The 69,964-nt window shown below is 37.1% G+C and overlaps 8 protein-coding genes across 12 annotated transcripts; 4 read left to right on the forward strand and 4 right to left on the reverse strand.

The window, feature by feature from the left end:
- Window positions 1-12,642: 12,642 nt before the first annotated feature.
- Window positions 12,643-18,297, reverse strand: LOC135141856 (uncharacterized protein C2orf42). The gene is made up of 5 exons (XM_064073396.1): window positions 17,720-18,297; window positions 17,199-17,667; window positions 16,673-17,145; window positions 16,499-16,621; window positions 12,643-13,030 (listed from the first exon to the last, which is right to left on the reverse strand). Exons 1-5 carry the CDS (start codon window positions 17,978-17,980, stop codon window positions 12,782-12,784), a joined length of 1,575 nt encoding a protein of 524 aa, XP_063929466.1. The 5' UTR covers window positions 17,981-18,297; the 3' UTR covers window positions 12,643-12,781.
- A 27-nt stretch (window positions 18,298-18,324) lies between these two features.
- On the forward strand, window positions 18,325-19,392 carry LOC135141862 (retinol-binding protein pinta-like). Its single transcript, XM_064073411.1, has one exon. It carries the CDS (start codon window positions 18,455-18,457, stop codon window positions 19,271-19,273), a length of 819 nt encoding a protein of 272 aa, XP_063929481.1. The 5' UTR covers window positions 18,325-18,454; the 3' UTR covers window positions 19,274-19,392.
- A 1,026-nt stretch (window positions 19,393-20,418) lies between these two features.
- LOC135141877 (2-aminoethanethiol dioxygenase) lies at window positions 20,419-21,293 on the forward strand. Its single transcript, XM_064073451.1, has one exon. It carries the CDS (start codon window positions 20,558-20,560, stop codon window positions 21,242-21,244), a length of 687 nt encoding a protein of 228 aa, XP_063929521.1. The 5' UTR covers window positions 20,419-20,557; the 3' UTR covers window positions 21,245-21,293.
- Window positions 21,294-21,516: 223 nt separating this feature from the next.
- On the reverse strand, window positions 21,517-22,947 carry LOC135141870 (E3 ubiquitin-protein ligase MARCHF5). The gene is made up of 4 exons (XM_064073438.1): window positions 22,614-22,947; window positions 22,321-22,566; window positions 22,086-22,273; window positions 21,517-22,038 (listed from the first exon to the last, which is right to left on the reverse strand). The coding sequence occupies exons 1-4, from the start codon at window positions 22,782-22,784 to the stop codon at window positions 21,720-21,722; spliced, it is 924 nt and encodes a 307-aa protein (XP_063929508.1). The 5' UTR covers window positions 22,785-22,947; the 3' UTR covers window positions 21,517-21,719.
- A 254-nt stretch (window positions 22,948-23,201) lies between these two features.
- On the reverse strand, window positions 23,202-26,091 carry LOC135141865 (nucleolar protein 14 homolog). Its single transcript, XM_064073425.1, has 4 exons — window positions 24,292-26,091; window positions 23,753-24,246; window positions 23,548-23,703; window positions 23,202-23,497 (listed from the first exon to the last, which is right to left on the reverse strand). Exons 1-4 carry the CDS (start codon window positions 26,029-26,031, stop codon window positions 23,395-23,397), a joined length of 2,493 nt encoding a protein of 830 aa, XP_063929495.1. The 5' UTR covers window positions 26,032-26,091; the 3' UTR covers window positions 23,202-23,394.
- A 2,791-nt stretch (window positions 26,092-28,882) lies between these two features.
- LOC135141909 (ubiquitin thioesterase trabid) lies at window positions 28,883-43,421 on the forward strand. 5 transcript variants are annotated; one of them, XR_010282426.1, is made up of 7 exons: window positions 28,896-29,299; window positions 29,362-29,926; window positions 39,625-40,487; window positions 40,638-41,118; window positions 41,189-41,337; window positions 41,393-42,768; window positions 42,827-43,421. XR_010282426.1 is itself a non-coding variant. In XM_064073500.1 (7 exons), exons 3-7 carry the CDS (start codon window positions 29,504-29,506, stop codon window positions 41,469-41,471), a joined length of 1,995 nt encoding a protein of 664 aa, XP_063929570.1. In that variant the 5' UTR covers window positions 28,896-29,033; window positions 29,123-29,299; window positions 29,362-29,503; the 3' UTR covers window positions 41,472-43,421. The 5 variants fall into 5 exon arrangements, 4 of the variants coding, with proteins under 4 accessions (XP_063929596.1, XP_063929570.1, XP_063929578.1 ...); XM_064073500.1 differs by having other exon boundaries at window positions 28,896-29,033; window positions 29,123-29,299; window positions 41,393-43,421; XM_064073526.1 differs by having other exon boundaries at window positions 28,883-28,943; window positions 41,393-43,421.
- Window positions 43,417-55,833, reverse strand: LOC135141884 (probable chitinase 10). Its single transcript, XM_064073463.1, has 21 exons — window positions 55,655-55,833; window positions 53,823-53,909; window positions 52,671-52,909; window positions 51,581-52,622; window positions 51,227-51,532; window positions 51,023-51,146; window positions 50,675-50,976; window positions 50,458-50,626; window positions 50,148-50,410; window positions 49,876-50,103; window positions 48,820-49,822; window positions 48,398-48,772; window positions 48,217-48,350; window positions 47,719-48,169; window positions 47,177-47,667; window positions 46,323-47,127; window positions 45,782-46,272; window positions 45,550-45,735; window positions 44,143-45,501; window positions 43,907-44,092; window positions 43,417-43,855 (listed from the first exon to the last, which is right to left on the reverse strand). The coding sequence occupies exons 2-21, from the start codon at window positions 53,841-53,843 to the stop codon at window positions 43,565-43,567; spliced, it is 8,466 nt and encodes a 2,821-aa protein (XP_063929533.1). The 5' UTR covers window positions 53,844-53,909; window positions 55,655-55,833; the 3' UTR covers window positions 43,417-43,564.
- Window positions 55,834-66,759: 10,926 nt separating this feature from the next.
- LOC135141895 (SID1 transmembrane family member 1-like) lies at window positions 66,760-69,614 on the forward strand. Its single transcript, XM_064073474.1, has 10 exons — window positions 66,760-67,203; window positions 67,246-67,520; window positions 67,572-67,655; window positions 67,711-68,409; window positions 68,457-68,571; window positions 68,622-68,744; window positions 68,796-68,984; window positions 69,034-69,194; window positions 69,251-69,361; window positions 69,409-69,614. Exons 1-10 carry the CDS (start codon window positions 66,840-66,842, stop codon window positions 69,583-69,585), a joined length of 2,298 nt encoding a protein of 765 aa, XP_063929544.1. The 5' UTR covers window positions 66,760-66,839; the 3' UTR covers window positions 69,586-69,614.
- Window positions 69,615-69,964: the final 350 nt, after the last annotated feature.

Raw genomic sequence — 69,964 nt, forward strand, 5'->3', positions numbered from 1 at the left:
TAATTTTTTCAATTTTTCAGTTTTTCAATATTCTGATTTTATATTTTTCTTTTTTCAAAGTGAAATTATACAATTCTTGAATTTTTCAATGTTTTATTCTTCAACTTTTCGATTTTTTAATTTATCGTTTTTTCAATTTTAGTTTTTCACATCAATTTTTCGTTTCTTGAATTTTTGATTTGAAATTTTTCTAGTTTTCATTTTAAAAATGTAATAATAATAATTTTTAATTTTTTTTTTTGTTGAATTTTCAATTTTTCCATTCATAATTTTTTTTTAATTTTTAAGTTTGTCGATTTTTATTAGCTTTCAATTCTTTCAAATGTTTCAATTTTTCGTTTCTTCAGTTTATGGATTTGCCCTTTTTCGGTTTTCTTATTCTTCGATTTTGCAATTTCTCGTTTTTTCAGTTTTTCGATTTTTCAGTTTTTTTCAGATTTTTTATTTTTTGGATTTTTAATTTTTCGATTTTTCGGGTTTTCGAATGTCAAGGACCTGAAAAATTGAGGAAACGAAAAATCAAAGAATTAAAGTGAGCAATTTCAAAGTCGAAAAAATGCACAATCGCAAAAACAAAATACACATTGTAAAATCGAAATACTGAAAATTAAATAAAGTGGAAAATAGGATAATTGAGAAGTCCAAAAATTGGAAAATTGAAAAATTCAGTCAGCGCAAAACTACAAAATCGAAAGAAATTTTGAACAAATAAAGGAAATGGAAAACGAAAAATTGTGATAAAAATCGAGACAAGGAGATTTAAAAAATGGGGAAAATGAAAAATGGACACCAAGAACTTGCAAAATTGAGGAAACGAAAAATAAAAATTTGAGACATTGAAAAATCGAAAAACGAAAAATGTCTATTGTTAGTGCCTCTGGCGGGGACCTGTTTCACATCCTTAAGAGTGGGAGCCAGACCCACCCGCAGCTTGGAACACAGGGTAGCATTCATTCATATTTCTTAACTCATACTACGCAAAATTTTGTGATCACGTGATCAACATTTTTGCAAGGACACATGTATCACTTGGGATGGATGATTTTAATAAATTCAATAAATTGCCTCATTTATTAATTTCTTTAAGTTACCCTGTAAGTAATTCTAAAATCTATGTCATATTTCAGAAAAGATTTATTCGGAAAAATTTTGAGGTGGCATCATCAATTTTTTGGAAAGGAATAAACGAATACATTTTGATTAACGATTTACTATAATTCGATTTTGCAGTTCAAACTTAAATTGTAAAATGTTGTTATACGGCTTTGATTTTTTTCCCTGAACACGGATTCATAAAGCACATCAATACGATATTACTAATACATATACTATAAAATTTGACAATAATCGGTAAAAAATTCGATCGATTTTTTTGTACTCCAAGAGTCATGAAACGTCGACAAAACATAAAAGCAGCCATTCGTCCAATGAACTCGATCACAACACTTCTTTAGCTTAGACTCAGAAACTAAAAATGTTTGAACCGAATTACATATGTTTAAAATATTTTGAAAATGTGTGAATAATTTTCTGTGACGAGTGTCAGTTGATATTAAACAGCATAGTGCCACTGATCCTCATTACTTGAAGTCTATTTCTCCAACAGCTTTGCATATTCCAATTTTAATTTTAACTTGAAGTTTCACTAAGTTACAAGACTGTTCTTAGTTTCAGAACGTAATTAAACAGAAAAACTTTCCGAAGAATAAAATTGGAATAAGAAGTACAACGCGCAAATAAAAAAGTTCGAAGTTATTGGTGACAAGCTCCTGATTGTTCGATATTGAATGTGCTTTAGTAGTACTGTTTTCTTACCCCTATTTAATCTTCCTGAATTCAATATCACCTTCTGATTCCTTTTAAAAAACCCCTACACCTCTCCAGCTGGTTTACCCAACACATTACATCAAAACTGCTGTTGAAGCTTCCAACTCAAACATAATCGATCGTTCTCAATGTCCATCCTAACGGCCATCGGGAGGAATTGTCCTTTGGTGATTAGGCCACAGTTGGGTGTCCGGGTGTTGACAATAATCTCGATTCTGACTTCCGCATTCAACGAGAATTGTCAAAACATCCGCTGATCCTCTCGACGGGAGGTCTTTACCTTTTCAAAGTGAAATGTCCCAGACTTGCCAAGTGCAACGAAATAAAATTATTTGTACGCTCCGAATGGGGCTTTTAGACCAGTTTACGTAACAATAACCCTGTCCGCCGAGATTAATGTGATTGCTATCATCCTGAATTTTTGTCGACTTTCTCCCTAATAGAATTAGGGCAGAAACGAATTCTTCTGGATGGGATGATCACGAGAGGCGTTGTCGCCGCGATGAAAAGACTTGTCCCGGAATATCAATCACTCAAATCATTCCTGACAATTTTTTTATAATAATACAGATTTAATAATGCTCGAGAAAATCTGTAATCGAGTAATCCTCGAATCACCACTTCTTCCATTATCCGATTTTCTCCATAAATTTGCCCAGCAGTCCACGAAGATAATACCTTGCGGTCAACCATGGCCAACAAATCACATAAATTACCACCCACGTTGGTATAAAATGACCACTCCTTGCGTGAATGAAGGACACGTTTCGCACATCAACCAAATTCGTTGAATAGAAGAATAAACTGAAGTGAATAAAAACGGCATAAATCGGGAGGATCTGTCCATGATTGCGAGATGGGCCAACTTTTATGATGGATACGTTTACGCCCCCAATAAAAAATCGATCCAGGGTTTAATTGTTCGCCGGCGAAGTGTCAGTGGACCTTGATGGAGAAGAAAAAAATCAAATGGATGGAAAAATCGCTAAAAATACGTAGGGTGGACCTGAAGAGTTCAATCGAGCCGGACGAAAAAAGGACAAAGACGAATTGCGTCAGTTCTCACGGGATGAATGGGATTTTTTCGAGTACAGGTGTTAGGTGAGATTGTCCGACAGTGGCGAGGGCGTGCACCGTGAAATCTTCGCATATTAAAATGTTGCAAAAGAGAGGCTTTAACGGGAAGGTTTTGTTGGACGGTGATTTGCTTTCAGTTTGTTTTATTTATTGTGCCGGCGTTATCTGAAAATTGTGTTGTTTATTCAGGATGTCGCCAAAAATATTGGATTGTTTTATTGTCCAAACAGTGCTACTAAAATTGATATACTTATTTATCCCCACTAAAAAGTTGATGACGTCACCGTCAATTAACAAGTCAAACTTAAAAATACTTGAATGGTAAGTGCAATTTGTCGTTTAAAACGAAACCCGAAGATGAACATCGAGATCTTGGCATGTTACCAAACAACTAAATTACTACTAGCAGCTTGTTCCTGAAAGTTGTGCACATTATCAACATAATTATTAAAACTACCACTGTGACACTTATAAAACTTAGATCAAATAAAAGAACAAACTTAGCTCTACATGAAGTTTATTAAATCTTTTTATTAATTACTATTAACCAGAAAATGTGAGCACAAGTAGAAATTATAAAAACCACCACAAACTGGTCACAATTGCATTGGAACATACCCAAGATTTCAGTGTAACCGATTCGGTAGTTTCAGTCTAATAAAATCTGTGACAAACGACACAGCTATGAAAGACCAAAAAAATTGGCCGAGAGTTATTTCGATATTTGACTGTCATTTTTTTTTACAAGATGTTAGACAAATGTTTGATATATTTATTTTTTTATCGAATATCACTTTTTCCCAAATTTATTACTGCTAGTTGTACCGCCACACACTTATTTGTATTTCTGTTTCACAATTTTTTTTTAATTCTCGAACACAAGGTAGAATGTATAGTAATTTCATGTTTTCTCGATGTACCGTAAATCTTAGAATATGAAAAAGTAGTTCCCCATTTTAGATATGTTTTAACGATATTATGTAGATGGTAAAACCCTGACCATAATTTGTCTAACAGTTACCACCAAAAATTTTATTTCGTTTTTCGGTCACTTTCGAAAATTAGCCAAAGACATGTTCTTGTAGATCCCCTTTTCCAAAATCGACAATTGAAATGTTGGAAATTTTGGATTTTTTTTTTTTAATTTGACGTCCCGCCGAATATTTCAAACATTTGGGATCCATATTCCAGACCTTTTTGTGGATTTTTAGGCCATTTTTCCTAAACCTCAATTTTTCGGTACCAATTTTTGAAAATTTTGATCATTTTTCGACCATCATGGAAAATTAATTTTTTTTTTATAGAATTCAACTTCTAGAAGTTATTTTAGGCTTCATCCCTGCGAAAATTCCTACCATTTTTGCAGAATTGCCAATTGAAGTATGGTAATTTTTAGGATTATTAACATTTTTTTCTTCAAACCAAATATTAAAAGTTTTCTTTGGAAAGCCTTTATATTTTTCGAATTACCACGCAGAATTTTTTTGTTTTTAGGTAAAGGTATTTGTTGTAGATTTCAACCCTCAGAAGTAGTTTTCGGCTCCATGTCTTTGAAAATCACTGCCATTTTTCCAGAATCGTCAATTAAAATGTGGCAGTTTGTATGGTTCAAAAAAAAGCTTTCAAACTGATTATAAATTTTAATTTTGCGATTTTTTTTGTAAGAATATCTGTAAAGTAAAAAATAATTAACGCCTTTTTTAGTTGGGAAGTATCGGAGAATTTTTTTTTTAATTTTATATTTACCATACTTTCGATAATCTTAAAACGTTTGCGAGATTCCGAACCATTCAGTTTTCCCGTAACACGGATTCATAAACCGCAAGTGCAGGAATATGTTATTTTATCAATTTTAAATAACATTCATTTCGGTCAAATTTTGTAATGTCGTTATTAAATTTGTATTAACAATGTATCATGATTCCGACCTCCCAGCCTCAGTGTTAAACTACAGAATGTAGAATAAGAGTGTGGCGATCGAGCTATATCAACTTCATTCTAGAACACAGCAAAATTACCCATAGGGGGCGTTGTAACACCAGCGGAGTTTGGGGCTCTTGGTTGTGGCTGTTCTCCCACCACGACGGTGATTCGATTCTATCTCCAAGCACTGCCGCCCAGCACCCCTCTATCACGAAGAAACGTGCCGCGCAGAAACAGGCTGTTACGGTCGCAAACTCGTGGTTGGAAATCCCGGCTATTGGGCCAAGTCGCGAGCGTCACGTCATCCCGACCGCTCCCCTGAGTTCTATTCTAAGTCTGCGTCTTTTGTGCAGATGATACCGCCGCCAGCTCGACCAAGAACCGCCCACTCCGCTTCTGCCACGTGTTTCTGTGCTATTTACCTCAATTCCATTTAAATGTTCAATTTCTATAACTCTGATATTAAACTACAATCGAACAAGTGTTAATATGTCAAATGAGCAACAAACAAGATTGGACATCAGACAATTTATTTGATGGAAAACCAACAAAATATTTACATGAAAAAAAAAACTAGCAAAGATTTATAAAACAAAAAAAAACTGGTGTGAAGTAAAAACTTGTGCAGATAAAAAGTTACGTGAGGTTAGGAACTGCAGAACATGAAAATTTACGTTCAATTTAAATTATACAGCAAAGAAAAAATTACTGAAGTTAAAATTGTGAGATAGAAAAATAAATGTATGACGTGAAAAATTGCAAAGCTTACAAAATTCCATGAATTTAACATTTGCCACACTTTATCAACGATTGAAACAAAGAATTCACGTGATGTGAAATTTTGCCACACTTTATCAACGGTTCAACCAAAGAATTTGCATGAAATTACATTATGCCATGATCCAAGTGACTGGTTACTTAAAACAATTAGCTTTGAGAGTTTATATCGTGGACTGTCCCCAGCTTATCCCAAACAAACCACATGATAAATAAACACAAAATGCATGCAGCGTTGCGAGGAATATAGAACTAGTTAATGATTAAAATCCTAACATGAACTGAGAATTTACAAACAATAAAACAAATTTACACCACGTGTTGGCGTTGGTCGAAAATTCGCATATTTCCGCTTGGAAAAACCGCAAGAATAAGCTACGCGTGTTGGGGAAACTGCGACGATTAATTTTCGTTAATCAAAGGCTCTACCTTTTTTATTAACTACCAAACCAACTAAACTTAATCTAGCTTCCTCACTACGTGTTTTCACTCACCACAAACGAAAGAACAGTGACGCGCCACCTACCCTCTACCAAACAAGTAAATATCACTACCAACCCTCTCACTAGATACTACCAAGAAAATCCCTAGGAGAGCTACCAACTACCAAAAAGGAACTAAACGTGGACATGGTTGCCTACGTTTAACGATTTTCTTGATTGATTTTTTTTTAATTCAAATTATTCAAATGCGATTTCGCGCCGCTGTTTTTTAATTTCAGCGCGAAATTTTAATTCAAATTCGATCACCACAGTGTTTAAAGTAAAAATTCAATATGGATTCATAAACCACAAATGTATGCTATTTTATAAAATTTAAATTACTGTGACTGAGATGACGTGATGAATTTTAGATATTAGGGTTTTACCATTTACACGAAATTCATAGCATAAATACAAAATTTGACAGCAATAATCGGTCCAGTAGTTTTGTAGATTATATGTCTAATAAAAATCTGGACAATAATACGGAAGTCTAGAGTAAAAACCTCATAGGAGATCCTATTTTATAAAATTTAAATAATCTTTATTAATGTAAATTTTGGAGATAACGTCATACCATTGTTGGTGGGGATGATTGACCAAATTTTGATTAGCGTCTTACTGTCTACACGATATTCCTAATAAACATAAAATTTGACAACAATCGTTCTAGCAGTTTCGAAGATTATCTGTCTAATAAAAATTTGGATAGACGGTGGACATACAGACAGACAGACAGATAGACAGACAGACGAAAACGGGAAACCTACTTTTTCGTATTTTAAGGGGCATGAAATGTTGAGAAGCAGAAGTAGCTAGTCGTCCAATGAACTCAATTACAATACTTCCTTAGTTCAGCCAGTAAAAAATTGGTCGAAAGTTGTTTCGACAGAACTTTCCTCGCTCCTGAAATACAGCATTTTCGAGTTGAGTTTTTTCTTTAGACAATTTTGTGATGACGTCATCAACATTTTTGCAAGCCCACGTATATCAACTTGGACTCTTTTGCATATTTTGGGTACCTACAATTTATTCCGCAAAATTTTGGGACATCATCAATTTTTTAGGGGGAATAAACAGATATATTTTGATTAAGAATTTATCATGCTTACAATAACTTTAAAACGATTTGTTCAATAAAATAAATTGATGACTGATTCATTAATTTTTTTGAGTAACCCTGTATAAGCAAATCTAATATGAGGTTCTTAATTTGATCAGTAAAAAATTGGTCGAAGGCCATAAATGTATAATCCGACAAATCCAGCTCATTAAAAAATATATAAAACTTGATTTTACGATTTTCGTTTTGTGAGGCATAAATAACACCCCTTGTCCTTCAGCAGTAGGTAATCTCAATCTGAAGGTCAAATGTTTATTTATGCTTATACATCGAAAGAATGTCACATAGAAGTTAGTTTGATTTAAATGAGTTTGTCTTCCCAAAACAGGACTACATTTATTAATTAAACCACAATCGAACAAAATGTTCTGAATATCGTAATTCTTATTTTATCATTATTATATAAAGACATGCGTATTCTTCACGTTTTCGAGAAAATGGGGTGACCCGTTCTTAATTTGACCAATAAAAAACTTGTGATAACGTCATCAACATGGATAATTCTAGTCACAACATAAAAGAAAAGTAGTCACAGCGTTACACCAATGCAAAAAAAAAAGGTAAGGGCATCGGCATCGAACCACAATCGCAATACCGCAGGTCGTCGTTCTCTGCGATACATCCACTGCGCCACGGAGACGTTTAAACCGTGTCGGGAATAAAACGTTATTATACCTTGCAAAATGTTTTTGCGAAAACTTGAACGTTTAGTGAACAAACTGAAAGTGGATTCGTACACTACAAGTATATGAGTATATTTTTGGTTAGCATATAACCATCTGCATGATATTTCTAATATACATACAAAATTTGACAACAATCGGTCCAGCAGTTTCGGAGATTACGTGTCTAATGAAAAGGGATACAGACAAACAGACAGACAGAAACGAAAGACTACTTTTTTTGTACCTTCGCTCACGCTCGGGAAGTAAAAACATGAAATTAAAAATGTATGTGCATGTTTATACATTATCCCAGGCGTTTAATCGTTTTTTGCTGAAAACATGCCGTGTTTTCCGTCATTTTGGTTCAGTCATTATTCGACCCCACTTTAAAGAAACCCAACTTAAGCCATTCCGAGACAAGCTAAATTATACTTATAAAGCAGCGGAGAAACCGTTTTTAAAAGTTTCCTTTATATGAAATAGCTTTTGGTTATCGTTGTTTTTATTCGATAGGCAATAAACAAGTTGGCAAAGAAATTTGTCTTCAATCTAGGCAGCATTATATCTTTTAGTTTCGGTTTCATGGAATAAATGAAAAGTTCCCGTCTCTAACAAACTCCGGCAAAGTTTCTAACGAAGTTCAGTGGTTTCACCTTAGATTAGTCAAATTACGAAACAACTTGTCACTCTTCTGCTATTTTATCCACATACACAACCCCCATAAACAAACACCCAAATAAGTAAATCAGAACGAGGTTTCGTCCCGTAAACACACACCCTGTTTTAATATTCAGTTCGGAACTATTAAACCTCCAGCACACCACAAATCGGTCAATATGAAACTTCACGTAGTTTACTTTCCCTTTATGTGTAGGTCACAATCGTATCTCGCCTTTACTATGTCAACATTATCATCACAGGTATTAATACCGAAATGATTAATTAATTCACTCCTTCTCCCCGAAAATTCTGCTGGAAACACTCCCGAACATAAATAGGGTCAGTTGTTGAAAATTGGATGACTCAATTAAATTAAACAGGTATCGATGTTGGAAAGTCTATCAGCAAATGAATTTTTAAAGGGTTCACGCGACACAAATATATTTTTTTAATCTTCCAATTTCGAGTTTATTTTTTTACGTGCATCTTTTACGGGAACGATTTTGTGAAAAATTGATTTTCTAACTGCTTTGTATTCAAGAGTGCTAATGTGCGTTTTCCCGGATGGATAACAAATCAAATGTAAGTGGAATAAAAGGAAAGAATTTCGGACGGATGCACACTTTCATTTCCGTTTACCACGAATGTGTTGGTGTTTTATGTTCTCTGATAATAGAGGGTTTTCTTCGTTCGGGTCACCAGATTGTTTAATTAACTGTTCGCACTTTCATTTTCTTTACGTTTTAAATATTTAAATTTTTCTTGTAGTCTTGGCCATTATAGATTATTTAGCTCCGTGAATGCTGCTTTTATTCAGTTTTTACGACGCAAGTTATAATTTTCTTTTTATTATCAATACAATTTCCAGTTGTTCATATTTTCTTATTTTTATTACAGTGTTTATTCTTTGTCTGTACGTCCGTCTGTCCGTCTGTCTTCCGATGTATAAACATAAACACTTTCAAGTTGTTTTTCTTATCGAAGATAACCTAGGGACGTACAGTAATGGAGTCCATCGGGCAATTTGGTACTTTTATATTTTCTCGATATTTCATAACCCCTGGACGAGGGCGTAGGTAGGGGGAGGCTAGGGGATGCTGAGCCTCCCCTAGATATAGATAAGTTATAATTAACCAAATGTAAATTCCAACATCGAAAATCAAAATAAAATGTAGTGTTTTATTCAATAAGCGGTAGTCAGAGCAATAAAAAAGTCTGGACCCTTCGGCATTGTCATCTGGTTATTGCAATTCGTAGAAAACGTCTTTTACTTTAGATTCTGTTTCACTCTCACCATAAATGATTTTCAGTTCAGTCTTCAGTCGCACATCTGTTAATACATACGGCAGACGTGATTAAATTGTTTCGTTTCCATTAAAAAAAAAATAAAATTCGCAAAATCAAATCTTTTAATTTTTCGAAAGAGATGGATTTGACAAGCTGTACTTTATGGGCGAGGGAAGTTCTGTCGAAGTAATCTTCGACCAATTTTTTAATTTATAGGTTTTATAAAAAAAATAAAATTTGCAAAATTAAATTTTACAATTTTTCGAAAAATCTATATTATTGGCCTGTACCTCAGAAGCGAGGGAAGTTCTGTCTAAATATTATTATAAGGAAAGTACTTTTGATATACTGCAAACAACATTGAATGTAATTTCATTAGGAATTTGACGCCATAGTTTAAGTTAGTAATCACTGCACAATAGTTTCGCCTTGGTGTTAAATACTTCTCAACTTGTCATCAAATTTGCTTTTAATAGGAGAGAATTGGGCAGACTGAAATAGGAGAATGTCTATATTGGGGTTTACAGAGGAAGTTCTTAAACGATCTTCTTGTATATTTTTCTTATGAAAGGATTTTATTTCACTAGATTCTCTTTTTTTTTCAGAGTTGTAAGGAAAAGTGGAAAAAGTGCGTATATTCTCAATAATATAAAAGTGGTATTTGTTACGGAACACAAGACACACAAAAGTGATTATACCAAGTCCTCAACTATATAATCGCTTATCAATACGTCATCATAACGAAGCGCGCTTCACTGCCATTGGTTGACTTTCTAATAAATTGTATAATCACTATTATCTTTGAAACAGTGAAGCAATTCTCTAACCGGACAATAACCCTTAATAACACAGTGTTCTGTTCATAGCCTGTAAGTTTCATTTCCAGCAATTAACTCCAATATTTTTATCACTGGTGACACAGATTGCAGCAACGATTGAACGGACGATAAAACTCCCTCCTAAAATAAGAAATTTCAAAAACCACAAACATAAAATTTACGCTTAAATGAAATTGGAAAATTCTCTAATATCCTGTTGTATCTGTAATAAAGAAAACACTTCGACACCCCATTGATTTATTTCACTTTTTCGCTTCCAATGCACGAAAATAAATAAGCAAAGCGTTCACTCCGAACTAAAATGTTTTTTTAAGCCATCCACCCACACTGGTTATGTATAGCTGCGATAAAACGCTTACACACCCCAATCGACTCATCCCTTTAAAGATGCGCAAGATGTCGAACCGTTTTGAGCTTAATTAAAAATCGAATTCCCCATTTTTATCTAAATTAATAATCAGCGAAATGATCAAACTTGTCACGTATAATCCCCGGCCGTTATTCCGAGTCATATTAAAATAATTCGGCGGATTTTCCCCCTTGGAGATCGATTAGTGTCGCGATGAAAGCAACAATTTCGTGTACGAAACGCACAATGAAAGCTCGGTTGTGATGTAATAAAGCGACTTTTTGGTAGGGTCGACATGCGGTTAGCTGACAAAAGGATGACGCCGATATCCCGCAGAGATCGCTAAATATCTTGTCACTGCGTAACTGAATAAACCACGGGAAAAGGACCTCACGCGGAGGATTCGGGGCCCCCGAACGCTACCGTTGCGTTCTCAGAGGGGCCAGTGTTTACGGGGCGTAATTAAAAGACGGATTTATGGGGGCTCCGAATTACCAATCGATTGAGAATTTCACTTTTCTTTAACACGTTTTAAAAACAATATTTAGAAAAACTTTTACATCCGACGCAAGAAAGGTTTTTCAGCGTTCGTGTTAATATCGAGGAAGAACATGGCTGCCTGGGCATAAAAAATGCATCTAGTAGACGGTTAACGAACTGTATATTGGCCTTAAAGACTTTAAATGCGGTCGTTTTCTTATATGAGACCAGCGACAACAGTCTTTAGATTACAAAAAAACTTGACTGTAAATGTTTTCTAGATCAATACGACAAAAATAATTCCTTTTTTAAAATTTTGCAAACACATAAATGTCTAAAATCGAAAAATTCATTTACCAACACACCTTTATTATAACTTGTACATGTAATTTGAAACTCCACCATTTAGATAATGTCTCTGAAATGAACGTTTTGTGCTTTTATTTCTAAAGACTACTTAGAAAACCACTTACAACCACCATGTCACGTGATATCCACTAAGTACACTATTTGAGTCCCTGCCATCAGGTGCACTTAGCTCGATGTGATGTATGAGGTTATTCTAAAATTGGTCACACTAATAAAAAGACAACAATGATTGATAGCTCTTAAAATATAGTTAAAAATGCACATATCAAGTGTCGTCAATATGTACCGACATGCATCTACGGGTATTTTGTTATGGTTAAATTCTGACATGTTTGAGATTCATGTCGTATATCAGTTTGACAAGATTAATCGCTTTTCCCTTGACATTATTTTGTTGTGTATTCTTACGCATGTAAGTAATTATAAAAAAAAATAGCACTGAGTAGGAACACAAGTTGTATTTTTTGCAACGATAATTTTAGTTTAATAGTATTGCGCGCCATCTAGGTGTAAGAAGCTAAAAATATATTTTTTGTCAAGCTGGAACCTTACACGTGACAAAGCAGTTTCCTTTAGATTTTGCCTTTAGCAGAAAAGTTTTAAAATGTTGCATTAATTTTAAAAGAAAGTGAAAAAAATAACAACATATCTCGATTGATTACTAAAGGTCGCTGTGTTTACGGATAAGTCTGTTTGTGCAGCAGACGGGACTCGAACAAATTACAGATAATGAGAAATTCAAAAGATAAATATTCTGAGCACAAAACGAATAAAACAACAGATACAAATATCCAGCGTCTTTATTTGAATAACTACATACAAAAGTAACAAAGTTCATGCCAAGCATACAAAGATAACAAAACACGACTTTACCCAGACGATATTATAAAACATTGAATAATTTTATTCTCTAGGGTCATCGATCAGGTGGTACTTTTACGCCCGTATTTGTACTGTAATTTTAACTGACCCACTTTTGTGATGCTACTCATTCCTGGTATCCACTCGATTAGGAACGGATTATTGGTGTTATCACTTTCGTCCACAGTTGACTGTCCTACGTTTAAGAAAAAAATAAAACTAGTCTGACAAGATACGTTGTCGTGGTCTTCGTATTCGACATAACCTTTCTGGTTGTCGTGGATGAATCGTTTGGAGATTTTAAGTTTTACCTGCAAAATTATTAAACCATTAAAAATTGTTAATTTTAATATTTAAAAATTTTTAACATGTCTTAACTTTCTTGTTGTGAAAAGAAGACTACGTATATTAAAAAAAAAGAGCACAATATAAGCCCCACCCATCTACCCTATCTCAATTGTGATGATTTTTTTATTCATCATGAGTCGCGGGGCGGAGTTTAATTACAAAAGCTTCATTTCTCTACAAAAATTTACCACATGAAACATGTTCTTAAGTAATTGCGTTGTTCAAAGAAACTTAAATGCATTAAGTAAAAAAGAAAGCTAAACAATAAACCCCACCTTTGAGATCTCAATTGTAATTAATTTTTCATTCGTTTACAGACCGAGGGGCGGAGCGTAATTGCAAAATTCCTATTTCCCAACAAAAATTTACTTTTGAACATGTTTAATTTTCTTGTTGTGAAAAGAAAACTGCGTATATTTAAAAAAGGGCACAATATGAACCCCACCCACCCGCCCTATCTCAATTGTGATGATTTTTTTATTCATCACGAGTCGAGGACCGGAGCTTAAATACCAAATCTTCATTTCTCTACAAGAATTTACCATCTGAAACATGTTCTTAAGTAATCACTAATCGTGTTGTTCAAAGAAAACTATGTTTAATAATTAAAAAAGAAAGGTAAAGATTAAACCCCACTTCTACTCCTTCCGCGATCTCAATTGTAATAAACTTTTCATTCGTTGTCAGACCGAAGGGCGGGGCGTAATTGCAAGATCCCTATTTCCCAACAAAAATTTAGCATTCTGAACATGTTTTAACTTTCTTGTTGTGAAAAGAAGACTACGTATATTTGAAAAAAAGCATAATATGAGCCCCGCCCACCCACCCTATCTCAATTGTGATAATTTTTTTATTGGTCATGAGTCGGCGGGCGGAGTTTAATTACAAAAGCTTCATTTCTCTACAAAAATTTACCATGTGAAACATGTTCTTAAGTAATTGTGTTGTTCAAAGAAAACTATGTCTAATAATAATTAAAATAGAAAGCTAAAGATTAAACTCCACTTCTACCCCTTCCACGATCTCAATTGTAATGAATTTTTCATTCGTTCTCAGACCGAGGGGCGGAGCGTAATTGCAAAGTCTCTATTTCCCAACAAAAATTTACCATTCTAAACATGTTTTAACTTTTTTGTTGTGAAAAGAAGACTACGTACATTTAAAAAAGGGCATAATATAAGCCCCGCCCACCCGCCCTAGCTCAAGTATGATGATTTTTTTATTCGTCATGAGTCGGGGGGCGTAGTTTAATTGCAACAGCGTCATTTCTCTACAAAAATTTACTATATGTGAAACATGTTCTTAACTTAACCAATTGTGTTGTTCAAAGAAAGTTCTATGAATTAAATAAAGTAGAAAGTTAAACATTAAACTCCACCTATACCCCCTTCGAGATCTGAATTATAATAAATTTTTCATTCGTTATCAGACCGAGGGGCGGAGCGTAATTGCAAAATCCCTATTTCCCATAAAAATTTACCATTTTGTACATCTTTTAACTTTTTTTGCTATGAAAAGAAGACTACGTATATTTAAAAAGGGCCATAATATAAGCCACGCCCACCCGCACTATCTCAATTGTGATGATTTTATTCATTCGTCATGAGTCAAGGGGCGGAGCTTAAATGCCAAATCTTCATTTCTCTACAAAAATCTATCATGTGAAACATGTTCTTAAGTAATCGTGTTCTTCAAAGTAAACTATATATATGTAATAATCAGACTTCGGCATTGCGGAAGTAATGATCATTGGCGTGCGATCGTCAGCGCTATTGCAGTCGTGACCTACAATTTCGGGAATTCTTAATAACAGTTACTACTTTTTCCCGGTTTTCCTCAGTTATACGAGTTTTTCTAAATGTTAAAATGCTTTAAAAATTAAAAATGACTGTTCAACATCACAATTTTCGTGATGATCTTGATTAGATAAACCCTGATTTGCATCAAACGCCACTGAGGTTGAGACGTAGTTGAGACGGCACAGTCGGCCAGCCAAATTTATCGCCTGACGTCGCGCCATCGTTTTTAATATTTGTTTGGTTGATTGCCCATCACTTCGGCTGTGCCTAACTCTGGTAATAATTAAAAAAGAAAGGTAAAGATTAAACCCCACTTCTACTCCTTCCGCGATCTCAATTGTAATGAATTTTTCATTCGTTGTCAGGCCGAAGGGCGGGGCGTAATTGCAAAATCCCTATTTCCCAACAAAAAATTACCATTTTGAACTTGCTTTAACTTTCTTGTTGTCAAAAGAAAACTATGTGTATTTAAAAAAAAGGGGCATAATATAAGCCCCGCCCACCCACCCTCTCTCAATTGTGATGATTTTGTTATTCGTCATGAGTCTGGGGGCGGAGTGTAATTACAAAAGCTTCCTTTCTCTACAAAAATTTACCATGTAAAACACGTTCTTAAGTAATTGTGTTGTTCAAAGCAAAAAAAAAGCTAAACATTAAACCCCACCTATACCCCTTCGAGATCCCAATTATAATAAATTTTTCATTGGTTGTCAGACTAAGGGGCGGAGCTAATTGCAAAATCCCTATTTCCCAACAAAAAATTACCATTTCGGACTTGTTTTAACTTTTTTGTTGTGAAAAGATGACTACGTAGATTTAAAAAAAGAACATAAGATGAGCCCCGCCCACCCGCCCTATCTCAATTGTGATGAATTTTTCATTCGTTGTTAGTCCGCGGGGCGGAGCGTAACTGCAAAATCCCTATTTAAAATTTGAGTTTTGTAAAATGTCAAAAATTTAATTTGTCCGCAGCATATTTGTATTTAGTATTTATTAAACCGCGTTCATTACAAATTCAAACTTTAAAAATAGGTGTAAAGTTATTTAGACAGAATGTTTAGGTGTAATTAAAAATTACTCATCAGTATCCCTGAGAACCGAAATTATTAATAACATTTTTTTGTCCAAAAGAGGTAAATCCTAAAAATGTGTGTGATTATCTGCTAAAGTTGGGGAGACTGTAGCGATTTAACCGTGCTCGCTGCGCTCGTATACAAAGGGTCCGTTTTTTTTAAATCTAATTTATTCAAAATTACTCGTCGTGTCCCTGGGAATCTAAATTACTCCTAATATTATTAATGAGATATTTTTTTTGTGTCTAAAAAAGTGCGTTTTGTAGTTTCAATTTTTTTTTTTTCAAAAATCTTCATGTTTAGGTTAAAAACTCAACACTGATTTATAAACCACAATTTAAATAATATGTACATGTATCAGCCTGGCAGTTTCGGAGATCATTTGTCTAAGAAAAATCTGGACAGACGGCAGACAGACAGGCAGACAGACGGAAACGGTGGACCTATTTTTTCGTACTCTATAGGTGATGATGGACTCGTTTACTTCTTTAGCTTACGCTCAGGATGTAATAATAATAAAAAATAAAAAACTGCATCTCATATACCGAATATTACTTACATCAGACGTATCAAAAATTTCCTTCAAATGTAGAATATTCATAATCCGGTAATTATGAGAAGTATAAAGTTCATTCTCTTTGTACACACTTGGAATTCTCTTCTTAAACTCGTCATAAAAGTTCTACAAATATATTATAATATTAAAAACTAAATATAAAGTAACATTACTAACCTCTGGAATGTAAAAAACCAAACTATTTAAATTCCCATAATTTTCGAACTGCATCGTCTGATTAATCGACTCTGTCACATACGTCAACCACTCCAAAAACGTCCAAGAAGTCACTTCCGTGGTACTAACTTCCGCCGTCTGTTCGTTATTCTCCAGAACTTTTATCTCAACGGGAAAAATATTCGGTGCTAGCTTTTTATATTTTTTGAAAGAGCGTCTGATTGCTTTGTTGTGCACTTTCAATTTCGTAATTTTCTCAGAAACTTTAGTACTCCCATTTTTTGAAAAACCGCTACCACCCGTAGCAAGTGTTGGTCTAAGAGCTGCCGGCTCCTGGTCCTTTGAAAGCTCAAAGTTGGTAAAGTGCACAAATTCTTGAGAAAATTTTGGATCACTTGCTAGGGCACAAATACAAGCGTAATAGTGGATACACTTTAGACGAACGTTGCTGGATTTGCTTATAATGCCTGAAACTATGTATAATCAATGAAAAATACTCCTAAATATATATAACCCAAAAACGTACCCATAAATTCAGTGCAACTGCAGTAGTATTTGTCGTAAATTTCTCTACCCTTAGTACAACCAAAAGTAAAATGTAGATACCCTAATGGGTGCTTAGGTGACACTTGGCACTTCACCGCCATCACCGTCCTTGATACCCTCTGCACCAAAGCTCCTTCTTTCTCCGTAGCCAACAACCACAACTTCGCCTTAATTTCTTTGGACACTTTCAAACAACTCAAAATCTCCTTTTTGAACTCAACTGGTGTAGCCATATTTTGACTCTTGATGGCTGAGTCAATATGTACACACAACAAAGAAGTGTTATTTTGCTCCAGTTCGTGACATTTAAGAATCGAGTCATCGAAGAGCCTCTGACACGAATCAACAAAACACAGGGCGTTTTCAGAAAGCACGCTCTTATCTTGCTCGTGCGATGGTAGCAACGGTAACTGAACGAACCCACGATGGTCTGGTCCCCTATCTCTCACCTAGATTTTCCCCTTTTTTTTGAAAACATACATTCAAATTTGAAAAACTTACTCTCACAGAGTACACTTGTCGCACGATTCCCACAAGACGTACAGCATCCAAACTCACTTTTCTCTTGTCGGCGTAGTCTTTGAAAACGGCGTCGCAACGTTTGTTCTTGCAGATCATGCCACGAGTACCGTTGTAGACCCCACATTTTGGACACTTTTTGATACCTCGTTTGGTCGGACGGCCTAAATTTGATAAGATTTTGCTCGTTTCGGATACTGTGGGTAAATATGTGTAAATGGAGTGCGTTGGCAACTCGTTCATCCCGGATTTGGAACACTGAATAGCGCAGGCTAAAAATAAAGTCGAGCGGATGGGGATACAGGGGAGTCTTGTTTTTATTTGTAGGTTTTTTTTTTCTCATTTACAATAGTTTCTTATTTTTTTATACGGTTGTAAGGTTGTTATAATTTTTTTTGAATAAGAAAATACTAGAGTGTATAAAATTATTAACGAAATTTAATTTAAAAAAAAAAAAACAAAATGAAAGAGGTACCTAAGACCCCTAAATAGCCATCCCGCGATCTTCTAGCCACCTTTACCCTATCAATCAATACACATTATCATACACCAAAAACAAAGTACATGTAAATACAATAGCACCCACTCTTATCCATTTATCAGCATGCATCGACAAGTGCATTGAAACCACACAATTGAACAATAACCATTCACCGTCGGTAGTGGGGCCATAGTCCATCGCCACCTTACCATTACTCAGTACCACTCACAGGAACCATGACTCAAGACGCCTCCACGCGTCAATTCTGTGCCGAAATCCTCAACGAAACCGCCGAAACCCGCACCGAAGCCCTCACAACCCTCAAACAATGGGCCTCCAACAACCCCCAACTCCACATCAACGCCGACGACGACTCCCTCATCCCCTTTCTGCGGGGCTGCAAGTTCGATATACCCCGAACCCAGAAAAAGCTCACCGACTACTATACCATGAAAAGAGACATCCCGGAGTGGTACGCCAATCGCGATCCCACCCTGCCCCAAATCCAGGACCTAGTGAAACTCGGAGTTTTTGTTCCGTTGAAAGACCACCACGAGAATCAGCTGGTCGTGATTATTAGAACAGCGGCGCATAATCCGAGCATCCATAAACAAGATGATGTGTTCAAGGCGGGAAATATGGTTCTGGATGTGGCGACGAAGGACGATGAAATGGCGCAGATTTATGGGATTATTGCGATTTTTGATATGACGGGGGTGGGGCTGGGGCATGCGAGGCAGATGACACCTGGGATTATTAAGAAAGCGGTGAGGTCGTGGCAGAATTATCATTGTAGACCGAAGAGGTTGGAGTTTATTAATGCGCCGGTTTATATTAACGTGGTTTTGAGCATCTTCAAAGGGTTTATGAGTGACAAGTTGAAAAGCAGGGTTCAGGTGCATTATACGAATTATAAGATTGTCCCTAAGGAGATCTTGCCCAAGGAGTATGGGGGTGACGGTGAGAGTTTGGAGGACATTATCAACTATTGGCACGGGAAATTGCTAGAGAATGTGAAGTGGTTTGACGAAGATGAGAAATTTAGAGCCGAATGACCAACCAAAAATATTAGATCAAATTTCGTTTTTGTGGTTTATTTTTTGCTGTATGTATTTGTTTGTAACGTATTATTTATTTGTCTTTTTTTTAATAAAACAATATTTTTATGTTGTCATCTGGCTTTGAAACAATTCTTTAACAGTCAGATTAAAATTGCTTACCCAATTTTTCTGAAATTTTGGAAATCGGAAAGTACAGTAATAATAGTAATAATGAAGAAATATTGAATCCATATTCATGAATTTTCTGATTTATTCCTAACTGTACGTGTTAAAAATACTATAATTTAACGAGAAACGGCAAATAAGCAGAAATTTATGCTGTACTGCTTCTAGTGGTTTCACACACTAATTTTACCAAGAATTTTATACCATTAAAGTTATATAGAAGATAGTTTTCTATAAATCTTACATCCATATATGTAATTATATTTTAAAATCAACCACAAACAACATAATATAGCGTTTTGAGTAACCTGATGAATATCGTTTAAGAACAAAATAACAGCAATTGACCTCAATGTAATCCTTGAAGATACTAAAATCGGTTTAGAGCCAATTTAATCAATTTACCACCCATATTATTATTTTTTTTAATTTGTCCAATTAGTCGTAGTCTGTAATTTTCTTCCGAGAATAGCCATGCAGCTGTGTACTTTTATAGTCCTAGTCAAGCATATAGTTGTATCAGTTTTTCGAATATCTCTACGAAAACATTTTAATACAAAAAAAAACTAAAAACTTAAGTGGACTATATCTTATACGTGTTGCGATAAGACTTACTATTATTCAAAATGTGGTACCCCGTCTGGTTTCATTCAGTGTAGACAAGATCAAACTGAATCGCTTTATATCAGTCGGGCACAAACATATTTTTCGTCCAACCCTGCGAATTAACAATTATCTGTATCGTTGGTTGCATACATTTACATTTTTACAAATTTTATAAAAAAATATACAAGTAATTGCTTTCTATATCATTACATTAACTTACAACACTCTAACGTCGGAGATATTTATTACAAGCACTTTAGACTGTCTTTCTCTAAAAATTATTCAAAATCTTGCATTTTTAAATTTTCCTCGCTTCCTTGTGGTTGGTTGGCCTACATCGCCATTATCCATTGTTGCTATGTTGACAGATCACGTCCTGTGATTAGGTGACGTTTACCCAGGTGTGCGTCAGTCGTCAATAGTTTCGAACAAATTTCTACGTCGTAAACTGCAACCCATTTACTTTAATATCGTTCCTTTGTTGATTTTTAATGATAAACCACCACAATGTTAACGTCGCACATCGCCACGGTGCTCCGGCAAGCAGTAGTAACGTTCGCCAACAAAGAAATGTTTTATCAAAACTTGGAAATTCTGAAAGCCCTTTTGGACAAAACGACTGGGGAAGACGTGAATCTGCACCCTCAGTTCATGACCGAAGATTTGTGGCAACGCCCGAACAAAGCCCCGGTGACATACGTGGACATTTATGAAGACTACAATCTCACAATAGGTATATTTATTTTGAAGCCAAATATGAAGCTACCTCTACACAACCACCCCCAAATGCACGGTTTGATTAAAGTCGTCGGGGGAAAAATCAAAGTCACCAGTTATTCGTTAAACACGGAAAAGACGCAGCAGTTGGACAATAAGAATGCGGCGGTTGTTACTAAATTTATCACTGCTGAGCGCAGCGTTGAGACTGTGCTGGAGACGCATAGTGAGTGTTGTTTGCTTGAACCGGAAGTAAGGAATTTACATGAAATTGAGAGTGTTGGAGGACCTGCTGCGTTTATTGATATTCTGGCGCCTCCGTATGAAACGGCGACTCCAGGAGGGAACGTCCGGAAGTGTAGTTACTACAGGGTGTTGAGAGAGATCGCCCCCAGTGTGTTCAGGTTGCAGGAAATCTCGTCGCCGTCGTGGTACTGGACTGATTCATTCCCATACACTGGGCCTGACCTGTCTTAGCCAAAGTATTTTTTGTACTTATGTTTAGTTACATAGTTTTTGTTATCTAGTCGCGTATTTTCTTAAGCTTGCCATTTATAAAGTTGGTGGTTATTTAATCACGGTGAAAGGATTCCAGTTTTCTATTGTGATAGCACTGTAATGTTTCTGAATCATGCACCTTCCATAAAATTGAAATAAAGTTAGTCACTGATAACTTATCTGGTGCTGGTTTAGATTTTTGTTGAATTGTGAATGAAAGTTATATTTAGGTATGTTTACAAAAATTCTGATTAAAACATAATAACAAATCACTGTATTTGTCAATGATGGAAAAATCCACTTTTTTAATAAACCCCGAGTTTTTAACAATTTGAGAAAATATATATATCAGTTCTACATGAAATCAAAGGAATGCAACATTAACAACTTCTAGTAAAACTATAATAAAAACTGTTAAAAATTCTCACAATTTCACCTATTAGTTTACAAAGCTTTAGTCAGTGCTCCTGCTATGATGTAAATATGTTGAAATATTAGCCTCTGTGTAGTCTAAAATTTTGCGTTGACACTGTCTGATGTATTGCTGCTGTTTGTGATATATCCTCAAAAACCCTTTCACTGTTATAAACGTAAGTCCTCCTAAGACGGTTCTATGAAAATTAGACTTGACCGAACTATAAAATAACTTCCCAAACAAATTTGCAATGGTAGGCATGATTAAAGCCCCACATAATATTCTCGTTGCAGAAACCGGACTGCTAATTGGGGGCAAATCATTGTCAGTGGGTGTTTCGCTCTGTAGAACCTCTCCCCTAAACAAACACAATCACAAAACGCCCATGATCACAAACCAAATTACCTGAATGGCAGTACATTATGAATTACCGGTATCTTAGGAAAATGGCGCCGCATGAAATTCAACACGGCGTCTTCCCAACAAATTAAACGCCCCAGAATTAACGCAACAGGGATGGAAGGCAAACCCAACAACAAAACCAGAGGATCGGCTTGCTCCATCAAGTCAATTCCTTCCTTGTGTCCAATCACCTAAAACCCCCTATAACTTACATGTTACATAACCTCACAAAATCAACCTGCATCACAGTTATAGCTCCATATGTAACCCCCGTCCAGTATATAGCACTTGCAGCAATCCCCGCCGCCAGAAATAAAGACCCTCGAAAAATAATCCCATCCACGGTATCCAACAACAACACAAACAAACCCATATTAGGGAAGACAATAATGTATTCGGTTTGACACTGCGGGCACACTATTTTGCCCCCATGGCCTGATTTCTCTTTCTCATCCACCCACCGCTTGAGGCAAGACTGGTGAACCTACAACAGACCATCAACTGCGCTCCAGATAAATACCAAGTTTGTACCCATTTTGTGGTACCACGACATTTGCAAGGTTGTACCCATAGTGCGTCTAAATCTTCGTCCTCGGTTGCAAAACATACCCAGCAGCATCTGCGGGAATCCCGTTGTTTGAGCTGAATGGGGCCATTGTGAGTTGTCTCGTTTCCGCCGTCTGGGTTTTGCTCGCTTTCCATTGTTGGGTGAAATGGGGTTCGGGGGAGTCTATATGGGGACAGCCATGACACAGACGTATATGGATGCGAATGCAAATTGGAAAATACGAAAATTTTTAGCAGACGTCAAAAAAATGTCAAAACAAATTTTTGCCACCGCAGAGATACCAACATTCGAAACGAAGAGGAGAGTAACCTTAAGAAGTCACGACTCGAGCGCCCTCTGGTGGCCAACAACCATTATCTTTTATTTTATTTAATTTTAAGATAGCTTTCTTCACAATGGTCAGTATGTTGTGCCGCCTAATTAAAATATCTATTGTAATTGTCAGCTGTCAACCTAATAAGTTTCTCCGTCGTTTCAATATTCCATCATAGCAAAGCACGTCATCACAGGTAAACGGCAAACGACAACATCCAAAGCATTCTAGATGCGCCTTTTCAAATAAAACGTTTATTAATACATTACATTATAGCCCCTAGAAATACCTGTATTTCTAGAGGCTATACATTACACTATATATTTCCCAGTAATCATTCTCTGGCAAATTATCTTACAATTATAATAATATAAAAATTTTCACTTCACAATTACAAAATATTTGTATCACCTCAGTCTTGATCTTTCACTCTACTTTTTTCGTTTATTCTTCCTCTCCAAGCTATTCAGTTCACTCTGTTGCATTGCAGCCTCTGAATAAATCCTCTTAACCTTCTCCCTCCTCTCATTATCACTGAAAAACAACCATTTTACAAAAATTCAACCCTAATCCTCAAAACTCACCTTTGCATGCGTCGTTGAATTTTAACGCGTCCAAGGAACGACTTATCTCTTCGAATTTCACGCAAAGCCCCCTTGGTTTCCTTCTTAAGTTTATGTAAAAGTTTATCACGTTCGGCTTTTTCTTTAGACTGAACTTTCCGTCTCTTGCCGTCGAAACTAAAATCAAAAATTAATAACAGTACTAAAATACCTAGGTATTACTTACACTTCCTCGATTTTCGGTTCATATAAACGTAAAGCCTTGGGTCGTTTCGCCGGCATTACTACATAATCTAGGTTTTTATCGCTTCTTCTACTTTTTAATTGTTGGGAGGTTCTCTCAAACTGCGTACACACTTTTTGAGGGTAATTTCGTGTTGGTAATAGTTCCATATACGCGAGAATGTCTTTAAAAATTTCCAAATTTGAAGGGAGGGCTGAAAAGTTATTGTCAAATTCCTCAATTAATTTGAGGGTTGTATTTAAAACCCTAATTTTGAATAAATCGTCGATTTTTTCCTCTGCTAAATCTGATAAGCGCATTTTTAAACTACTATCTTCACTAGTACAGTCATTAAATAGAACTAACGAATTTGTAGTTGGCTGGAAAGGTGGGTTAACTTTGATCAATTTCACCCCGATTTTAGGAACAGCCATGTGTAAAATACCTCCTAGATAATTAATCGCTGCCGGTAGATATCGTTTTGATAACGTAGTATACTAAAACAAAAAATAAAACAACAGTTGGCTAATTTAAAAACTTACCTCTAAAACCAAAGTCACTAGAAACAGTCCATACGCTATATCTTTCCTAGACTTTATCCTACATTTGTACAACATCTGTTCAATAAAAACAAAACACGGAGTCACAACCTGGTGTCGAAAATCCGACGTGGGAAACAACAAACTGACAAGTTTTAAGAAAATTAAAATTTCCAAGCCGGGGTATTTTTTCTTGTTTTTTCTAAACTCTTCATGTTTCTCTTTGATCACTTCCTTGATTGAATGATACGCATTTTCTTTATCTAATTGAGTCAAATCAAAAAGGTGTGGGGTCAAAACCGAAAAAGTTGTGTAACATTTCTCCATGGAATCTTCTGCACAATCATTCAAGTGTTGCAATAAATAAGCAAAAAGTACTTTAAGACCTTGTTTGTTTTTTTCAGCAAGACTCGGGTGGTTGCATTTGATCATTCTTTCAATAATCACACCTTGGTGACTAGGGGTTTGATTTTCTAACAATGATTGCAGAGATTCATAGGAGTCTGGTAAGTTGAAAGTGTAAGGAAGTTCTTGTCTCGCTTTCTCCATCATTTCTTGTTTTTTAAGAGAGTCACCATCAGGTTCAATAGTTCGCGGTTCCGTCTCTTGTGTCTCTTCAACGTCGCTGTCTTCACTTGTGTCATCCTTAAGATCTGATAAATTATCGTCTTCTTCACTAGCGTCGTCATCTTCTTCTGCGCTTTCGTCGTCGGCCTCTTCTTCGTTTTCAGCTTCTTCTTCGTCATCGTCGTGACTCTCACCCACATTTTTGCCATTAATCTGAGCATCTATTTCCAAATTAGCTTCCCCTTCTGTGTTATAACTCAACATATATTCTGGATCAGACTCATACACTAAATCGTCGTCTAAATCATCAGCGCTTCGGTGCGTATTCTTCTTTTCTGCTTCTTCAAACCCTTTCATCCGCTCCTGCCTCTCCTGTTCTAGTTCTTCAAGTTTCTGATTTTCTTCTCTAGCTATTTCATCTTCAGTCTTCAACCTGTCTGACACCGTACCCCTTGCTTCAAATTTCAGTTCCCTCATCACCTTGTCATAATCATCAACCGCCGTCTTTTCTTCATCTTTCTTCTGAGTTTTACTAACCAAAGGTAGCAAATCCTTCCACTCTGTATCCAACTTCTCAGTGAGTTCAAGTGTAGCCTCCTTCACCTTCTGTTTTTCAGCCTTTCGCTTCTTCGACTCCGCTATCAACTCATCGATGAGCTCCCGATGCGTCTTCGCCCCTTCTTTCCCCGTATTCCGCAAAATTCCGCCCCCGAAATGCGCATCTTCCACAAAATTGGCGTCAAGATTCCCAGACTTACCCTCTTCTAAACTATCCTCATCATCTGATCGAGGATCCTCGAATTTCTCAATTTCCGCCAGAGTTTGTCCTTTGTGAGTCAAAACTTCGTCGTCCGCTAGATTAAAAATGGACTTTTTGTGGGCTTTCTTGCGAATGGCGGTGTACCGAGCCACCACTTTGTCCTCGTCGGTCATATTTAGATTCCGCTCACCGATTCGTCTATCCGTGAATCTGTTGGACTTGTGCTGCAGTTTGTACTCTTGTAGAAGGGTGTCTTTGCGTTTTTTCAGAGCTTTGGCTCGAGACACTCCGGGCAGACCGCGGTCGTTTTTCGTCTTCCGGCCTAAAACCGTCATTTTTTGTTTGTTTATGTGCACTTCGAAGGGGTTGAGCGTTTTTTTGGCAGGCACTGCGAGAGGTTTTCGTGGTTTCTTCATTTTGGGACTGCACGTGCGATAAAGTGAGGTTACGTTCGAACTTTTTGTTTGATTGAAGGATTGAATGAAAGCTGACTGCTGACATTTCACAACGTGCTTAAGAAGGTGTTGTGATTGTTTGAGTTTACTAGATGGCGCCACATGTGATTGTTTTTTTTTTATTATAAATGCTTCACACTACAAATTTATGGTAAGAATGGATTATAACTAAGGCTCGCTAATGTGAAATATGATTTAAGTATCATGTTGTTGAAAGAGAACTATATACGTCAAGAAAAAAAGAAATAAAAAAAATTGTGAAAAAAGAAACTCAACCAGTGTAACTCAAACATCAATACGAGAAACTTTATCTGCTAATACAAGCAAAAATGAAGAGGAAACATTCAAGTTCAATTAATATAATATCCTACATTTAATTCATTTTTGGAAAAATACTGTAAAAGGACCATTGTAGAAGAAATCACTCTCAGGAATACAACTGTAGATAAATGTTATATCGAAACTCTTGCTAAAATTAAGACACGTTTGCAAAATATCTTTATTTACTTTGTTGTTGACGAAACAACAGATGTATGCAAGAGATATATAGCAATTTTATTAGTTGGTACTTTATTTGTAAACTTTGTGTCAGATTCTTATTTAAGTGTTGTTAAAGAGTTAGAAAAGGCGAATAATGTAACTATAAGCAGATTTGTCCAAGAAAGATGAAGGAAATCATCAAAATTTTATGATAGTTCATCTGCAGCAATCAAGGAAGCTAAAAAGATTTTAAATAGTCCTAAATTAAATTAGAACGTAAGTTTCATAAATAACAACTACCAATTTTTAATTGGTGTAACATTTAAAAAACTATAAAAAACAAAAGTACCCCTAACATCTAACAGAAAATTAAAAAAAATATATCTATAAAGCACAAGGTTATATTGCTCAAATTCGGCTCAAATAGTCTCAAAAAACTAGTCCTTAATAAAAATAGAGGTTTTATACAAAAATGGGGGTGGGTGGGCGAGGCTACTATTTGCTAAGTTAAGACTGTTTTTGGCAGATAACACATCCTCGAAGAAAATAGAGGGTGGGTGGGCGGGGCTAGTATTTGATTGGATCAGATTGTTTTTGGCACTTTTGACATTTTCGACCTTTTTCAACTAATTCCGAAAATTAGTGAAGACATTTTGTTATCGATTTCGATATCCAGAAGTCATTTTCGGTTTCTATTATTATGTAGTTTCCCCTCCCACTCGGCAGAAGAACATAACATTTACTAGACTAACTAATGTGACAAAAGTTTTAAATGGACAGTTTTCAGACGAGGTAAATATAGACCCTCAAATTGTGTCGTCCTTTAAATATACCCCAATAACATCTGTCGATGTAGATCGTAGTTTTTGAGTGTATAAATATATTTTAAGTGATCGAAGACATTCATTTAAAATGGAAAATGTAGAAACAAATATTATGATAAATGTAAATAATAATATTTTTCAAGAGAGTAACTAGTTAGTCAATAAAATAGCTAGTTAATAGAGTAATAGAATACACCGACAGTTAGTTTTAATTTGTAAATGTGTAGTTTCAGTCCAAATATGTATTATCTAATTTATAAGTGTTGTAAGAAATGATAGAAATAAAATATGAATGTGTCAAACAGGAAACAGGTAATTTTTCTTGCATATTTTAGCAATTTTTTGCATATGATGTCAAATTTCTCTGCATTAAATGCGCATGTTGGACTTTTTTTTTTTTTCTGCATATAATTCCGACCTTTATTTATACCTTGACTTACTAATTTGCTAAGTTTATTAAAAATTTTAAATGAAAGCAAATCAAGTTCAGATCGTGGAGGTCATATTTACTAGTTAAAACTATTTACATTCTTAATTTAGCAGATTTTTTATAAGCTCAGGTTTTATTAATTCCATGCATGTTAATTACAAAATTCGGATTTTTTGACAATGACAGTGACATGAACGTCTTATAATTCCCATTGCTTTTCATTGATCTACGGGAATCTGATTTACTCATCCTGCATGCTCTAAGTGTGTTTCGGCGCTCAGAATCATCAAAAAATGTTGAAATATAGTTCAGATTTAATAAAAATCGACAAAAATACTGTTTCTAGCTAAAATTTGATGGTTTCGTTGCTCTTTCCGAGCCCGTTGGGTTTCTGATTGGCTTAAAACTACAAGAAAACACTTCAAAAGTGACGTTTCTGAATAATTTTAACAATTTTCTTGTATCTGCGAACGCCAGAATGCATAAAATCGACCTAAACGTCTCCTTTTCCTAATCTGAGACGATTCTGCATGCTCTAAGCGTGTTTCGTCGCTCAGAATCATCAAAAAATGTTGAAATATAGTTCAGATTTAATAAAAATCGAAAAAAATACTATTTCTAGAGAAATAAAATCTGAATGTGTCAAACAACTATTTACGTTCTTTATTTAGCAAATTTTTTATAAACTCAAGTTTTATTAATTCCATGCATGTTAATTACAAAATTCGGACTTTTTGACAATGACAGTGACATGAACGTCTTATAATTCCCATTGCTTTTCATTGATCTACGGGAATCTGATTTACTCATCTTGTCCACCTTTTTTTTTTTAAATAAAAGATTAAAAATAGAAGAGAAAATTTTAGATGAGTCATGTCAGATTGACTCAAAATATTTTTTTGTTAGTTCACGAGACATGATATCAGTCAGACCATGAAGATATTCTTTGGTTAAGTAAATGTCAAGAGAGCTTTATTCTGTTATTTAGTAAAATTTTTTGTAAAGTTAAAAATGTCCAGTATTTAAATTTCGCGGGATTGAGTGCGCGTTCAGTTTTTATTTTTTGCTTGACGTTTGTGGTTTGTGTTCAAGGTCGGTAATGTAGTTTCCTGCGTAGTTGTCATGGCCGAAGTGGAAAGGTGATGAAAATTTGTCAAAATAGCAATATTTTGACGTTTCGTAAAATTCGGATTGATTTGACATCAGGCGTATCGATTATTATACAAATGGTATCTAAATTATTTGTTTTCCGATCTACACTAATCATAAATCACTGTGCCTTCATTACAAAAACATTTATTTGACCCTGTTGTTGAAGGTGAGAGAGAAATTAGTGATAATCCCCAATTCCGCAAAAAAGCACGGTTTTTAACGCTATCGGCCTTGTGCTTATCACCGAGCATAAAACCCTGTGTAGTCGTCGCCCCGTCGTGCCCCAAACCGCCCCCGAGTCGGACCCGAAAGTGCATAAATTTAGCTCTGACATTGGCATTGTGTTAGTGAAACTCTCCTTTCCCGTCGTCAAAGCCCGTTCTAATCCACCCCTCGCCTTTTCAGGTGATCACAATGGAGTCGCAACGCATCCCCAAATAGCCGCCGGCCCTCCGAACCACCACCACACAAATATGATAAATTCATGACACAACTCATCGCATGAATATCGCCTGTTTCTGTACTCAGGTCAGTCAAAACACTCAAAATGAGCGAAAGCGATGCGAAATGGGCATGTGAATACTGTACATACGAAAACTACCCTTCGTCGATCAAGTGCACCATGTGCCGGGGCCCCAAGCCGTTCGTCAGTGAGGACATCTACCGCCTCCACGGCAGCGACGACAAGCTCACGTCCAACGCGGCCGGCCCCTGCGACAACAAATCTAAACGGAAATGGTTGTGCGAAGCTTGCACTTTTACCAATCCCTCACGAGAGCAGATGTGCCAGCAGTGCGGCGCCTCGCAAGCTGTCTCCGCTAATAATTTACATGAACACATACAGCCCCTCAAGATCTCCTCGCAGCACTCGGACTTGGCGCAGAGCTTGTCCAGATCCAGGAATAATAGCCCACCCACTATTACTAATTTAGAAAACAGTCGCAGGACTCAGGGGAAGTGGATCTGTGTTGTAAGTTTTTGCTTTGTGTGGAACATGTATGTTTTCTCTTTGTTCGTTCAATGAGATTTCGCGATCACTTTCCGAGTTTATCGAAAAGGTCACTGACATACATTTCGGGCAATGAGGTTAAAAAACGTTTTTAAAATTCTGCCAACTACAAAAATACTTGTGTATATGGCGGGTTCGCTATTAATTTGCTCGCGTGACCCATAAATCGGCAGGATTGGGTTTTGGAGCGCGTCGGGATTAATTAGGTATGGTCTGTGATTTACTGGAAGCGGAATTAAAAAAAGAAAATGCTTTCGTTGATGTGATATTAACAAAAAACAGTAATTTATGTTGATTAAAAAAGATAATAAAAATTGACATTGAGTAAGTAGAAACATTTGCTTGAAGGTTAGATATTTGGTGTACTTTTCATAAAATGACAATTGGACTGTCACAATTGAGTGAAGTATAGAAGAGTCTTGATCTTTAAAAATAACATACATACTAAGAATTTATAATTTTGAGCTACAAAGATCAACACTAATACGTCGATACGCACCATTTACTCTAAAACTGGATTAACGATAATCGTGCCGCCTTTCGGAAATACCTGACATACTACATCAAAACGTGTTAATGATGTAAATTGCTTGTCAGTAATTTGTCGCTGCAATTTTTAGCGATATAAATATTACAGTGCGTGCGCAATATGTATATGCAATCACAGTTATAATAATAAATCCTCTTGACGTAATAAAGCATTTTTCCTGTGTTATTATTATTTACAAAATTGACATTTAAAGGTCATTTGTTAGGGGTGTACGAAATGTAAATATTGATTCTATATTTTCCAGGGTCGTGCATAATTTATAACAGTTTTCCGAAAAATAAAAATTTATTACTTCTAAATATTTTGTAAGAAAGCCAGGGATTTATGTGTACGATTTTTCGCATATAGTATTTTTAAATAAACTATTGTACACTTAATACACAATAGTTTATCTAAAAAGTAAACGTAATTTGAAATAGGTATCTGTGGTTTTGTTACGTATTGTTCTACCTTCTTAAAAATTCAGGCTTCGTCAAATTCACTCATTTTACTTTTTCTCTAAATATTAAAAAGTTTGCACTATTTCCACTGTTTATAAGTCTTTACTTCCCGTTATGGAAAATATTTTAAGGCCAATGGCTACGTTTGCCACATGGGATTTTCAATACATTTTCAGAATGTAATTATCTCCGTTATTGGACTTACTGTTGAGAAAATTTAAATATAACCTGTCCACGAGGGCAAATTTGTTAAAAAGAGTTTATCTTTTTTTAATTATTTGAGTAAAATGCTTGCATCACGTATTTTTAAAAACGAATACCTATTATTTATGGAAATTTCAGAACGCAGTTTTCAACACTGTTTTCAACTTATAAAAATCTAGAAATAGTACCACACATTGTCGACTTTTTTGTTGGAAATGAGATGCAGTAAACAGAAGCTTGAGTCGTAGAGCTGCTTAAACAAAAAAAATGGTCAAAAGTTGTTTCGACAGAACTTCCCTCTCTCCTGAAATACAATGATATTTTTTTGGAGGCACCCTGTATACGCAAATCCAAAAAATATTAATGGGGAGTAGGGAGTCATCATATATTGTACATTTTAGATAGGTTTTATTCAGCAAAATTTTGGGGTGACGTCATCAATTTTTTAGGGGGGATGAGCAAATACATCTCCAAAATGTTTTATGATTTTGATTTTTTTTTTCAAAAATTTGAACGTTTCGGGTAAAAACTCAATACGGAATCATAAACTACATGTGTAGCACTATGTTATTTTATACAATTTGAAACCCATTTATTTTGTACAATTTTGAAGTAACGTTATCACATTATTGGTGAGGATGATTAGAAAAATTTTGGTTAGCGTTGTACCTTCTACATGATATTCTAAATATAAATACAAAATTTGACAACAATCGGCCCAGTATTTCGGAGATTATCTGTTTAATCAAAATCCGGGACGGCAGACAGACAGACAGACGGACAGACGGACGGACAGACAGACGGAAACGGGAGACTTATTTCTTCGTACTCTAGGAGTCATGAAAGATTGAGAAAACGTAAAAGTAGAGGTTCGGCCAACGGCCTCCATTACAATACCGACGTCTAGACTTTTGTAAGGTGAAACCAGTGATAGAAACTGTGTTACAAAATTTCCATAATTAAGATACTCATTTTTAAAAATATGTGATGCAAAAATTTAAATAAAACGACATAAGATCCAAACGTGGGGATTCGTCTAAACAGAGTCACATTGACGAATGTCTACTCAAACAAACCCAAATTCTTAAGTAAATTATAAAATCTGATTTTGCGAATTTTATTATTTGAACTCAATAGAGATTGTAATCCCTATGAGCTAAAAGAGATATAGGTACGGATAATATTAAACAAACTACAATTAAAAAATTGGTCGAAAGTTGTTTCAACAGAACTTCCCTCGCTCCTGAAGTAGAATGAAACATAAAAAATAAACACCCAGTCATCAGATCTAGGAATTTAACTTGTTACTATAGAAATTTGCAATTTAATACATTTTAAATTCAACAAGTTTTTACAAGATTAATAGAGGCAAAATCAGTCTTATCTTAGCAAATACTAGCCCCGCCCACCCGCCCCCTATTTTTTCAAAGGATATGTCATTTGCCAAAATAAGTATTATCTTAACAAGTACTAGGCCCGCCCACCCGCCCCCTATTTTTTCAAAGGATATGTTATTTGCTAAAATAAGTCTTATCTTAGCAAGTACTAGCCCCGCCCACCCGCCCCCTATTTTTTCAAAGGATGTCATTTGCCAAAATAAGTCTTATCTTAACAATTACTAACCCCGCCCCCTATTTTCTCAGAGGGTATGTTATTTGCCAAAATAAGTCTTATCTTAACAAGTACTAGGCCCGCCCACCCGCCTCCTATTTTTTCAAAGGATATGTCATTTGCCAAAATAAGTCTTATCTAAGCAAGTACTAGCCCTGCCCACCCGCCCCCTGTTTTCTCAGAAGATATATCATTTGCCAAAATAAGTCTTATCTTAACAATTACTAACCCCACCCCCTATTTTCTCAGAGGGTATGTTATTTGCCAAAATAAGTCTTATCTTAACAAGTACTAGGCCCGCCCACCCGCCCCCTATTTTTTCAAAGGAAATGTCCTTTGCCAAAATAAATTTTATCTTAGCAAGTACTAGTCCCGTTCACCCGCCCCCTATTTTCTTAAAAGGTATGTCATTTGCCAACTAATATTTGCTAAGATAAGACTAATGTTGGGAAAGACATCATCCTCTGAGAAAATAGGGGGTGGGTGGGCGGGGCTAGTATTTGCTAAGATAAAACTGATTTTGGCAAATGCCATACCCTCTAAGAAAATAGAGGGTGGGTGGGCGGGGCTAGTCCTTGCTAAGATAAGACTAATTTTGGCAATAAAAACTCATCATATTGTGCACATTTTGGGGAGAATTTATTCAGCAAAATTTTGAAATGACGTCAGCAATTTCTTGGGGGGAATTAACAGATATATTTTGGTTACATACTTACAATAAGTTTAAAACATCTGCAAGATTTCAAAGTATTAATTTTTGCAATTCTTGATGTATTCAATAAAGTAAATTGATTTGATTCATTAATTTTTTTAACACACCCCCTGTATAAGCAAATCCAACAAATATGAATCGAATGATAAATCACAAGTATAGCCTCATCAAATTTTGGACATTTATTCGTCAAAATTTTACGCTGACGTCATCAATTTTTTGGAGCGGATAAGTAAATATATTGTGATTAAAAATTTTTATGCTTATCATAAATTTAAAATATTTTCAAGGTTTCAAAGCATTCGGTTTTGCAGATTCAAAATTAAATTGCAAAATGTTGTTTTATATTTTTGATTTTTTTTCCAAAAATCTGGACGTTTCGGGTAAAAACTCAATTCGGAGTCATGAACTACATGTGTAGGACTGTTATTTTATACAATAAGTAAAAAGCACGCTACGTATTAAGGTACGAGACAAAAAATTATCACGGTGCAGAATTTTTGCCTAAATGTATTAAAAGAAAGTGAAGACACCTGGTTGATTGAGCAATTCCATTTTTAATTAATTTAATAAAACATTTTCACAGAAAACACTAAACTGAACGAAATTTATTGAAAATATGTAATTTTGTTAACAGACTTATTGTGACAAATTATTATCACGCTTAAAACTAACTAGCTAAATGAAAACTAATTTAATACCCAATGTATTTTCCACCTGCTTCTATGAGATTGTAGACGCGTTGCTTCATAGAATTGACCAAATGGATGAAGTAGTTGACGTCCAAATTCTCCCAAGCCCCCAAGATACCATCTTTCGATTCATTAACTGTTGCGTACTGCTTCCCATCTTTATAAACCTCTCGTACAAGAGAACTCCATACATTCTCAATAGGGTTGAGATGTAGGCTTTTCGCAGGCTATTATAGCAAAGCTATATTTTGTTGTTGAAACCACGTTTTCGATGAATTAGATACATGAATCGACGCATTATTTTGCAGAAAAACCACTTTGCTGTCTTGAAATAGGTTCAAAGGTGGTTTGAGGTGCATTTCCAACACATCTTGGTAATTCAGAAAGTCCATTCGATTTGATTAATGCTAAGTTATTATTTCCTAAGCTACTAAAGGCACCCCAGACCATAACATTGCCACCTCCTTGAACTCGTTTTGACAAATACTTTGGTTCTTTCCGTAAATCGTGCCAATAATATCTAAAACCATCAGGACCATCAAGATTAACTTTCTTTTCATCTGAAAAAACTATCTGGAACCATTCTTCATTTTTCGTCCGCATTTCTCTGTCCCATTCACGACGTTTTTGAATATGTTCTTTTGTTAACATTTGTTGTTTCTTATATTTGGCATATTTAACATTTATGTCATTAGCCAGTACTCGCAAAACTGTTCTTTTGTGAACAGGTAGTCCTAGGGTCGTCTTTATCATTTGAGACGACATGTTATCCTTTATACCCGGAGTCACAATGGATCTTTTGGCACGTGCAGTGAGTTTTTCTTTTCTTCCACAATTTTGTCGTCCATTTTCACTGTATTTCTTTCTTACAAACTTGGAGATTGTGGTCCGATCTCTTCCAGTCTTTCATCCTATTTCCGCAAAAGTCAAACCTTGGTCATAGTATGCCTCAATCTGCCCTTTTTCACGTTCTGTTAAATCGTTTTCTTTGCCCATGGCGAAAGACAATTATTGTAGCTCAGCCAATTATATTTCGACACTTTATCAGTTCTAACAAACAATTGCATATCGTGCATATCATACAAATAAACAAGAATTACGCATACTACGTTTTTCTAATTGATTTTTATACAAAAAGTGATGCGTGATAATTTTTTGTCTCAAAATTTCTTGACACAATTGAGTTTTCACAGATCAGAAATTATTTGATGCAAAAATATCACTGAAAAAAGCATTTTTGTATACTAAATTAACTTCTACTGGGTGTATTATTTAGTCAAAGGTCTAGATAATAAAAAATTCTTGAAAAATTGCACCGTGATAATTTTTTGTCTCGTACCTTATATGTGACTTTTTCGTAACAAGTTTTGTGATGACGTCATCAACTTTTTAGTGGGGATAAATATGTCATTTTGGATATGTACAGTGCAAAACTGATGCTAACCCCAGAATTTCAGGAAACTAAAACAACTTGATTTTGATTCAAACAATAAAATAAATTACTTCATTCGTTGAGTTTTGCACATTTTAAACAGATTTTTTTCGGAAAATTTTAATATGATGTCATTAAATTGTTGGTGGGGGTAGCTTACGATCGAGAAGTATCGAAAAAGTAGCGTTAGTATTGTATAATATATTTTAAATTAATTTATTAAATATCTTTACAAACAAGTTCATTGATAGGTACACGTTATTTGTGAATAATAATGTTTTTGGACTAAAAAATGGGAAAGAGTAGATGAGTGGTGAGGTACAGTACTAAAAAACGACTCGTTATAGTTTTTGCTTATTTATTAACTTGATTCGAACCAACATTTATATATTCTTGACCTGTTCTTTTTACTACCTTGCTAATAAAGGTGTTAACCTTGTTGTAAGAGCCTGTTTTAAAATACCTCCAATGCTATTGTTAAGTGAATAAGAACACTACGACCCGGTTTACAGAAGCTCAGACAAATATTTGATTGCGATTAAATTTTTAACACGTGATTAAATTACCACGTGACCAACTCTAAATTTTTTTGTTCTTATATTTTTTTCTTAAATCGTTTCACGATTAAACCAGATTCAGCGTTGAAAGCTTTTTCAACCATTAACTCTATGAGTATTATGAATAATCCAGCAGTGACAACATAATCGTTGTTTTGAGCGACATAAATCTGATATTTGATGAATCACCAGACCAGGAGTTTTGAAGAAATGGAGAAAATTTATATGTATACAGAGTGATAAAAAAATGAAGAATGTGCTCGATGGTACGTTGTTAAAAGGGTTTAAAGAACTCCAAAAAAATTGTAAAAAAACTACTTCACCAAACTTTTGAAAATATTGAACGTCACAGTTGAAGAATTAACTTTGTAATTCTGATAATTAGTTATTAACTTAATAATAATATAATAATCATTATTTGCTAGAATAGGATTCAATTCAGTGTTGAAGTTTAATATTTAAAAAACTTGGTTCAGAGATTTCTTTCTTTAAGCATTTTTTTTTTTCGAAATAATTTCGGAGGCTTGCACGGTCGGAATCAATACATGATCGTTTTCCGGGTTGGAACCGTGTTAATTGAGTTTTTGGGCTCAAGTGGCATCTTCAGGAGCAGGGTTAAAAATAAATAAATAAAAAAGCACGGTAACTCTGGTATGGTTGACATACTGAGTTACCGCGCTCTTTTACCTTATTTTTACTCAATTAACACGTTTCCAACCCGGAAAACGATCATGTATTTTTTTTGAGTTTTGCAGAGCCTCAAATTTTTTAAATTTGAAAAGAATCTTTTAACAATTACCATTTCTCTTTGACACTGAAAAATTCTTGTCACTAGGTCCATTGTTCCATGGCCATATGTTAAGTTTTGTGTCGATATTTAATAGCCACAGAACAAAGGAATTAATTAAGCAAAGTGAAAATAACAAACGATATTTTTCAATTATTCTGTTTTTACCCGACCAATCGTTGTCAAATTTTATACGTGTATTGTCAATATCATGTAGATGGTAAAACGCTAACCAACCTTTATCTAATCATCCTTACAACAATGTGACGACGACACCTCAAAGTTGTACATAGTAAATGGGTTTAAAATGGTATAACTACACGTGTAGTTTATGAATCCGTGTTGAGTTTTTGCCAGAAACATCCAGATTTTTGGAAAAAAAATCAAAATTGTATAACATTTTAAATCTTGCAAACGTTTCAAAGTTATCTTAAGCATTGCAAATTTTTAATCAACACATATTCTATTTATCTCCCTCAAAAAATTGATGATGTCAAAATAACCTTTGACCAAATTTTTTCAGTTCGTGATCCGCAATATTAGTGCACTGATTGTGTAACGTACATTGTCTCACACCATTTACCAACCATTCTGCGTCGATCCGCAACACCTACGCATTCAAAACATGCAAAACCAATTAGTAACTCATTTTTTATTTACAAAATAAAAAGAACGTCACTTTCAACTTATTATTCAAATCCATCTGTGCATGCATTGAATACGATGTGGATGTACTGTGGGCCGCAAATACCGTCATAAACTAAACAATCCGTCACCTGTTTATTCAGCGTTTTCATGGCCAGGAAATAATAAATCACGGTTCATGGGTCAGAGAGTTTACTTCAGAAAAACCGACACAATGAACATCCATCCACGGCATAGAAAAACAGAACGAGATATTGCTGCATTCATCTTTATTCGCAAAAAACAGCTCTTATCTCTTGATAAAAAATCGTTGTTGTTTGGCGCTCCTCCAAATCTGCAACTCAATCCATCCAGGTGTACTTTTTCTTTCTGGCAAATCTCCAGCGTTGTTAAGGCGTCGATATTTTTGAACTTGTGGAACTAGATGGCGACACGGCTGGGTGATTTTACGCGTCGTCAGGCGCGGATCCAGGGGGGGGGCAATGGGTGCAATTGCCCCCCCCTGACACACGACCGAGGTACTTTATTTTGACCAATTTCAAAATTTTGAAATCATATTTCATTTTGTAAATACAGTACAACCTCTATAATTCGAACTCACGATTGTCTCAACATCCAGTAATCCGAACAGAGGCTATTTGAAGTCGATGCCTCTTTAATCCGAACAAAAACTCTGCAATCCGAACTGAACTTGAAAACATGCATCTACTTCCAAAAATGACGCAAGATCTTTCTGCATACATATGTTGTATGGAATATTTTGAAATTTTTAAAAATTGCGATATTTCAAAGCACTGAATTAATTAACTAATTCTGGAGAAACGGATGAAGTTATCGGAGACCCAAAATCTACAAGAGAAAGTATTTGGTTAAATTTCGAAAATCGTCGAAAATGGGTCGAAATTTGCATGGGAAAAATTTCATTTTTGAAAAATTTTCCTAAAAATTCTGAAAAAATTCAGGGATATATATCCCGACGTGCTGATTCCAAAAATAAATCATGTTTATGGTAACGGAGCAATATTTTGGAAAATTCTGGAAAAATGGTTTAAGTTATCAAAGAAATGAAGCCAGAAGTGACTTCTGAGGTCCAAAATCTACAAGAAAATATATTTAGTTAAATTTCGAAAATCGTCGAGAATGGGTCGAAATTTGCGTAATGGAGGTAATACGAATACATAATTGAAAAATTCATCTAAAAATTCTGAAAAATTTCAGGGTATAGATCCCGAGGTGTTTATTCCAAAAAGATAGCGTGTTTATGGTCACGGAGTAATATTTTTTTAGAATGTATCTATTATCCATTGTTGCTTAAGAATTCTTTAATTTTTGTTTAATAAAATTTAGGTTTATTTCTTGAAGTTTGTTTTCAGTTGTGTATGAAGTTATTATTCAATTCCCTTTCAGATTTTTGCGAAAATTGCTGAACCGAACAAATCGTTAATCCGAACACACCTTTTTCCCAATTAGGAATTAGGATTATCGAGATTCTACTGTACACTATACGTGTAATGAAAAGAACCAAATGTCACCCATGTTATGTGAAAAAGAGTATACTAGCTAAAATTTTATACATTTTTTTTTGTTTAGAACGAATTTCTGGTAGATAGGTAAAATCACACAAAAATTGCCCCCCCCTGAACGAAATCCTGTATCCGCGCCTGCGCGTCGTTAAAGCTAAAATTTTAATGCGTGTCTCGGAGCAGTAATGCTGGATAATCCGCTTATTCCTTCTTTGGATAGTCTACTAATTGCTGTAAGCTCATCACAGATTCCAATCAAGAATGGAATTAATGAAACTAATATTTCACGAAGCAAGAGTGAGCAGAAGCCCCACTATATCTGCCGCGCATGCGCACGAATTAATATTTACCCAACAAAAAGTAAGCCAGTAAGCCCACTCTGTAACCACTAACGCAGAAATGGATATGTGTATAATTTATCATTTTCCTTATCATTTAATATAACCAAGTAGAGAATAGTGGACAATTTAGAGCTTCACCGTTAACCTTCCTTTTCGCATTTCCAGCTATGTACTTACGAAAATTGGCCAAAGACCAAGAAGTGCGCCATGTGCGGCGCCGTCAGCTCCCACCGCCCGCAAGCGTCCAGCCTCATACTGCCTTCGCCAGATCGCGACAACGAATCCGAGAAGAACCGGACCAGCCCGAACATCCTCGAGTCGGCGCAGACGCCCAACAACCTCGAGAACGAGCGCAAGGCGCGCCATCTGCGCCGCAACGCCGACTGGAACTGGCTCAACGCCTGCATCGGCGTGATCGAGGGCGACCCGAACCCCGTCGAGGCCTACCTGGCCTCCGGGGGCAACCCCGCGCGCACCCTCACCGCCTCCGAGGTCGCCATCCTCAACCGGAGCTCGGCCTTCGACGTCGGCCACACCCTCGTCCACCTGGCCATCCGGTTCCAGCGGGAGGACCTGCTCGCGGTCCTGCTGTCCCAGATCGAGGGCTCGGGTTCGGGCGTGAAGCGGGTGCCCAGCTACGTAGCGCCCGACCTCGCCGCCGACATCCGCCGCCACTTCGCGTCGAGTCTGCGCCAGAGGAAGGGCAACTTCCCGTGCAACTTCGTCACGGACTTCCCGACGTTCGCGCTGCCGGCTGAGGTGGAGGAGCTCCCGGGCACGGTCCAGGAGCAGCTGTTCAACGAGCTGCTGGACAAGGACGCGCAGTGCCAACTGGAGAGCGAGCCGGCGGTGATCAACTGGTCGCTGGAGTTGACGGTTAGGTTAGGGTCGCGGCTGTACGCGCTGTGGAATAGGTCGGCGGGAGACTGTCTACTGGACTCGGTGATGCAGGCGACGTGGGGGGTGTTCGACAGGGACAACACGTTGAGGAGGGCGCTGGCGGAGAGTCTGAGTCAGAGTGGACACATGTAAGTTTCGGGATAGCGCGTTGTAGGAGTTTGAATAATTTTTGGTAGGTCGTGGACATACTTAATTATTATCAAATTATTCTCACCGCTAGCAATTCTTTGTTGTAATTCGAGGCGAGCGTCTTTGTAACAAGCTTGCTGGTGTTGCAGGTTTTACCCTCGCTGGAAGGAGTACGAAGCCAGTCAAGCCTCCTTCCTTCAGTACTCGTTAGACGAGGCCCAGTGGGAGGAAGATTGGACCAGTTTACTGTCGTTAGCGAGCCAGCCCGGAACTAGTCTAGAACAATTACACGTTTTTACTTTAGCTCATATTTTGCGCCGCCCCATTATAGTATACGGAGTCAAGTATGTGAAAAGTTTTCGGGGTGAAGCGTTGGGTTATGCCCGTTTCGAGGGTGTGTATTTGCCGCTATTGTGGGAGCAGAGTTTCTGTGTGCGCACGCCGATAGCTTTGGGTTATACTAGAGGACATTTTTCCGCTTTGGTTCCCTTGGAACCGTATAGTCGCTTAGACACGCGGCCTTCCACTCAACATAGCAATATAGGCGCGGACCAGCTTCAAAGTACGTTTCTTCCGCTAATGGATCGAGATCGGAAGCTGCTTCCGATACACTTTCTCACCGAATCAGAGGTAAGGAATGAGCGATGCGCTTGGTATTTGAAAGGAGCAGACACTAGGACAGTTATACGTTCGGTTGCAGCTGGGCCGGGAAGAGACCATCCTGCGGCAGTGGCTGGATGTATGCGAGACCGAAGGAGGTATCCTCGTGGCGCAGCAGCTGCTGCACAAGCGCCCCCTGTTGGTTGCTCAAATGGTGGAGGAATGGTTGAATCATTATAGGAGGTTGATGTAAGTACGTTCCGTAGATGGATGCCCGAAACTTAAGTCGTGGTGGGGATTGCAGTCAGATGACGTCAGCACCGTTCGCCAGACCCATCCCCATCCAAGACTACTTGAGCGAATACGACACTGACGATGAATAGCGAAGGGTAAAAGTCGTGTCGGAATGACGCGATGGTAGCAATGATTTTTAGGAGAAATTTTCAATAACTCAGTATGTCTCGTGACGGTGACTAGCTTTAGTTTAGGAATTCGCTAGAAAGAGGAAATTATTTCAACAGCAAGAATTGTTGCACGGCGTCATTGTGGGAATTGATCTGAATTTAAATTATTTGTTTTTTCGTATTTTAAATAAGGGCATACTTCTTCCTCTTGCCTATGCAAACATTGTATAGATTTCCCTGTGGGTAGGATATATTTATTTTTATAGATAGCTGAAGTACAAATAAATCGCAAAAAATATATATTTATTTCATTGTGTGCGGGTTATTACCGGTGGAGCACTATAGTTCCTTCGTTCGTAACCGAACTTCTTTGTGATGATGTGCTTTATTTTATTTTATTTTTTTTGTACATGGAGATGTTGGTTGGATTTATTGTTTTGTTGGGTTGTTACTATCATTTCTTGTTGTGCTGTGAAATATTTAAAGCGAAAAAGCAAATTGTATGGTTTTTAAGATAACAAATCCAAAGTCAAATTACTTCTAACTTTATTAGATAGAACGTTTCTGAATAGATTCTTAAATTGTGAAATACTTACGAAATTTATTATACATAATTATATTGCATTGTTAACACACTGTTATAAAAAATATATATTATAAATAGAAAATAAAACGTTTAAAAACATTAAACTATTGCATAACAGTGGAGCGTTTTCATACCGACCCTCATCAAATAAATACATCGGTTTTTTTAAACAAGTTTTTTTATTTGACTTAACAGTACTTTAAAACACCATACACCTTTTTTTTAACGAAATGAGAAAATCCAACATTTCACCTCACGCTAACATACCCTGATCATGTCCCTTCCTGGCAAGATCTTGCTGACGAAGCACAGAAAATTCTAATTTGAGAGATGAACTCGCCATGTAATGCACCTGGGCACTGAGAGAATTCTCAGCTATTAGACCCCAGGACACAACAGTCGTGGAAAGGGTTCCCTGGCTGTTAATAGCTATGTGGTGGCAACCAAATGCAACAAAGCACACGTTGACTGAATAAGTGTGGAGGTAAACGCGGTTTATGGAGGAAACAGTGGCGTATGAACGTGAAGGTGTCCTTTGTCGGTACCCTTTCTGAGTACAAAGTTAGGGCGATTTCTGATAATTGAAAAACTTCACTACTTCCTCCAGTTTACCATAATCCGAGTTGTCACCCCATACTGACAAACTACCCGCTGGACATCATACTACCCGACCCGCTCCCCACATAACAGGTAGACCTTCACTTAGGCACGTATGCCCTGGTGGAGTCAGATGTTTTTATCCTTTCAGGTACCATTTTTGTGTGGAACATGTCCGTGAAAACCTTATCGTGTCCCTAAATCCAACGGGTACTGTTGGACCGGGCCAGTACCTGAAGATCGAGCGTTGAAGACGACAACAATAAGTGGACTAGGGGAGATCCTCCCCCGGTGAGTGACATCTCATACGTTATTGACGGTAGATAAATCAGGTGTCTATTTTCATGATTGGGGACCATCACTACGGCGTCACTTTCGAGGCGAGTGAATTTGCAGACCCATCATTTGTAACTACTAGACCATTACCGATAATTAATTTGTGCTAAAGGCGTCTTTTCGTCATGAATCATCTTACATTCTGAGGTGTCCCGATTCAAAATTAAAGCCACGAGGAACACACAAGAAGAAAAAAAGAAAAAAAACATACGGTCCAAAAGATCAGACCAATCTTTGAAAACTATCACTACGTCATTCTCTTGGCAAGTTATGTAGTGGCGTCGCTTTCCTTCCTCCTGCACTTATCGCTCATGAAAATGCTTTTGTAGTGCCTTCTGGCATTTTTGCCAACCTTACCACGAGTCGAATACTACATTTTATTGTGCAAATAATAAAAAAAACACATTAAATCACTTTTTTATTTATTACAGTTAACTTAAAATCATAGGAATCAAAATATTCTCATATCCTTTCCATCGTATCTTCGCACGACACAAAGAAGAAAAATATTTCCATCAACTTAAGCATCACAAGCTTACTTAACCTAACTAACTTAAGTACAATTGAGCACACTAATATCAGACGGCGTTCCTCTCAGTTCGTTGTTGAGAGTCTTCAAAAGTGGGTGTTTACCACAACCGCACCTGTTTCTAAAGTCATCCAAGTCCAAAGCCCAGATCATGCCACCGCCCAAACGCAGGTCTTTGACCAGGCGCGACTTCCTTCTGATGTCGGCAATATCGTCATAGGACACCCACTGGTTTGACATGTACGCGTAAGGACCTATACGTCCTTGAGGATCCCTGGTCACCGTCCACGACCTCTTTTTCACTCTTTCACAAATCTGTAACCCAAATGATTAGAATACTTTTTTGGTGGTGAGTATTTTTAATACTTCGTAGAAGGCTAGGAACCCTCCGGCTCTCGTAAATTCTCCTGCTTCTCCAGGACCATACGATTTTGCGTTTAATCCACGATCAGCAGTGTCCGCTAGACTGAAGCTTTGTCCATAGAGTGGCATTCCCATAACAAGCTTCGACGGTGAAGCGCCTTTCTCGATCCAGTAGTTCAGGGAGAAATTCTAAAAATTAAACTCAACAAACACCCAGTGTACTTAATAGAACACCTTACGGCATTGAAATAGTCGTAAACATCTCCCGGATAGTAGTAAAGCGGTGCTACATGTCCAGTTTGTTTGTCCCAGTGACCATGGAAGTCGTACGTCATTACAGCAATCCAGTCCATGTACTGCGAGAGTGTAGGAACATCATATCCATCGTCAATCACAGCCTTACTAGGTGACACCGCCGCCGATAAGAGCAAACCTTTGGGTTTGAAAACCTCGCTCAGTTCTCGTACTAAAGCAGCGAAGTTTTGTTTATCGGAAGCAGGACCTTTGTTGCAGTCCACTTGCCAACATTTCGGGTACTCCCAGTCGAGGTCTAAACCATCGAAGCCCCACTGTTCAATAAACTCGACTACGTGGGCTATAAATTTAGCTCTAGCTTGAGGATTGTTGACTAGACGAGAGTACTTATTGCCAGCAGAGTCGTTCCAACCGCCTAAAGCAATAAGTACTTTAATTCCTCTAGCTTTAAAAGCGACCACTTTCTTGTAGAATTCATTATCGATGTCAGCCCACGAATCGTGAGGTTTCAAAGTAAGAGAATTCGTGTCTAAAACTGCGAAACCGTAGTTAATGTGGGTGCAGAGGGTCGCATCGATGTCTTGTGGCAGATATTTGCCATCACCTTGTCGGTACCAAGCCCAGTTCGTGAAATAACAAACCACTTTGTAATCGTCTCCACTCACATCGGTACCACCAACGGGTTTTTGAGTTGATGGTGGTACTGGGACTACCGGACTTTCAGTCACTTCGTCTGGTGCTTCCGTAACTGGAGTCGGTGTTGTGGAAGGTGCCATGGTACTACTGGCGTCGGGGTGACAAGGCGTGTTCTCAGGCCAGTCACAGTGGTCCCGATTCCAATACAATCCATTCGGACACACTTGAAGCTGAAGCTGCCCTTGGTTACATAAATAGTACTGGCTACAGTTTTCGTCGTCAGCCACGAATAATCGTCCTTGACAGGGTAACTTCTCTGGAGGTAGAATCGGTTCTTGTGATTCGTACGGCGACTGAGTTGTAGGTTTTTGAGTTACTGGTTTCTTTGTAGGTTTTTGGGTCGGTTTGGCTTGAGTTTTGCCCAAAATACATTTAGGATCGGGTTTAGCGTAATCTCTTAGTACCCTGTTGATGGTACGTAACAGTGGGTACTCTTCACAGCCGCACAGGTTTCTGAAGTCGTCTAAATCTAGAGCCCAAATCATACCACCACCGAGTCCCATCGCTTTAATGTATTCGGATTTGTGGCGTATCATGCCTATGTCATCAAATGATACCCACTGGTCGCGCAAGTAGGCGTAGGGACCGATTCTTCCTTTTCTGTCTCTTACCACCGTCCATCCTTTGTTGATAACGTTGGTGCAGATCTAGAAATTGATTAGTTTAGACAAGAAAGATAAAGAAAAGGTACCTACTTCATAATAAGACAGGAATCCTCTAGCTCTGGTTTCTTCTCCAGCCTCGCCACCACCGTAAGTGGGTGCGTTCAAGCCATTTTCGCTATTATCAGCCAACGAGAACGACTGCCCATACATAGGCATACCCATCACGATTTTCTTACGGTCTGCCCCTTGCTCAATCCAGTAGTGAATCGTGAAGTTCTACAAGTAGGAGTTAGACAAAGCTTCGGGAGTTTGGATGACTTACTGTGTTGAAGGAGGCATCTACGTCATCAGGATGGTCATACATAGGAGCTACGTGTCCAGTAATCTTGTCCCATTGACCGTGGTAGTCGTAACACATGACTGCAATCCAGTCCAGATACCTAGATAGAGTAGGTACATCATACCCAGCATCTACTACTCGTCGACTTGGCGATACTGCAGCTGATAAGAGCCACCCTTTGGGAAGGAAAGCTTCGTGTAGTTCTTTGACGAATTCAGCAAAAGCGCCTTTATCTGAAGCTGGACCTTTGTTGCAGTCAACTTGCCAACACTTCGGGTACTCCCAATCCAAATCTAAACCATCGAAGTTGTTGGTTTCGATGAAGTCAACGACGTGGGCAATGAAACGACGACGAGCCGATGGGTTGTTGACAAGTTTGGAGTACTTATCGCCTGCAGAGTCGTTCCATCCACCGATGGCGATAAGCACCTTGATTCCCTTAGCTTTGAAAGCAGTCACTTTCTCGTAGAACTCTGTAAAAACAGAAATTATAACACCGGTTTAGTTGTTTTTGGCGACTTACTGTTGTCAAAGTCCGCCCAAGTATCATGCGGCTTAATGATTAGTTGATCGCCGTTGAGAACAGCAAAACCGTAAACAATATGGGTGCACAAATCTGGGTCTATATCTGACGGTAAGTATTTACCAGAACCCTGTCTGTACCAAGCCCAGTTCGTAAAGTAACAAACCACTTTGAAGTCAGAATTAGTATTGACTAAGGATTCAGTCGTAGAGTGCGTTGGGGCTGGTACCACCGTCGAAGAATGAATAGTTGGTGGTAATTCTGGTTCTCCTTCCGCTTCAACAGGTTCTGGTGATGATGTTCCTGGCTCTGAAGGTTTGCTTTCTTCCTCAATGGAAGGAATCGGCTCCTGTTGCCCAGTTCCCGCATCAGCTAACGTATTTCTGATGATGGTTAGAAGTGGATGCCGTCCTTCTCCACATCGATTATGGAAATCGTCCAAATCCAGAGCCCAGATCATACCACCACCCAAATCCATTTTCCTTATGTACTCAGACTTAAGTTTTATCATTTCTTTATCGTCGAACGAAACCCATTGGTCGCCTTTGTAAGCGTACGGACCCATTCGTCTCTTCGGATCTTGTACCACCGTCCAACCATTCTTGATGTTGTGACAGATTTCGTAGTAGGCTAAGAAGCCGGCAGCTCGTGTGTATTCACCAGCTTGTCCAGGCCCAGGAGCTTTGGCGTTGAGACCATTGTTGGACGCTTTTTCCAAACGGAAGGACTGACCGTAAAGAGGCATACCCATGACGATCTTCCTACGAGGTACACCTTCGGAAATCCAGTAGTGAATGGAGTAGTTCTGGAAGACACGTCGTTAACGAGAGTTTAGCAAATTATAGAGTACTTACAGCATTATAGAAGGCTACAGCATCATCCGGATGGTAATACAAAGGTGCCACGTGGCCGGTTTGTTTGTCCCATTGTCCATGGAAGTCGTATGTCATCACGGCAACCCAATCTAGATTTTCACCAATCGTGCGAACATCGTAACCCGCGTCTATCACAGTCTTGCTAGGTGTGACGGCAGCTGATAGAAGGTAGCCTTTAGGTTTAAAGGCTTGTCTGAGTTCGGTGACCCAAGCGGCAAACGCTTGTTTATCTGAGTCGGGACCTTTCTTACAATCCACCTGCCAACATTTCGGGTATTCCCAGTCGAGATCCAAACCATCGAAGTCCCATTTTTCCAAAAATTCGAGAACATGTTTAATGAAACGGGCTCTAGCTGCTGGGTTGTTCACGAGTCTGGAGTATTTATCACCTTGTGAGTCGTTCCAGCCGCCGATGGCAAGTGACACTTTGACACCTTTGGACTTGTAGGCCGTGACGCGTTTATAGAATTCTGAAAAAAAAAATTAATATACCTGTGGTGTGTACCACAAACCAAACTTACGGTTGTCAAAGTCCGCCCAGGAATCGTGTGCTTTCACTATCAAATTTTCGAAATCTAGGACAGCGAAACCGTAGACGATGTGGGTACAGAGTTCCGGGTCTATATCCTCTGGAAGATATCGTCCCACTCCTTTCCTGTACCAAGCCCAGTTGGTGAAGTAACAAACGACTTTGAAGTAGCCGGATTGTGGTTTTAGAGGTTCTGGAAGTGGTGGTTGCTCGGAAGTCGGTGGAATAGGTGGATGCCACTCAGTGGGTTGCCACTCAGGGTACCCGGTAGTACTACTAGTGGAAGGATTCCAAGTCCAGGAAGTCGTCGACTGAGTGGAAGTTGGCACTGGTTTATTTGTGGTTACAACCAATGGTTTATTTGTGGTTACAATATGGTCTTCGCTAATACTGCTAGTACCAGTGCATTTTGCGTTAGCAGGCCAGTCGCAAAGGTATCTTTCCTGGAAAAATGGATAAGTGAATTTATATTATTTTAGGATAGTCTTACATTATTCCAGTGTAAACCAGGTGCGCATCTATAGCTTTCAAATTTGCCCAAGTTACATTGTAAGTACTTGGCACAGTCACCAGGATGTGGGGCAAATCTATTACCACTACAATCAGAGTAAGGTTGGGGTTGGCCTAAAACATACATTCTAGTTTAATGTAAAAACAATTTGAATTATCACCTGAGTAGCTCATTCTTGGAATCTGATACATCTGAGCTAATTCTTTACGTCCTATACAATTAACTTTGTACTTCCAATCACACATGCCCTGATCTGAATTGTAATACAGTCCAGGTGCACAACTCTGAGGTACCAGTTGTCCGTTAACACACACGTAGAAGTTAGAACAAGACTCGTGAGGGTAATACTGGCCATCTTTACACTTTTCTTCGACAATTTGAGAAGCAGTAGTACCAGTAGTGGTACTAGTAACTCTTTCAGTAGTGCTAGTAGTAGTTGTTTTCGTCTGCCAGTGACTCGTAGTACTTTGAGGTTTGTACGGCGGTTTTGTCGTTGTGGTTGACTGCCACCATGGCGTTGTTGGTTTATGAACAGCTAAAAATTTATAATCACCTTTGTACCTCGAAAACCAATCAACTTACGCTTATTTTCTTGACAATTGGCTTCCTTAGGCCAATCACAGATTTTGCGATCTTTGTTCCAGTGGAGCCCTCCAGCACAATATTGTTTACGCAGTTCCCCAAGGACGCACCTGTAGTACGCATTGCAGTTATTGGGATCTGGTAAGTATTGACCTGGATCGCAAGGTTGTGACGGTTTATCAACTTCGGGCATGACCACAGCTGGAGGCGGAATAGTTGTTCCTTGGGTAGGAGGCCACGACGTCGTCGTTGTCGTTGTCGATGGTCGCGTTGTTGTAGTTCTCCTCGTTGTAGTTGTTCGTCTGGTGGTTGTTCGTGTTGTTGTTGTTCTTCTCGTTGTTGTCGATCTCTTAGTTGTTGTAGTCCACCACGGAGTCGTCGAACCGGTTGTCCACCAGGGACTTGTGGTTGTCGAAGGTGTGGTTGTTGGTTTCCATTCAGGGTGCATGTGTTCTGTGCTACCAGACGCACCAGTATCCACACCAGTGGTGGTTTGGGGCGGAGCAGGAGTGACAGGTTGTGGTGGTTTAGTACAATCTTCCCTGGACGGAGTGTCGGGAATTAAACCAAGACCTCTATTCAAGCTTCGCAGAAGAGGGTAAGAACCACCGCAGCACCGATTGGAAAAGTCGTCCAAATCGATAGTCCATGCAACTGCTCCTCCAAAACCTCTAGTTTTAATATAGTTTGCTTTCTCTTTCACTGATTTGACGTCTTCGAAACCAACCCACTGTTCGACGTGGTAAGCGTAAGGTCCGGAAGCACCTGAAGTGTCACGGTTGACGATCCAGCGCTGGTTTCTAATTCTGTTACAAATTTCGTAGTAGGCCAACATTCCTGGTTGTTTGGTGTATTCACCGGCTTCACCAGGACCAGCTGTTAAAGCCCCTTGGTCGTGGTTGGTAGTTTTCGATAAGGTAAAAGTTTGGCCGTAGAAAGGTATTCCGACTAGAAGTTTTTCTCTAGGGGCACCGCGCGACACCAAATATTCCATAGTGAAGTTCTAGATGTTCATTGTCATTAATAAGTAAGTAGTAAAACTTGAAGAGTACTTACAGTGTTGTACTGTGGGTATTTATCACCTTGACGGTGATAAAGAGGACTCACGTGTCCCGTTTGCCGCTCCCACGCTCCATGGTAGTCATATGTCATCACAGACAGAAAGTCTAAAGCTTTACCAATAGACGCCAAGTCATACGCTACATCGATTACTTCTTTGTAACCAGAAATTGCTGCTGCCAGTATAAACGGAGGATTTTGTTTATCAAACTCTTGCCGCAGTTCCTACAGTCAAAAATTAGGTCAAGTAGTTGACGAATTAAAATTACCTGAATGAGTTTGGTGAAGTTTGGTTTATCAGACGTTGCCCCTTTCTTGCAGTTACTTTGCCAACACACGGGATAATTCCAGTCGAGGTGTAAACCTTTAAAATGATGTCGACGCAAAAAGCTGACAACACCAATAACAAATCGACGTCTTGCAGAACCATCACCAACCAATCGAGAGTACTTATCACCAGCCGAGTCAGTCCATCCGCCCAAAGATAAAATGACTTTTGTATCTTTCAAAGAGGTGACTCGTTCGTAAAGATCTAGAATTTTCAGTTAGAAGAATATTGATAACTGGGTGTAATCTTACTGTTGTCGAGATCAGCCCAGGGGTCGAACTCTTTCAAAAGAAGCTTATCGGGATCCAAGCTTGCAAAAGCGTACACTACGTGGGTACAAAGCCGTTGATCGATGTGTTCTGGGACGAACTTTCCTTCGGCTTTTCTATAGAAAGCCCAATTCGTCATGTAACAAACCACCTACAAGAAAAAAAATTACCATTTGGACCGAACTCCTGAAAGTCGTACCTTCGGTTTATCGTCTTTTAAATGTTCAGCTTTTACAAGACTATCATCAAAAGTCCTCACAAGGTTAGGAAGATGAACGACCTCCCCTGGTCGACACTTCTCACCTAAATTAAACTCGCATCTCCCGCTCGCAGGATCAAACATCATTTTTTCTGCACAACTCAAATGATAGCTAAACCCGGATCTGCAAATATAGTACGCAGCACAATTTCTCGGATCGCTAAACAACCCATCCGACCGACAAGTCCCGTATGGTTTCGTCGGTGGTAACGTACTTTCTTCCATCGGCAATAACTCATTCCCTGGAAAATACAATGTCACGTTGTTTACACGCAAATTCGACTTTACCTCTAAGATGTCGATTAATGGTGGTCAAAAGAGGCCACTTCAACCCACAAACGCCTTTAAAGTCATCCAAGTCAGCAGCCCAAACAAAGACACCTCCCAGATTCATATCTTGCACGTAATTGACCTGAAGAATCATGATGAGAAAATATGTCGATAACATGTTGGATATCAAGGCAATCAACGATTGTGCTGACATCATCGTACCTTCCTTTCGATGCTTTCAGCGTCGTCGTAACCCACCCATTGGTCACCATAGACCATGAATGGAGACCCAGACTCATCGGTACCTTTATGCCACCCTTCGTTTAAAATCATATCGCAGATTTCAAAAAAGGCAAGAAAACCGGGGTTTTGGGTGTAGAAGCCTTCACGTCCAGGACCTTTAATTGGGGCTCCTTCTTGAGTTTCGTTGGTGTATTGGAGGGTGAACGAGCGGCCGAAGAAAGGAATCCCGAGGACGATTTTTGATTTCGGGAGGCCTTTTTTGATCCAGAATTTGACAGCGTAGTCCTAGAATCTTGTAGTAATTTTTGGAAACAAACTAGGACGCAGACTTACCACACTGAGGAAAAGGTCCAAGCCGGTGTCGTGTGGTCTGGAATAAAGATTAGAGTGATGGTCAGCCACTGGTTCTCTTTCCCTGTGGAAATCAAACGCTTGTAAGTTGACGAAATCCACCAGGCTTCCTAATTTTTGGGGTATAAATCCATCTTCAATTCTAAATCTAGACGCGGGTACTGCAATCGAGAGTAACCACCCTCTAGCTTTGAAAATCTCGGAGAGTTCTTCTAGGAAAAGGTTGAGGAACTCTTTGTCGCTCAAACGTCCACCGAACTCTTCAGCTCCTGGATACTCCCAGTGGATGTCCATACCGTCGAAGTTGTACTGTTTGATTAAACTGATCGCTGATCGTATAAAGTCTCGTCGTCGGTTGGCGCTAGAAACCATGGTACTGAATCGGTGGGACCCATCCTGGCGACCTTCCCCTACTGAGATCAGGACTTTAAGTCTCGGGTTAATTCTTTTCAGGCCTGCAACCGATCGATATCCCCCTTGTACGATGTCGAACTCATCGTCGTTAGAAATCATGTTGAAGTTGTGCGGATCTATGGTAGCAAAGGCGTAGATGACGTGAGTGCACGCAAACGGGTCTAAATCTTCCGGACTAAAGGCCAGAGGTTCTTTACGGTAAGAGGCAGCAGCTCGGACGTAGCAAACAACTCTGTCTTCATCGCGAGGGTCGTAAACGGTTTCGACGATTTCTGAGTGTCTCCCTCTTAAAAAAGGGTTATTGGAGTAGAGGCTTCTCCCTCTGGCGAACGACGGGTACTTGAGGAGTTCTTGAGAGTCATTGTCGATCCTGTATGGGGATGCGTACGGAGAAGAGACGTACTGGTCTCGAATTAAGTCTCGAAAGTACTGAAAAGGGGTATACAGGGTTTGTCGTGGTGGATAGTAGTACACATCGTGGTTTTTGAACTCGTAGTTAACATCGTAGTTGTTAAGATCGAGCAACTCTTCAGTGTCGTCTGCGGGTTCGTCAGGAGGTGGTCTTTTCTCTACCGCGTCTCTCAAAGGGAGTCTTCTAGAGTCTTCAATTCTGGAAAATTGGGATGAATTTGGGGAAGAAAGGAGGGTTGTGGCTTACAAATCTGGAATTCTTTCAACAGCTGTACGCAGTGGTAAGGATCTAGTGCCATACAGATCTCGATTTATGTAGGCGGCACTTCGGTCCGAAATTTCGGACCACGTGGGGGTTTTTTCAACATCGTCTCTCCTAAATGTGGGTACGCTTAATGGAGGTATGTGATCTCGTTTCGTCCTCACATTTATTTTGTTAGCGACTCTTTCTTCGGTCGGTGTGAGAAGAAACAAAAGTGCACATAACTAAAAAAGTCATTTACATTTAGCCCCCCGACTAGAATAACTGGTTGCCTAATCATCTAATAAAAATTTTAATGCGAGATTAAGCCGGTTTATTAACAATCGAACTTGTTCGCATTATCATAAATTAGCGTCAGGAAACCGGTATGGACGTGTTATTTATTTATTTATTTATTTATTTATCTCCAAATGAGTTCTTTGTATATTTATAGCAAACAAAGGAGTACGTGATTCTTACGAAATTCTCAACGTGAGTGAATCATGATAGAAAAACGACACTCATCTTAGTAGTTTAGTGTTTAATTAAAAGTACAAGGCACTGGATGATCGGCAGTTTGTGGCCGGTGCGGTCAAAGAAATAAAAATAAACCAAATTAACAGAACACCTACGGAGACGTTTCCTTGTTGTTCTCTGGGGACATTTACCGAGTTGTTTTTACATAAATTTTGACATTTGCATGAATTATTCAATTTGGGAAACCGTTATGTGTAAATTGTTTCAGCCCGAATATAGAGATGTGTGAAAATGCTAAAGCTCCTGTTACTTTCGGTTTTTGCGCGTTTTTTTACATAAAAAAAATCGGTTGCGTCGTAACCGTCACCGCTTGACAATTTTGTCTCTCAAAAGTAAAAAGCTCTTGAAACTCTTGTAATAATAATAATAATAACAACAGTAGGACGATCGGCTGCGTGGTGATCGTCAATGCAAAATTTGACATTTTTTGGTTTTCAATACATTCTTCCGTTAAGTGCACAACCTGTCACTCTAATTACGTCCAAATAACAAGAGTCAACAATTCAATCGCGTGAACCCGTGCTGAACTCGTAAAAAATATGCAAATCGATTTTTTCGACCGCAGATTTCTATCTTCATGTTCGCGAATAAATTATTCAAATGAAGAAGTTAAGTACTTACTGTTATGTGCAGCAGTTCCATGTTAATTGGTTAAACTATTTACACATTTGTTGTGGGTGAAGCACACCAGCAGTCTTATGTTCTCCCCTGAAGAAAAAAATCCACTGTTAACATTGACGCTAGTGACAATGAGGAACGTACGTGCGTGCCACTGACCAATATTTATAAAAAAGTCCAGTCACAATGGGACAAATTAGAATTCGTGACGGTCACCCATCAGACTCTCAAATAATAAAGATAAAGAGTCAAACACGCCTATTTGTCTGGTGTTGCAATTCTTCTTTCCTTTGATTCATTGCGGTGTGAGTAATGGGGTAAGCTTGCAGGAATGCAGGGGTTTGAACCCACGCAAAGGTTTTTTTGGCGCCGATTTTCGCTTTGCATAAATTTGCAAACTGGATGGGCAAATATACTTTGAACTGGAGTCGATGGTAAAAACTAGAAGAGCGGATTATCAGCTTATTTGATGACATAATGTAGGTACATAGGGTCATTGGCTCAATGCACGTCTAGATAAATGGCCAAGAATGAAGAAACTAAAAATTTTTGCTGGATCTGATAACTCAAATATTTTGTTACGTCTGTTGATGTTTTGGCGATTTGTACAACCTCCTCTAGGTGTGGTATCGCACGACAACACTTCCTTTGTTGGTATAAGATAAATATTTTTGTTGAAACTTAAACAGTTTTATCTAGTTGCACTAAACGTCTCAGATTTCAACTTTGTTTAACAAAGATCAACTGGTTTGGGTTGTTCTAATCAATAACTATTGTAGTTTGGTTTGGAACTGGTTTCATGCTTGTCAAAAATAATTTAAAATAATTTGGATACATTAATCAAGTATATAAATTATGCAGAGATGCCACTTGTCACAATAAATAAAAGACGGTTTCTAATCCAAAAAAAGAAAATTGCTTAATTACGACTTATAACAGAAGATTTTTCAAAATCTGATTATTGATGACTGGGTACGTCAAAAATTATAAATTTACCAACTAAAAAATACCAAGATTAAAAGTTTACCCATAAATTTGGAATTTATTATTTAATGGAATCTATGGGCAAAGTCATATATATTCCATATTGTTGTCTTTGTCTAACATCTGACGTCGCTGTAAGACAGCAACAACACTGCTCTGCATTTGAACTGAAAATATTTTCTTTAAAGGTTTCAAAGCCTGGAAAATTTGAAAAATTTTCCACAAGTGCATATAAGTTTATCGGTAAACATTTACAAACACTTAATTTAATTAACGTTTGTATACTAAGAACTTTTTTCAAAATTCTGCACGCGCAATTAATAGGCGGCTTTAAAAAGAAATAATAATAACCTGCACAAAAACTTGCCGAGACGCCGCATTCTATTTTTAATTAAGCTTGCGGCTGCAGGTGGTCGTAACATAAATCTACAAGGTCTAAATGTGAAGTAAAATTTAAAAAATGCCAAATATGTAGTCAAAAATTTTTCAAAGTGCTGACAACTAATACAAATTCGCGGCACCAAAGATCGTCGACTTAGAAACGGAAAAATTATAAACATTTTTTAAATTAATTTAGATGTCTTTTTTTGCCAGCCTAATTTAATCCTCTCATAAATCAGAATTAAAATGTTCAAAAGTCGGTACGTGTTGGACCCTGGTCCCGATTAGCATATCGAGGCAAATTAATTTGAATAAAAATTCGAAAACATAAATCATGGTCAATTTTCGGCGTTTAAGAGCTGACAACACCCACTGACAATTAAAATCACATAAAACTAGAACGGTAGTTCCAAAGTGGTACCAACAAATCAATTGTGAGAAGAACTAAAGAACACAAGAAGTGTACTTACTTTTTGGTTGTACCCAATTTGGCACTTGGATTCCCTTTTGTCAAACTCCACAACACGCACCACAACGGACCAAGTCTCGCTCTCGGTGGTGTCCAGGGCACATCAACTTGTTTGTCCGCCGCCAATCAAACACACAAATGCGTTTCGAGTCCAAAAGACTCATTCTTATAGGCGAAGAGGTGGAGGTAGAGTGTCCAGCGAGCCCGAAAATCATCTTTGCCAATTAGCAATCCGGTCCTGAAAAAGAAGACAAGCATTCGGTCTGCTAAATGGTGGCAGCGACCAGTGCAACCGTTCAATGCATATCACTTCTTGCAATTTGATAGAAATGCCAATGAATCACCTTGAACTTGATCGCTGCGAACACCTTTGAGAGTTTGTTAATTGTACCAGTGTTTTTCCACACAAGGGGAAGAAATGAGGCTGATTGTGGGGTGCTTGCGGTGTTTGGGTTCAGAGGTTAAGTTGTTGACTGTATGCCGGGTTATTAATAAGGTGACCACGAACTTGACCTTTGTGTTTAGCACCTGCGAAGGTGCGAGGTTGCTTGAACTACCTCTCACTGGTCGAACGGTATTGCTTTTTTTGGGTAAATTTTGACCCTAAAAATCGAGATGGGATTGAGATTATTTTGGCGCTGAGGTTTTTATGAGCTATAAATTATAGAGATGGAATTGGGTTTTCTAATTTTAGATGAGTTTTCGAATTTTTAATGAGAACTAAAACGGTGTTTGGTAAAATAAGTATAACAAAATTTTGGGCCGGTATTTCGAACTGGTCTTTTACACTTATAATAAACTTATTAAATTTAGAGTATTTGGCACTATGATACTAAAAGAATGATTAAATCGTAACGTGCATTTAACTAAACCACTTGATCTAACTCCAATTTCAAAAAATGTCTCAAATTTGACGACGTTGTCAAAACCCAGAACGACAATTCCGGCAATTCATCACCATAAAAAGCTCCAGATAGTACTTGACCATTCAACCATAATTAATTCATCAAATTACAACATTTTTGTAATAACACACGACACAAAACATTTTTTCGGCTATAATTAATTATGAACCATTCAGTAAATGATAGCCAAGAAGCAAATTACTGTCTTCCTGCACACATTTAAAATTTTCTTTCCAACAATCTTAATTATTGTACCAAAAAACTGGTCGTCGAAATTCATCTCAATTTATCACTCGTCTTTAGTGTGTTTTTAATGAACACCAGTACGCTACACAACCACAATTTATTTCATATCTCATTTTTTTATAAAAGCCTGCACGATAATGACATAATTCGATAATCCGTATAACAAATTCGGAATAACTCCATTCGATTTTTACGAGCTATAAACGACTGAATTTTATTATTTTTACGTGTCTATTTAATCAAGTTCTGAAATTAAACTTTACGTTTTCTTATCTTGCTTCCTCACCGCCGGATCGCAATCGACACCTATTTTTACTTAGTTTTCCAAATATTTGACGTCAAGCCCACATCCTTTCCCCCACTTCCAATTCACAAAGCCACAACAACAACACAATAAAAAATGGATTTTAGTGCCATTTATCTTCTGTAGCTCGTTAGTGTTATCTGCGTAATATCTTCATTTTTTGTTCCTCACCATCTACTTTATTACCATGATTTCGCGCTTCTGTTCGATTTAGATTCTAGTTTTCTAAAATCACCTATTCACGGTTGAGCTTAACGACACCATCTTAGTGACATTTTCGCTCAATCCTTATTTATATTCATTGGACGAAATGAATTAAAAATGTACAAGGTGATTCCATAAATTTTCTAGACTTCGCATTGTTGTCATTATGTATATTTGATGAGTTTGATCGAATTGATGTCCGTAGCCATCAATATTAACCGTAAAAGCCTATTATTATGGATATTGACCCTCAGGTGGTTTATAGTGTACTACACACTAGTTGCCTATCGGTGAATGTAATTACTATGTGTTGAATATTTAAAGATACAGGGTGGCTCAAGTTTCGTTTTTTACTTAAAGTAGGTCACTAACGTGGAATGTAAGTACTATAAATAAGTAAGCGATATGTGATTATTTTTTGCGTCATTTAGTCCGATAGGTTTAGATCGATCCCACACATATGCATATTTAATGTTAACAGGGAGTTGACATTTTTCTATAGCTCATTATGTAAAATGGAAGGATGTTTTTTTAATAATTGTTTGATTATGTATTCTTGAATATTCAAAGAATTTCGATGAAACGGATGAACAGGACTTGTGTTTTAAAAATCTTGGTTTATCTGAACTTAACTGTTTGTGAGTTGTAGACGAATTTACACCGAGAGTTCTTGTAAATCAGCCGAAATTGATGTTTTAGATGCTATCGGCATGATGTATTTTTTTTTTAATGACAATTGCGAATTATAGTTATGGTCGATGTATCATCAGTCTAAAAACTCAGGACTTTCCATATCCTGTCATTGTATGACGAGTACAAACGTCTTAGAGTAAATACTAAGAAAGTAGCATTTGTTTGAAGAATTTAATGGGTTTTTAAAGTAGTCAAATAATTAACTTTTCAGTATACCCACATTCTTAGAAGTATGCATTTGTTACAATTTGCAAAACAGTTAAAATTTCAAACACTGAAAATGTACTTGACAGGTTACATAAAGTTATCGAAGTTTTTGTTTTGAAATCCTAAAATAAATAAAAGCTCAGGGAGGTGCACTGATAATAATTTACGTTGCGTAAATACAATCTGTTTGCATAGATTTTAAAACTGTGACTCAGTTTGAAGTAAATAAGTTGTTTAATATTTCGTACTGGGTGAAATTAAAAAAACTAGATTTTTTTCGTTCTGGTGTAGTATTTTCTAAAATAATAACATTTATACAGGTTTGCAATAATTCAAATAAAGTAAACATAATTTTCAGATAACATTTATCGTAACCGTTTGAACACACAGTTTTCGACTCGTCTCATGTAATTTATATTGAACTTTTATCGTCCGCCACACTCCTACATAAATATTAGATAATATACATAAAACCAAAATTATACACAAATCAGTTATTGATGTAAATAAAGATAAAAAAATATGGCATAATAAATCATAACATAACTCATGTTCTCTCACTAAAAGTGTCGCTGCACATAAAAGACACCATAATATAGTATATTTGTTGCACGTGTTTAAACAAAAAATTTTATAAAAGACACAACAGGAGATTTACACTACTAATGTTAGTAATAGTTGTACACATTTTTCAATCATCCGTGCAAACAAATGCAGTGTACTCAGAACTCATAAGTTCATTAATAAATGAAACAAAGAACAACGGTCTTAGGTTGGAACCTTGATGACGGGACATATTTATGTGATATGAATTCATTATAAAAAACATAGTTTACTCGAAATGACGATGCAAGATCAAAAGAACTACGCTTATTTCTTGTAATGTCATTTCAATACCGACGTGACCAAGCGCACTGGAAAATCCGACGATGTTTGTCCAATTACTTACATTAATACTCAATTAGTTATTCTTATTTTTTATCAACAGTGTAAATCTAAAAGTAGTGGATGTACGTTTGACGCACATTTTGATTTCAATTATGTCCAGGGCCAGATCAGATTTGGTATAACACAGAAAATTCTCGATTTCCAGATAAATCCACCCCTAGAGTACGAAGAAATAGGTCTCCCGTTTCCGTCTGACTATCTGTCCGTCTGTCTGTCCATCTGTCTGTCCGTCTGTCTGCCGTCCCGGATTTTTATTAATGCCATATAATCTCCGAAAGTACTGGACCGATTGTTGTATATATACTATCATGTAGATAGTAAAACGCTAACCAAAATTTGTCTAATTATCCCCACAACAACGTGACGACATCCCCGCAAAATTTTGTATAATTAATATACCTTAAATTTGATAAAATATTATACTCCCACACTTGTATTTTGTGAATCCACCCTGCTTTTGTTTATTATTATTATTATTCCTGAGTGTAAGCAAATAAAGTATTGTAATCGAATCTATTGGGGGGCGACTGGCTCTTTTATGTTTTCTCGACATTTCATGACCCATAGAGTATGAAAAATTAGGTCTTCTGGTTCAGTCTGTCTACCGCCTATTCAGATTTTTATTAGGCAGATAATCTCCAAAACTACCGAACCGATTGTATTTTATATGTATGTGAGGAATTTCGTGTAGATGCTAAAACGCTAACCAAAATTTGCCCAATCTCCCTATCAATGTCATGACGTCTCAAAAAATTTTATAACAAAGTTTATAAAATAGCATACTCTTGTATTTGTTTTAATTAATGCAAATTCGCAAAATCAATTTTTTTAATTTTTCAAAGAAGAGGGATTTGTGACACTGCACTTCGGAGGCGAGAGAAGTCCTGTCGAAATAACGTTCGACCATTTTTTTAAATATATGGAGGTTTCTTTTAAAAACGGGATAGTTAAACATATATATTATCAGTTTCTTGTTAGGAAAAGAAGACTTCGTATATTAAGAAAAAATGAACAAAATATAAGCCCCGCCCACCCACCCGTTCTCAATTGTGATGAATGTTTTATTCATCGTGAGCTGAAGGGCGGAGATTAGTTACAAAATCCTCATTTCTCTACAAGAAATTACTGTATGAAATATGTTTTTAAGCATAGAATTTTCTAGAGAAATAATATTGATGTTACAATAATCAAACTCCGCCGCTCGGTCTGATTAGGAATGAAAAAAATCACAATTGAGATCAGGGTGGGTGGGTGGGGCATAATGTTTGTTTTTTTTTCAATATACATATAGAGTTTTCTTTCGAGTACGGGATAGTTAAAATTTTTCAGTTTCTTGTTGGGAAAAGAAGACTTCATACCTATATTAAGAAAAAACGGACAAAATATAAGCCCCGTCCCCCCACCCCTTCTCAATTGTGATGATTTTTTTATGCATTGTGAACCGAGGGGCAAAAAACTGCAAAATCTAAAAATTACAACAAAAGTTGGAAAATCGGAAAATTTAAAAATGAAAACTGGAAGAGATATCGTAAAATCGAAGAAAAGAAAAACAAAAAATTGAAAAATTGGATTGGTGCAGTGTTGTACTTGCTAGTTTAACTTTTCCATTTAGAATATTTTATAAGCAAGCATAGCCCCACCCACCCACCGCCTCTTCATTCCAGTGATTGCTCTTAATGTTGTTCAGTCAGTTGTACTATTTATTTACTATAACATTATTTGTTTCTTATTTCTGAAGAAAAAAAATGACTGAACGGGTGGGTGGGTGGGGCTAAGTTTAATTTTTTCATTCAGAATCTTTTATACGTAAGCAATAGCCCCGCCCACCCACCCGCTCTTCATTTCAGTGATTACCCTTAATATTGTTCAGTCATTTACCAAAATCAGTGTTATTTTAACTGTTTTCTAGGGGGTATGTAATTGTCACAGTCAGTCTTATCTTAGCAAGTACAACATTGCACCAATCCAATTTTTCAATTTTTGCAATTTTTCAATTTTTTGTTTTTCTTTTCTTCGATTTCACGATATCTCTTCCAGTTTTCATTTTTAAATTTTCCGATTTTCCAACTTTTGTTGTAATTTTTAGATTTTGCAGTTTTTTGCCCCTCGGTTCACAATGCATAAAAAAATTATCACAATTGAGAAGGGGTGGGGGGGCGGGGCGTATATTTTGTCCGTTTTTTCTTAATATAGGTATGAAGTCTTCTTTTCCCAACAAGAAACTGAAAAATGTTTAACTATCCCGTCCTCGAAAGAAAACTCTATATGTATATTGAAAAAAAAACAAACATTATGCCCCACCCACCCACCCTGATCTCAATTGTGATTTTTTTCATTCCTAATCAGACCGAGCGGCGGAGTTTGATTATTGTAACATCAATATTATTTCTCTAGAAAATTCTATGCTTAAAAACATATTTCATACAGTAATTTCTTGTAGAGAAATGAGGATTTTGCAACTAATCTCCGCCCTTCAGCTCACGATGAATAAAACATTCATCACAATTGAGAACGGGTGGGTGGGCGGGGCTTATATTTTGTCCATTTTTTCTTAATATACGAAGTCTTCTTTTCCTAACAAGAAACTGATAATATATATGTTTAACTATCCCGTTTTTAAAAGAAACCTCCATATATTGCTTACGTATAAATTCTGATTGAAAAAATGAAAAAATTAAACTTAGCCCCACCCACCCACCCGTTCTGTCATTTTTTTTCTTCAGAAATAAGAAACAAATAATGTTATAGCAAATAAATAGTACAACTGACTGAACAACATTAAGAGCAATCACTGGAATGAAGAGGCGGTGGGTGGGTGGGGCTATTGCTTACGTATAAAAAATTCTGATTGAAAAAATTAAACTTAGCGTATATTAAGAAAAAATGGACAAAATACAAGAAATTACTATATGAAGTATGTTTTTAAGCATAGAATTTTCTAGAGAAATAATATTGATGTTATAATAATTAAACTCCGCCGCTCGGTCTGATTAGGAATGGAAAAAAAATCACAATTGAGATCGGGGTCGGTGGGTGGAGCTTAATTTTTTCAATATATAGAGTTTTCTTTCAAGGATGGGATAGCTAAACATTTTTCAGTTTCTTGTTGGGAAAAGAAGACTTCATACCTATATTAAGAAAAAAGACGGATAAAATATAAGCCCCGCCCCCCCAACCCTTCTCAATTATGATGAAATTTTTATGCATTGTGAACCGAGGGGCGGAGCTTAGTTACAAAATCCTCGTTTCTCTACAAGAAATTTCCATGTGAAATATGTTTTTAAAAGAGTAAAATTTTGTACAGAAATATAGATTTTGCAATTAAACTCCGCCCCTCGATTTGATTACGGATTAAAAACTCATCAAGTCACCACAGTTGAGATGGGGGGGGTAATCTTTGTTTTTTTTTCTATATACATATATAGTTTAATAAAGTCGATGTATTATTCAATAATTTTGGTGTGTACTCCTAATGTAAGGCACGTAGAATAACTTGTACTTTCTCGTTTTTCTGGAAAAATTGAAGAAATAAAAAACTGCACAATCTAAATTACAACGTACAAAAGTTGGAAAATCGGAAAATTTAAAAATGAAAACTAGAAGAGATATTGTAAAATCGAAGAAAGGAAAAACAAAAGACTGAAAAATTGCAAATTGAAAAATTGAGGAAACGAAAAATTGAAATAAAGTGAAATCGAAAAAACGAAAAATTGTAAAAATAAAGAAAATAAAAAACTGAAACGAAAATTTTGCAAAAAATTCGGGCACGGGCACTCTGGTGCCACGGCTACTGGCACCTTTGGAAAATTTCAGATTTCCAGATGGTTCCTTAACGGTTTAAATCATAGCCTAATACAATCCAGCAAGTTTTCGCTCGGACGAATAGTTGCACATTTCACGAAAATAATTATATAATGCGTGTTTTTAAAAAAAATTATCGAAGACGAGGCGGTTAACGATTTTGTTTTCAACAAATGAACATGAAATAAAAAGGAAACAAATGCTTTCTACAACGTTCCTACATTATTTGCTTATATCACAGTCACTTATTTTCTTTTGCTTTTATGTAATGATATCATCAGTTTTTTCGTTCATCTACCTAAATAAATAGTGATATAACAAGTTTAATACTACTTCGCAAACGAAAATCTCCCAAATTCTCGCCACTTTCAGACAACTACTGTGCAAAAAATAAGTGTATCATTTTTGAAGAATTGAATATATTATTGAGAATATAATGGACACATAATTTTTATTGCAGATTTATAAACTGAGGCCGTTAACACACTAAATGGACACTCAATAAAAACCAGATCTAGAATGCAAAACAAGTTCAGTGACTTAACACGAAAAGAAACGAAAAACACTGTCTCTTAAAATTTGTAAAATATGCGTGTTTCTCTAGCATGGAGGATTTTCAAATTAAAGACTTGAACTGCTTCTTAAATTCATTCGATTAAAAATTTTGGAAGACAAAATCATTTCAAAATATCTAAACGAGTTCAGATTTTTCGTACTACTGTATGTAACACCTCCTTAGATACAAGGCAGCTATTACATTGATGTGAATTCTCAAAACATTTCAAACTAATTAGAACGACAGGATCGTAGACTGTAAACGAGTTAGCGTCTGGCACTAATTGTTCGAAGTATTGACTCTTTAAGTAGCTGTTAAGTAATGTTGAAGAGTAAACGTCGTTAAGTTTAATTTTGATATTTTTCAAATTCAAGCAACGATATTAAGCAATAAAATTAGAAATGTGTTTAAAAAAAATATATATTCCTGGAAGAAAAGCGGGGCGAAATATTTTTTTAAATCTTCTAGAGGATTATCTAATCTAAGCACTAAAATAACATGGTCATAATCTATAGATAACAGTTGTTTTGTAATATTTCAAAAATTTTAGCGTTTGTATATATACGTAAATATTTGGTTTTCCGTTTTCGCGATAAACTGTGTTTCTAGAACCTGTCTCACTTAAATAAGAAATAAAAAGAACATTTTCTAGTAATTCTACTATAACTTGGATCGATGCTGAAAAATTGTTAGCAAAAACTTGCACAAGTTGAAAAATAGTTATTTATAGTACTTGTTTTCCTCAAACCTTGAAAATAATCTATCAATCACGATATAACTTCACGAACATTGTCCCTTCATATCTTTATTATTATTGCGCACATTGAGCTAGTACGTAATGTAGTACCAATCATACGTACTGAGAAGTACCTGTCTGTAGTTTTTTCACGTAAATGAAATTACTCACAGTTATTACAAAATGACGTTAATTCTATCCTCTATCGGTAGCTATGACACAGTAAATGAACATAACAACAAGTTAAACGCATTATTGAAAGGAAAAATAGAATGAGGCCGTTAACACACACAAGATGGAAATTTATCGAAAACGAGATCTAAAATGCAAAAACGAGTTTAGTGACTTTACATAAAAAGAAGCCAATGGTGTGATGTCTCTTAAAAATGTTAAAATATGTATGGTACTCTCTTCCAGAGAATCTACAAAACGGATTTACCACCACCTACACTTTAAAAACAAATTCGCTAAATAAGAATAGTCAGGTGAAAATAGTAGACTAGTTACGCATCGATAACAGCAAATTCTTCAAAAAAAAACCCGAAAGGTCCCACCTCCACCCAAAAATATTTTTGCAAGAATTCTTCGCCAGGTTATTGAATCTAACTGTAATCGTAAATACTATCACCCATGGTATAAAACTCGTTTCCAGTTTGATTAATAGGAGGTTGGTAGCCTTAGACATGTGTTCCTCTATCTAAAAAATTCGAACTTATTTGTATCGGACTTGGGTGCGTCAGGTGACATTACCATAAGATTTGTCGCATCAGACAATCAAAGTCCCATTAACAAAGGTCGGACGACTCTGACCCTGAGATCAAATACGAAGCCACAAATTAGCATCGGCGGAATAAAAATTTATGACTAGCTATGGATGCATTAGGTTGACAACGAATACCCATTAAAAACCCAATTAGCCCCGCTTTGTTTTTCAATATAATCCATTTCGGAGCGCTCAGAATCCTAATGTTGTTTATGCGTTCGAAACCTTAGCCAATTTTTGAAATATGCATAGTCGAGATTGCTCGGAAATGGAGTTCTTGAATACCTCTTCCACGTTTCCTCGATCACATGCATTATTCAGCGTCCAACAAATCAACAGTTGTCATTGGCGCTTGCACGCGATGGCATAAACAAAATAATTCACCTGAAAACGTGAAAGACTGACGTTTTCAGGTTTCTGGACGAAGTTAACGGAAAGAATCCTGCGTGTTATTACGTGACTTTTTCTTTAATTTCGTATCTATGGAGAATACGAAAGGAATAACACCGAATCGGTTCGGCTGTCTCAAGGTGTTGCCGTTTATCTCTAAATAATTGGAATTTAATGGCGATCTTCTGTTGGGATTAATGGGTTCGAAGTATTTTGATGAATTATGGGCTCGTTCAGGGTTTAATACCGCAATTTTCGTAACAGTTTGGCGTGGGATTTGCATAAAATGACGGCTGGAAATTATAACCGCATGATAAGCAACTGTTTTGAAAGATGAGACATCTGTATTGTTGTGGGAAGGTTTTGACTAATTAATTGTTTCAAAGCATATGATACCCAGAATATTTGGGGTCTTACTTTTTTAACTAGAATAAAATAGATTCACTCTTTTTCTGGTTTAAACAATTACTATTTTACAAACTACACTGCAGTAGAAAATACTGACATAACTATAAATGTTCAACTGTACAGCATTTACCATATAGCAGTGACCAAAACATGTTTATTTTATTTTATTTTATTATATTTGTTTTATTTGAAATAAAATTAAGGCCACGAAATCCTGGTAATCTTTAGATGAGACTTGAAGTGTTTACTATCTATGTACCTCACTATCATTCCTATTTACTTTGCGTAAATTTAATTCGCAAAACACCACTTATCCCACAATCGAACAAATATTTGTCTGGATCCTAATAATCTCGTCTATAATTTAAAATCAGGTCCAACATTGACCTTCAGCAAGGTCCTGTCTCAGACAAAAAAACGACAACCCTTAAATATTAATCTCGAGATTCCGCCCATCATTATCTCCGGCGAAAGTTCCATCGTCCATAATTAACCTTCACGGTTTGCCATCCCGTGGAATCAATATTGGAAACAAATCATTCAATTATTAACGCGAATGATTTCATAAATAATAAAGAAAGAGGACGTGTCTGTACAAGCAGCAGATACCCTTATACCCGTCAATCAAGAGAAGCGTCTGCTTTCAAGAAAATGGACTGAGAGTGTTAATTCGGCGACTTTTTAGTCGTACCGGTCCAGTTGGATTCAACAAAGGTACTTGACTCGAGAAGACGACCTTGACGTTATCTCCTCCAGCGGTCGATTACCAAAGACACACCCTTGCGAAATGAAATGATAATAGATAGTGTATTGATCGGCTTCTGGTAAAATTCACAATCTAAGTATTCTCGTAATTAAAACGGATGTGGTTTTGACGCTGCGTCGATAGTGATAATTTGAGCGACGCGGTGACATAGTAAGTGTAAATAATTGATAAGAGACGGATTATTGACGAAAGGATAAGTAGTATCTTGGCAAGACTCAGTCAATCGGGTGCATCCCTCGCGAACTCCTCGCCGGGCAGAATGACGAACTGGTGGCTCGTGCTCGTGGTGGTACCGCTGGTACAAAGTGCTCATGTAGCTAAACTCAACATGGTACAAAGCGAAGGGAATTACTCGCAACAGACGACTTTCTGGTTCAATCAGACGACCGAACACGTCCTGGTCTTCCCAACTTCGGATTCTATATACCCCTATCGAATCAAAGCGTGGAGCACGAATGCTAAAATAAAAACTCCTGTGCTGGTGGTGGTACGACAAGAACGCGAAGTACTATCGTGGCAAATTCCTTTCGTCGTCGATAGTTCGAATAAACAAGATGTGGTACATTTTCACAACACGTCGAGGACTTTGTGCCATAATCATATGCCCGAAATTACTAAAACTAGTAAGTTAGATTTTGACAAAATACGACTGATCGTCCTTTTAGATACACATTCAAGGTTAATGATGAAGGACCTATCACAGAATTTTATCGTCGCTTTATCCACGTCTTCTGCCATTAACATAGACATCACGATTGTGGTGGAAGAAGAAAAGAACTTTTACTTAACCGAAGCACAAGAGTACTCAGTTTCGGTATCACCAAGTGAGCCGAAATACTACTATTACAAGTTTTTCAACGACACTAAGTCGACAAGTGCGATTATCGAAATTGTTTCCGATGACGATATCTGCTTGACTGTGTCAATTCAGGACAGCTACGTAAGAACACACCTTTTCAAAATAGTACTTTAACTAAAAACTACGTTCTAGTGTCCCGTTTTTGATTTAGACAGAGACATCAAGTATGAAGGTAAATACCAGACAATAAATCGCAAAGGAGGGATGAGCATTAGAGTAAGTACCACCATTTTTTTTTGTTTTTTGAAAAGTACACATTTTAACTCTCCAGAAACGCGAATATCCTGATGGATTCTTCCTAGTTTTCGTTGCAAAAGCCGACAATTATCAATGTAGCCAAGAAAATTCTGTCCTTCCACGAGAAACTAAAAGCACAATCATCACTTCTTCTAATCGTACTTCCACGATTCGCTTTACTATTAACAAAGGCATCAACGGTAAAGATTACGGTATCGCATCTCTTGCCACTGTTGGAGCTATTGGTGTCTTCTACATTTTCGCAATTATAATGGTGTTTGCTTTTACTCGATGGGGCACTATCTCAAATTTCGTCAAAACGCGAATCAAAGACGAACACGACAGTTCGCTTTTTTTCGACGACGAAATAGTACCTGAGCCTGTTATATCGGAAGAAGATCGAAAAGAACTGCTCAAAAAAGAGAGACTTACAGTGAATCTTCTAGCCAAAGCGCCAACGAAAGATCGGAGAAGAGCATATAATTACTTGTGGCACATACTCAGCATTGCCATTTTCTACAGCATTCCTGTGGTACAACTAGTAATTACGTACCAAAGAGTTGTTAACAGGACGGGCGACCAAGATATGTGTTACTACAATTTCCTCTGTGCTAATCCGGCTTTCGGTCTAAGCGACTTTAACCATATTTTCTCGAATGTGGGGTATGTTTTCATGGGGATTTTGTTCCTAGGGGCAGTACTACATCGTCATGCCAAAATTCCCAGCAACTGTGTAAGTTTATTTTTTCGATTGTAACTTCTCTAAGCGGGCTTTTACAGACTGGTGTACCTGTTCATTACGGCGTGTACTATGCGATGGGTATTGCTCTAACCATTGAAGGTTTGCTCTCTGCATGCTACCACATCTGTCCTAGTCAATCAAACTATCAATTTGGTACGACCATAAAGACTCGTTTGGTACTTACCTACTAACTATCATTTCAGATACTAGTTTCATGTATGTGATGGCAGTACTCTGTATGATTAAATTGTACCAAAATCGTCACCCTGACGTTAACGCCACCGCTTATGCTACATTTACTGTATTAGGAATGGCGATCTTTCTAGGTAAGATAGTGTACCCGAAATGGTACTATTTTTTAACATGATTATTTATAGCAATGGTTGGCATTCTTAATGGTAGTTTAACCGTATGGATTGTGTTTGTCGTCATTTACTCACTATTGTGTGCCTACATCTCCTTCAAAATCTATTTCATCAGCTTTGTCTTTGTTGGTTTCAAGCAGTTAAAGAAAAGTTTCAGAAGTTCCGAAGACAAAGTAGAAGCGATTGCTCCCGTTAAGAAAAGTAAGTTTTAACGGCTGATAGACTTGAACTAATTAAAATTTTCTTGTAGGTCGCTTTATTCTCTTAATAGTAGCCAATCTAGCCAACTATGCTATGTTGATAACAGGGCTTTGTCTTTACAACTCAGGAGTTACCGATTTTGGTACTTTCCTTTTGGGAGTTCTTATGGGGAATTCGGTTTTGCATGCAATTTTCTATACAGGCATGAAGGTTTGTTTTCTGGTTGAATGTTAAACATTCCAACTCATTTTTTTTGTTTCGTACAGCTAGTCCACGGGGAACGAATTTGTTTCGAAGCTATCGTGTATGGTCTTTTGGGAATTGTGGCGTGGGCCGGCGCTGGAGTATTTTTCTTAGACAACGCAACATTGTGGACGGTATGTTTTCTTTTTTATATAGTATGTGAATAACAGTGATCCTTCAGGTGACTCCTGCGGAATCCCGTCAGTGGAATCAAGAGTGCATCTTGATGAATTTTTACGATAAACATGACGTCTGGCATTTAGTCAGTGCTCCTGCTCTTTACCTTACTTTTATGTATTTATTATGTTTGGATGATGATCTAGTGGAAACGAAGCGTGAAGAAATTACTGTATTCTAAACGAATAAATTATTTTTTACTTTTTAAAATGTCTTTCTGTAAATCTGGCAATAAATGTTTCTGGATTTTATGTTTTTGATAGATTTATTTTTAGTTAAAAATTGGTTCACAGGAAACCATAAAATTTTAGCTGGAAATCTTATTTTGGTCGAATTTTACGAGTTCTGAAATATATTTAGACTTGTTTTGACGATCACCTTCTGGCATTTGTAGATTCAAGAAATCCGTTAAAAAACTTCAGAAATGTTACTTTTCAAGCTTTTGCTTGTGTTTTCTGGCGTTTCCGGAAAAGATACCAGTACTAGTGAGCTCTCTATCGTCAAATCAGTGAACCAATGTAGCTTACGTTTGACTATCCAATATTCCGTTGTTTCGAATT

Source organism: Zophobas morio, unplaced genomic scaffold (assembly GCF_036711695.1).
Source record: "Zophobas morio isolate AGI-343-1 ecotype UQ-CSIRO unplaced genomic scaffold, CSIRO_AGI_Zmor_V1 ptg000004l, whole genome shotgun sequence".
Taxonomy (NCBI): Eukaryota; Metazoa; Arthropoda; class Insecta; order Coleoptera; family Tenebrionidae; genus Zophobas; species Zophobas morio.

Bases quoted from the DNA above. Each gene is read 5' to 3' on its own strand.
- LOC135141856 (XM_064073396.1), bottom strand. From the start codon at position 17,980: ATGAACGAGTTGCCAACGCACTCCATTTACACATATTTACCCACAGTA. The intron at 17,668-17,719 runs GTAAGTTTTTCA...GGGAAAATCTAG, and splicing joins GACAAGTGTACTCTGTGAGA to GTGAGAGATAGGGGACCAGA. The intron at 13,031-16,498 runs GTAAGTAATATT...ATAATTTTGCAG, and splicing joins AAATTTTTGATACGTCTGAT to GTAAAACTTAAAATCTCCAA.
- LOC135141865 (XM_064073425.1), bottom strand. From the start codon at position 26,031: ATGAAGAAACCACGAAAACCTCTCGCAGTGCCTGCCAAAAAAACGCTC. The intron at 23,704-23,752 runs GTAAGTAATACC...TTTTGATTTTAG, and splicing joins GAACCGAAAATCGAGGAAGT to TTTCGACGGCAAGAGACGGA. The intron at 23,498-23,547 runs GTGAGTTTTGAG...GTTGTTTTTCAG, and splicing joins ATTCAACGACGCATGCAAAG to TGATAATGAGAGGAGGGAGA.
- LOC135141877 (XM_064073451.1), top strand. From the start codon at position 20,558: ATGTTAACGTCGCACATCGCCACGGTGCTCCGGCAAGCAGTAGTAACG.
- LOC135141884 (XM_064073463.1), bottom strand. From the start codon at position 53,843: ATGGAACTGCTGCACATAACA. The intron at 51,533-51,580 runs GTAAGTCTGCGT...ACAAGATTCTAG, and splicing joins TGGACCTTTTCCTCAGTGTG to GACTACGCTGTCAAATTCTG. The intron at 43,856-43,906 runs GTATTAAAAATA...TTTGGGTTACAG, and splicing joins GGTTCCTAGCCTTCTACGAA to ATTTGTGAAAGAGTGAAAAA.
- LOC135141870 (XM_064073438.1), bottom strand. From the start codon at position 22,784: ATGGAAAGCGAGCAAAACCCAGACGGCGGAAACGAGACAACTCACAAT. The intron at 22,274-22,320 runs GTTGATTTTGTG...AGGGGGTTTTAG, and splicing joins GAGCTATAACTGTGATGCAG to GTGATTGGACACAAGGAAGG. The intron at 22,039-22,085 runs GTAATTTGGTTT...GTGTTTGTTTAG, and splicing joins CATAATGTACTGCCATTCAG to GGGAGAGGTTCTACAGAGCG.
- LOC135141862 (XM_064073411.1), top strand. From the start codon at position 18,455: ATGACTCAAGACGCCTCCACGCGTCAATTCTGTGCCGAAATCCTCAAC.
- LOC135141909 (XM_064073526.1), top strand. From the start codon at position 29,504: ATGAGCGAAAGCGATGCGAAATGGGCATGTGAATACTGTACATACGAA. The intron at 40,488-40,637 runs GTAAGTTTCGGG...CTGGTGTTGCAG, and splicing joins CTGAGTCAGAGTGGACACAT to GTTTTACCCTCGCTGGAAGG. The intron at 41,119-41,188 runs GTAAGGAATGAG...GTTCGGTTGCAG, and splicing joins ACTTTCTCACCGAATCAGAG to CTGGGCCGGGAAGAGACCAT.
- LOC135141895 (XM_064073474.1), top strand. From the start codon at position 66,840: ATGACGAACTGGTGGCTCGTGCTCGTGGTGGTACCGCTGGTACAAAGT. The intron at 67,521-67,571 runs GTAAGAACACAC...ACTACGTTCTAG, and splicing joins TGTCAATTCAGGACAGCTAC to TGTCCCGTTTTTGATTTAGA. The intron at 68,572-68,621 runs GTACGACCATAA...CTATCATTTCAG, and splicing joins TCAATCAAACTATCAATTTG to ATACTAGTTTCATGTATGTG.